At 40.2% G+C, this 72,089-nt stretch overlaps 2 protein-coding genes across 4 annotated transcripts; one reads left to right on the forward strand and one right to left on the reverse strand.

The window, feature by feature from the left end:
* Positions 1 to 23,608: 23,608 nt before the first annotated feature.
* On the forward strand, positions 23,609 to 49,419 carry PSMF1 (proteasome inhibitor subunit 1). The gene is made up of 7 exons (XM_072631694.1): positions 23,609 to 24,026; positions 30,997 to 31,149; positions 32,654 to 32,736; positions 36,800 to 36,985; positions 46,674 to 46,727; positions 48,137 to 48,295; positions 48,823 to 49,419. The coding sequence occupies exons 1-7, from the start codon at positions 23,898 to 23,900 to the stop codon at positions 48,872 to 48,874; spliced, it is 816 nt and encodes a 271-aa protein (XP_072487795.1). The 5' UTR covers positions 23,609 to 23,897; the 3' UTR covers positions 48,875 to 49,419.
* Positions 49,420 to 61,277: 11,858 nt separating this feature from the next.
* Positions 61,278 to 69,086, reverse strand: TMEM74B (transmembrane protein 74B). 3 transcript variants are annotated; one of them, XM_072631696.1, is made up of 2 exons: positions 68,530 to 69,086; positions 61,278 to 63,687 (listed from the first exon to the last, which is right to left on the reverse strand). In XM_072631696.1, exon 2 carries the CDS (start codon positions 63,642 to 63,644, stop codon positions 62,862 to 62,864), a length of 783 nt encoding a protein of 260 aa, XP_072487797.1. In that variant the 5' UTR covers positions 63,645 to 63,687; positions 68,530 to 69,086; the 3' UTR covers positions 61,278 to 62,861. The 3 variants fall into 3 exon arrangements, with proteins under 3 accessions (XP_072487797.1, XP_072487796.1, XP_072487798.1); XM_072631695.1 differs by lacking the exon at positions 68,530 to 69,086 and adding an exon at positions 68,193 to 68,517; XM_072631697.1 differs by lacking the exon at positions 68,530 to 69,086 and adding an exon at positions 67,782 to 68,169.
* Positions 69,087 to 72,089: the final 3,003 nt, after the last annotated feature.

Below are 72,089 nucleotides of genomic sequence, written 5' to 3' on the forward strand. Positions count from 1 at the left end.
TAGAAGATTTGATAAACTAGGTCTTCAGGGCCCAGAGACAGGAAGAAAGGGGGAAGTTCCTTTTTCCTCTTCCTGAGCCTGAAGGAAGTCAAAGAGCAGCAGGGTCAAGGGCAAAAAGGGTGGCCAGGGGAGGGGAGGCATCCTTCTTTCTGGACCCAAACAAGACTGGGTGGACTAGAAGAAACACCTCTGTCCTCTCCCTGAAACTAAGTCTGAGGCCAGCAGAGCCATGGTGGGGAGAGAGCCCTGACTCCCAAACAAGTCTGAGGCTGGAAGAATCTCCCTCCTTTTCTCTTTGGGACTTGCTGGTCCCTAGTCAGAGACAACAGAAACATCTTTCTTCCCCTTTCCCTGGGCCTTTGGTAAATCATAGGCTTGCAGGGCCAGTGGCCAGGAGTGAGAAAGTTTTCTCTACCTCAGCCTGAAGGAATCAGAAGCCAGGTTGATCTGGGGCAGGGAGAGGAAAGAACTCCCTCTCCCCTATTCCCTGGGCTGGAAAGTCCAAGGATGGCAGGGCCTAGGATGGAGAATAATAGAAGTTCACAGACTCACAATTTTGAAAGTGATCTTTACTTCCATCTGGTACAGCTTATACCTGACTAAGAATGCCCTTTACAAAATATCAAACTCTTGGTCATCTACTTTTTCCTTGAAGTCCTACAGTAAGAGATCTGCCATTAACAGTTCATGAGACTGTGATCAGTGCAGTGACTGATCATGACTTTAGAATACAGTTGCACTAAATGCTTCCTGTCTCTTGGCAGAGAAATAATGGATTAGATGTGCAGAATGAGGCATGTAGTCTCAGACGTGGCCAATATGCTGTTCTGTTTTGCTTGACAAATGTTCAGAGGTCGGGCGGGGGGAGGCTGTCCTATGATAGGGCAATTAGAGTGATAGTGATGAGTTGCAAAAAAAGAAGGGAAAGAAAAAGAAAAACAAAGAAAAGATCATCCATGAATTTTTTTTAATTCATAGAAGAAAATAAAAAGTTCAGAAAGGGAAATGGAACAAAATGGGAAGGCATTTATTAAGTACTTAACGTATGTAAAAGGAACATGAACAGGGCAATTTTGTGACTACTTTGTTAAATTTAATATACATTTACCTATACATAACAGAAGTTCACATACAACTATTTTTCATTTTGTCTATTGAAATGCTTGTTTTTATTAATGATTGTCAGGTTTATAATAAAGAAAATGTATTTGTTAAACAAGAAACTTCAGAATTCTGACCAATACAGTTACCAAATGTCACTTCCAAGGACTGATAGAGAAGCAGGCCTCTGCTCCTCCTGGCAGAGGTGGTAGACAATAGATGTGAAATGTTAGGCATGCATTTTCAGACATGACCAGGGAGTTGATTTGTTTTGTTTGATTTGAATTGTTACAAAGATATATCTCTGGGTATCACTGAAAGAGTCATTAAAAAGTAACAGTGATGGTATTGGCTGAGAAATAGAGGGGTAGATCAGTGGAATAGGTTAGGTACACAAGACATAGTAGTCAATGATTATAGCAATCTATTGTTTGATAAATCCAAAGACCCCAACTTCTGGATAAGAACTCATTATCTGACAAAAACTGCTGGGAAAACTGGAAAATAGCATGACAGAAACTGGGCATAGAACAACATCTGACACTGTGTACCAAAATAAAGTCCAAATGGGTAGATGATTTAGGTATAAAGGCTGATACTATAAACAAACTAGGGGAGCAAGAATAGTTTATCTGTTAGATTTATAGAAAATGGAGGAATTTATGACAAAACAAGAGAGGAAACATTATGAAATGTAAAATGGATAATTTTGATTATATTAAATTGAAAAGTTTTTGCATAAAGCCAATGCAACCAACATTAGGAGGGAAGCAGAAAACTCTGAAAGAATTTTTACAACCAGTGTCTGATAAAGGCCTCATTTTTAAAATATATAGAGAACTGAGTCAAATTTATAAGAATACAAATCATTCCCCAGCTGATAAATGGTCAAAGGATATGAACAGGCAGTCTTCAGAGAAAGAAATTAAAGCTATCTATAGTCATATGAAATAATGCTCTAAATCACTATTAATTAGAGAGGCACAAAATCAAAACAACTCTGAGGTACCACATCACACCTATCAGATTGGCTAACATGGCAAAACAGGAAGATGATAAATGTTGGAGAAGATGTGGGAGAGTTAGAACACTAATTCATTGTTGGTATATTGTGTGTGTGTGTTTCTATGTATATAGTATAGGCATGGGCATGACACTGACCTCCACTTTTTCTCTCTCTGGTCTGGCTCACTCCCCAAACTTGTACTCATGAAGGAGACTCTCAGAGAGAAGGGTTGGTTACACTGTTCCAATTCATTTTTTGTGTCCTAGAGGTAACACTGGTGGGGGAATATATATACCTACTCACAACTCTGGTTCCTGAATTCCCCATTGGTGAGTATCCCATTTAACAAATCAGCTAAGAAGGTCCTAAAATTAGAAATATTTCATTAATCATTTAATCAGAAACAGCTACAAAGCAGAAAACAAAGCAAGAATTTTTATAATTTAACATTCCACCCCTTCAATTTGAGACATACTTTTCCACCAATGACCTCAATGTCTGTGGTGGCAAGAATGGGCATAAATTTACAAGATGTAAAAATGAGGCATATGAGTAAGGAACACATCCCCAGGGCAACTCATAACTCTAGGTCTTGAGGTCTTTTGTCCCCTTCAAGAATAGTCTGCTTAAGCTCTTTTTGTGGTGGCAAAGAACTGGAAATCAAGGGAATGCCCAGCAATTGGGGAATGGCTAAATAATATAATGGAATACTATTGTTCTATAAGAAATGATAAGCAGGCAGACTTCAGAAAAACCTGGAAAGACTTATATGAACTGATGCTGAGTGAAATGAGCAGAAGCAGGAGAACATTGTACACAGTAACAGCCACATTATATGATGATTAACTTTGATAGACTTATTTCTTCTCAGCAATGCAAGAATCTAAGACAACTCAAAAAAGACTCATGATGGAAAATGCTGATCACATCCAGAAAAAGAGCTATGGAATCTAAATATAGATTGAAGCATATTATTTGCTCTTTTGTTTTGTTCTGCTTTTTCTTTCTCGTGGTTTCTCCCATTGGTTCTAGTTCTACGCGACATGACTAATGTGAAAATAGGATTAATACGAATGTACATGCTGAGCCTATATCAATTTACATGCTGTCTTGGGGTGCAGGGGAGGGGAGAGATGGGAGGAAAATTTGGAACTCAAAATCTTAAGGAAGTGAATGTTGAAAACTAAAAATATATAAAATTTTTATAAAATAACAGTCTGATTAACAATGTATTCATTTATTTATTTGGAGACAGTCAGGGTTAAGTGAATTGCCCAGGATCATACTGCTAGTAAGTGTCTGAGGTTAGATTGGAACTCTGGGTCTTCCTGACTCCAGGGCCGGTGCTCTGTCCACTGCACCTCCTAACTGCTCCAGCTTTCCTAACACTTTACTAGTGGAAAGAGCTACTTCTCTAATGACTGCTACACTCAGGTCACTCCTTTTCTGGACCTCTCCCTTCCACTCCCATATATGTTCATGTAGTTTCTGGGTTTGTCTCGGCAGGTGTACTCTCAGGTATTTTATATTATCTAGAGTTATTTTAAACGTGCTATTTCTTACTATCTCTTCTTGCAGGGTTTTGTTTGTGTTACATAGGAATGTTGATGATTTATGTAGGTTTACTTTATATCTTGCTACTTTGCTAAAATTATTGTTTCAACTAACTTTTTAGTTATCTTTGGGATTTTTCAAGTATATCATTATACCATCTGCAAAAGAGATAGTTTTGTCTCATTTCCTATTCTGATTCCTTCCATTTCATTTTCTTCTCCTGTTGCTAGTGGTATGATTTCCATTGCAATACTGAATAATTTTGTAATAGTGGGCATCCTTGTTTCACACCTGATTTTACTGGGAAGGCCCTTATACCCTTTACAAATTATGCTTGCTGACGGTTTGTTTTTTTTTCATCAATTTAAGGAAAAATACATTTATACCAACACTTTCAAGTGTTTCAATAGCTATTAGAGTTATACTTTTTCAAAAACTTTCTTTGCATATTATCATATTATTTTTATTACTTTAATTATTGATATAATCAATTATGTTATGAGTTTTCCCTATGTTAAGCCATTCCTGCATTCCTGGCATAAATCTCACTTGGTCATAATGTATAATCTTTGAATTAAATTGTTGTAATCTTTTACCTAGCATTTTATTTAGAATTTTTGCATCTATATTCATTAATGAAATTGATCTATAATTTTCTTTCTGTTTTTACTCTTACTGGTTTAGGTTTCAGTATCATATTTATTTCATAAAAAGAATTTGGTAGGACTCTTTCTTTGCATATTATTCCAAAGAATTTATTTAATATTAGAATTAGTTGGTCTTTACAGGTTTGATAGAATTCACTTGTAAATCCACATGGTCCTGGTACCTTTTTCTTAGGAAGCTCATTTATGGTCTATTCAATTTCTTTTTTCTAAAATCAGTCTATTTAGATACCCTATTTTCTCTTCTGCTAATCTAGGTAGTTTATATTTTTATAAATATTCTCCCATTTCACTTAAATTGTTAAATTTATTGGAATATAATTGGGCAAAATAATTCCTTACAATGTCTTTGATTTCATCTTTATTAGTGGTATATTCAACCTTTACATTTTTAATGCTAGTGATTTGCTTTCCATCTCTTTTTTTAAAAATCATATTAACCTATTGTTTATATATTTCATTGGTTTTTTCATAAAACTAACTCTAAGTTTTATTTATTAACAATGGTTGACAATTTTATTAATATCACTTTTGATTTTTAGGATTTCCAGTTTAGTGTTTAATTTGGAATTTTAAGTTTGTTCTTTTTCTAGTTTTTAAATTGTATACCCAATTCATTGGTCTACTCTTTCTCTGTTTTATTGATGTATTTTTAGAGATATAAATTTTTCTATGATTACTGCTTTTGCTGTATTCCATAGATCTTGATATGTTGTCTCATTATCGTCATTCTCTTTAATGAAATTATTTATTATTTCTATGATTTGTTCTTCAACCCACTCATTCTTTAAAATAGGTTATTTAGTCTCCAATTAGTCCTTAGTCTATGTTTCTGTGGTTCCTTATTAAATATGATTTTATTGTATTGTGATGTGAAAAGGATGCTTTTAATATTTCTGCTTTTAACATAAACTTTCTATGCCCTAATATATGGTCAGTTTTTGTAAAGGTACTATGAATTGTTGAGGAAAAGGCATATTCACATTCAGTTCTCTCCAGATATCCATCATATCTAGCTTATATTAAATTCTATTCATTTCCTATAGCTTTAGTATTGATATTGCTTCATTGTCTATAGTACCTTTTTTTATCAAAATGTAGTTACCCCGTTTATCTCTTTTAATTAAATCTATCCTAGCTTTTACTTTATCTGAGATCATGATTACTACTCCTGCTTTTTTTGCATCAGCTGAAGCATATTAACTTCTTCTCCAACTGTCTCTTTTAACTCTGTGTATATTTCTCATTTTTAAATGGGTTTCTTATAAACAACATATTGTTGGATTCTGATTTTTAAGCCATTCTGTTATCCATATCTGTTGCATAGGTGAACTCATCCCATTCACATAAGTTATAATTACTATTTGTGTATTTTCCTCCATCCTATTTTTCCTCACTATTGTCCTTCTTAGCCTCTCTCTTTACCCTTATCCCTCCTCACACATCTAATTTACTTCTAACCACTATCCCTCCAATTTACACCCTTTTAAAGAGTCCCTCCCTTATTCTCTCCCCCCAAACCTTCCTAAATCTTAATCTACATACCCCTCTAAAAGTCCCTTCCTTATCCTGCCCTTTTGTCCTCTTATTTCTTCATAAGTTTAGAAGATTTTTATACCCTTTTAGATGTATGTGTTGTTCCCTCTTTAACCCAGAACCAATGAGAATATGGTCCCAGCACTAACAGCCCTCCATCCCCACCTGCTTCTTCTGTATCAGTTCTTCCTTTCATGCCCCATTTGTATGAGATAATTGCTCCTTTTTACCTTTTCCTAACCAATTTTGTATTTTAGAATCACCCTATCATGCTCAGCTCAGCTCCAACCTTTCTTTCAAACTACCCAAGTAATGATAACAGTCTTAAGAATACTGATAATATTTTTCATATATAAGAAGTAAATAGTTTGACTTTAATGAGTCCCTTATAAATTGGTTTTTAGTGTTTTCCATATATTTCTTCTGGATCTCATACTGAATTTTCCATTGAATTCTGGTCTTTTGGTCACAAATAATTGAAAGTCTTTCAATTTATTAAATATCCTTTTTATTTTTCATTCAGATTATACTCAACTATTCTGGGTAAGTTATTCTTGGACGCAACCCCAGCTCTTTTTGTCTTCAAAATATAATGTTCTGGGAGGCGGAGCCAAGATGGCGGAGTAGAAAGACGCACATACACATAGCTCCGAACCCACAACCCACAGAATGGCTAGAGGGGAGTAACTCACGGCGAATTCTGCACCCAGAGGCCACGGAATATTGGAGCGAGGGAGATTTCTGTTCCGGAGAGACCTGCAAACCTCTCGCGGGGGGTCCTTCGCGCTGTGGACTGGGCGCCGGGACTGAGAGCTGAGTGCAGCCCTGCAGTGGCCACGACACCGAGAGGAAAAGATCCGAGCGGGCTACGGAGACGGGATCTCCAGCTGCGGCACAAGCCCCCCCACCCACAGGTGACGAGGGTCGGTGAGAGAGTCTCTTTGGCGGGTCGAGAGGGGAGTGGGGTGTCCCCATGGCTCGGACCCCCCCGGGAGATAGAAGCTGAGAGGCGGCTGCAGACAGGGGCTCCCCAAGCAGGCGGGAGCCTGGATCCATTGTGGAAGGTCTGTGCATAAACCCCCCCCCCCCCAAGGGAACGGTGCCTGAGAGGCGGCTCTGCCCCGACCTGACCATCTGAACTTAATTCTCACACTGAATAGCAGCCCTGCCCCCGCCAAAAGCCCTAAGGTGGGAAGCAGCATTTGAATCTCAGTCCCCAAACGCTGACTGGGAGGACCAGGAGGTGAGGTGGGTGTGAGGAGAATATTCAGAGGTCAAGCCACTGGCTGGGGAGAATGCCCAGAAAAGGGAAAAGAAATAAAACTATTGAAGGGTACTTTCTCGGAGAAAAGACACTTCCTCCCTTCCTTTCTGATGAGGAAGAACAATGCTTACCATCAGGCAAAGACACAGAAATCAAGGATTCTGTGCCCCAGCCCACCCAATGGGCTCAGGCCATGGAAGAGCTCAAAAAGAATTTTGAAAATCAAGTTAGAGAGGTGGAGGAAAAACTGGGAAGAGAAATGAGAGGGATGAAAGAGAAGCATGAAAAGCAGATCAGCTCCCTGCTAAAAGAGAACCAAAAAAATGTTGAAGAAATTAACACCTTGAAAACTAGCCTAACTCAATTGGCAAAAGAGGTTCAAAAAGCCAATGAGGAGAAGAATGCTTTCAAAAGCAGAATTAGCCAAATGGAAAAGGAGATTCAAAAGCTCACTGAAGAAAATAGATCTTTCAAAACTGGAATGGTACAGATGGACGCTAAGGACTTTATGAGAAAGACAGATATCACAGAACATAGCGAGAAGATTCAAAAAATGGAAGATAATGTGAAATATCTTATTGGAAAAACAACTGACCTGGAAAATAGAATCAGGAGAGACAATGTAAAAATTCTGGGACTACCTGAAAACCATGATCAAAAGAAGAGCCTAGACATCATCTTCCATGAAATTATCAAGGAAAACTGCCCTGAGATTCTAGAACCAGAGGGCAAAATAAATATTCAAGGAATCCGCAGAACACCGCATGAAAGAGATCCAAAAAGAGAAACTCCTAGGAACATTGTGGCCAAATTCCAGAATTCCCAGGTGAAAGAGAAAATATTGCAAGCAGCTAGAAAGAAACAATTCAAGTATTGTGGAAATACAATCAGGATAACACAAGATCTAGCACCCTCTACATTAAGGGATCAAAGGGAATGGAATAGGATATTCCAGAAGTCAAAGGAACTAGGACTAAAACCAAGAATCACCTACCCAGCAAAACTGAGTATAATACTTCAGGGGAAAAAAATGGTCTTTCAATGAAATAGAGGATTTTCAAATTTTCCTGATGAAAAGACCAGAGCTGAAAAGAAAATTTGACTTTCTAACACAAGAATGAAGAGAACCATGAAAAGGTGAACAGCAAAGAGAAGTCATAAGGGACTTACTAAAGTTGAACTGTTTACATTCCTACATGGAAAGACAATATTTGTAACTCTTGAAACATTTCAGTATCTGGGTACTGGGTGGGAGTACATACACACACATGCACACACGAAGACATACATAGAGACAGAGTGCACAGAGTGATTTGAAGAGGATGGGATCATATCTTAAAAAAAAAAATGAAATCAAGCAGTGAGAGAGAAATATTGGGAGGAGAAAGGGAGAAGTTGAATGGGGCAAACTATCTCTCATAAAAGAGTCAAGCAAAAGACTTATTAGTGGAGGGATAAAGAGGGGAGGCAAGAGAAAAACATGAGGTCTACTCTCATCACATTCCACGAAAGGAAAGAATAAAATGCACACTCATTTTGATAGGAAAACCTATCTCATAATACAGGAGAGTGGGGGACAGGGGCACAAGCAGGGTGGGGGGGAGGATGGAGGGGAGGGCATGGGGAGGAGAATGCAATCCGAGGCCGACACTCATGGGGAGGGAAAGGATCTTAAGAGAATAGAAGTAATGGGGGACAGGATAGGATGGAAGGAAATATAGTTAGTCCCATACAACACAACTAGTATGGAAATCATTTGCAAAACTACACAGATTTGGCCTATATTGAATCACTTGTCTTCCAAGGGGAAGGGGTGGAGAGGGAGGGAGCTAAAGAAGTTGGAACTCAAAGTGTTAGGATCAAATGTAACGTTCTTACCACTGGGAAATAAGAAATACAGGTTAAGGGGTTAAGAAAGCTATCTGGCCCTACAGAACAAAAGAGAAGACGGAGACAAGGGCAGGGAGGGAGGATAGAGGAGAGAGCAGATTGGTCACAGGAGCAACTAGAATGCTTGGGTTGGAGGGGGGGGTAAAAGGGGAGAAAATTTGTAACCCAAAATTTTGTGAAAATAAATGTTAAAAGTTAAATAAAAAAAAAAAAAATATAATGTTCCAAGACATATAATCTTTTAGTATAGAAGTCTTGTGAAATCATTACTGGAGTTCTGCAGTATTTAAATTGGGTTTTTTTTTTGTTGTTTGCAATATTTGCTCCATAAATTAGGAGCTTTGAAACTTGGCTATACCATTCCTGTTAGTTTTCCTCCTGGTATCTCTTTCAGATGGTGAACAGTGAATTTTTTCCATTTCTACTTTACCTTTTTGTTCTAGAACTTCGGGGAAATTTCCTTAATAATTTCTTAAAATATTGTATCAAGATTCTTTTTTTAAATTATAACTTTCAGGTAGTCCAACAATTCTTATATTGTCTCTCCTCAATCTGTTCCCCAAATCAGTTGTTTTTCTAATGTGCTGTTTCATATTCTCTTCTATTTTTTTCCTTCTTTTGGTTTTGTTTTATTACTTCTTGGTGTCTTATAATGTCATTTGCTTCCCCTTGCCCAATTCTAGTTTTAAAGGAGTTATTTTCCTCCTTAAGATTGTGGATCTCCTTTTCCAATTGGTTGGATTTTTTTGTATGTATTTTTGAAATGTAGTTGGATTGCTTTTTTCCCCTAAATTTTTCCTCGATCTCTCTTATTTGATTTTTGAAGTTCTTTTTAAGTTCTTCTAAGATCTCTTTTTAGGCTTGTGACCATTGATGGTGTTCTTTAGGGTAGAAATAGATTTTCTGCCTCTCTATCTTCCTCTGAATAAACGGAATAAATCCATATCTTCTTTTACATCACAGTAGCTATCTATGGTTGGGTTCTTTCTCCTTTGCTTACTCATTTTCATTTTGTTTTATTTTTAGCAGATTATTATTGGAATCAAGTTTTAATCCCAAATTGTGGGTACTGGTGTCCAGACCTCAGGTCCTTCTTACAGTTATTTTCTGAATTCTAGCTGAGAGCTCAACGTCAGGCACTTCTCTCCTTTCCTAAGCCATAGCTAGGGCCCCCAGGTACACCTTCCCGAAAACTCTGTTTTCGAGGTACCACACTCTTCCTCCTTGCCAGCTCCTCTTCAGCCATAGCCAGCCCACAAGATCATGTCTGCTCAACACCACTAGGGCTAATATCTGGAGAGAGTGGACAGTGCTTCAATCTTCCCTTACTCAGTCAGAGGATGTCCATACTATTCATTAAATGAAAGTTTGCGAGTCGAAAATTTCTGAGGTCTTGAGGTGAACATTCTTGAAGCCTAGGCTGATTTCTGACCCAGCTGCCCCTTAGGCTTGTTGTTTGTTGATTCAACAAAGTCATTGTGGAGGTGTCTGCACTTCACTCAGACCAAATCTCAGTCTCAGCAGGTCATATCTTTCCTGAGTTCCTCTTAAGTTGTCTTAGGAGGATAACTGCTTTATCCTTTTATTTTTGCCACTCTACATTCATTCTGAGGTGATACTCTATCTGTTTGTGGAAAAAATTTGGAGAGCCTGGAATTACCTACTCCTCCATCTTCTTGGAATCTGTAAATAGAAATTGAAAGAATCTACCAATCACCTGCTGAAAGAGATCCAAAATGAAAACTCTTAGGAATATTATAGCCAAATTCCAGAACTCCCAAGTCAAGGAGAAGATATTGGAAGCAACCACAAAGAAATAATTCAAATATCATGGAGTCACAGTCAGGATAACACAAGATTTAGCATCTTGTATGTTAAAGGATTAGATGACTGGTAGGTAATATGATATTCCAGAGGGTAAAGGAGCTAGGATTTCAACCCAGAATCACTTACCCAGCAAAACAGTATAACTCTTTATAGCAGTAAATGAATTTTTAATGAAATAGAGAACTTTCAAGCATTCCTGATGAAAAGACCAGAAATGAACAGAAAATCTGACTTTCAAATACAAGACTCAAGAGAAACATAAAAATGTAAACATAAAAGAGAAATTATAAGGGATTCAATAAGGCTAAATTGTTTACACTCCTACATGGGAAGATGATATTTGTAACTTTTAAGAACTTCATTATTATTAGGGCAGTTAGAAGAAACATGCATAGTGTCACAATAAAGAGAAACTAAGACACAGAGTTCTAAGAATGATCAATTTATTAACTAGGCTAGGTTTGCCAATAAAAAGGATCCAAAGCTCTTCAGGAGTGAAGGATATTCATGGCAGAATACCAAGGGTTTTTATTAAAATACATATCCAAGACATTAATATGTATTCATTATATTAATACATAGTCATAGGAGTTACAGGAATAGGGAAGTAGGTTGATTTGTAATAATAAGCTATTCACTGTGCAGTAGCAGTATCGAACAATAAATACCCTTTCTTTCCTATTGATTAGAGAATAAAAATGACTATGACAAGTGGGAAGCTTGATGCCATAGAAATCTGTGTCATACATGGAGTCTGGTTAGGAATGGTCAAAAAGATGAACTTAGATCATCAGTTTATTTCTGTAGGAGCTCAGCTTTGCAGGAGCTCAGCTCTGCAGAAATAAGCAAGTTACCTATAGCCAATGACCTATTCCCTAATGAAATTTATAACAGCCCTAAAAAATCAATTGATTAAAAGAAGTAATTGATTACAATTTCACAACAGACAGAGGGCATTGGTGTGTCCTGACTAGGACGGGATGATTTAAAAAGAATAAAATTAAGGGGTGAGAAAGAGGCATGCACTGGAGAAAGTGAAAGGAAAAAAGTAGATTATGGTAAATAATATGAGTGATTATGGTAAATAAATGAGGCACAAAAAAATAAAAGAGGCACAAAATAAAGAGTTTTTACACTGGAGAGGAAAAGGGAGAGATGACAACAATGCTTGAATCTTGCTTTTATGGGAATTGGATCAAAGAAGGAATAACATAAACACTCAGTTGAGTACAGAAATCTATCTTGCCCTACTGGGAATTGGAAGGGGAGAAGAATAAAAGAAAGGGAGGAGCTGATAGAAGGCAGGATGGATTGGGAGAGACGGTGGTTAGAAACAAAATAGGGGAAAAATCCCTTTTAAGGAGGGACAGGGTGAAAGGAGAGAGAGAAGGATAAACAGTAGAAAATAGGATGGAGGAAATACACAGTTATCATAACAGAATATGAATCAGATGAACTCACCCATAAAACAAGATCAAATAGCAGAGTGGATTAAAAGCTAGAATCCTACAATATGCTGTTTACAAGAAACACTTGAAGTAGAGAGACATAGCATAAAGGGCTAGAGCAGAATTTTTATGGTTTATGTTTCAGCTGAAGTAAAAAAAATGCAGAATTAGCAAAATCATCATCTCAGACAAAGCAAAAACTGATCTAATTAAAAGACATAAGTAGGAAGACTATATTTTGCTAAAAGGTAGTACAGTGAAGCAATATCAGTACGAAATATGTATGCGCTAAAATGGTCTAGCATATAAATTCTTAAAGAAAAAGAGTTACAGGAGGAAATAGTAAAACTATACTGGTAGGGGACCTCAACTTTCCCCTCTCAGAACTAAATAAATCTAACCAAAAAAACACACAAGAAAGAAGTTGAATAGAATTTTGGAAAAGTTCAATATGATAGGCCTCTGAAGAAAGCTGAATGGAAATAAAAAGAAATATATCTTTTTCTCAGCAGTACATGACATCTACACAAAAACTGACCATATATTAGGACATAAAAACCTAACAACCAAATGCAGAAAAGCAGAAATATTAAACACATCATTTTCAGACCATAATGCAATAAAAATGACGTTTAATAAAGGGCTGTGGAAAGATAGATTCAAAATTAATTGAATTGGATTGGATCTAATTGGATTTGATTCAAAATTAATTTCCCTGGATTCAAAATTGTAAAAAACAAATCAGAAACAATAAACAATTTCATTAAAGATAATGACAACAATGAGACAGCACACCAAAATTTATAGGATGTAGCCAAAGCAGTATGAAGGGAAAAATTTATATCTCTAAACCATATTAGTAAAATAGAGAAAGAGTAGATCAATAAATTGGGCATGCAACTAAAAAACTACAAAAAGAACAAATTAAAAAGCCCCAATTAAACACCAATTTGGAAATACTGAAAATCAAAGGAGAGATCAATAAAATTGAAAGTAATAAAATTATTGAACTGATAAATAAAACTAGGATCTAATTTTATTCTTTAAAAAACAATAAAACAAACCATGTGTTAATTTGATTTTTAAAAAGAAAACCAAATCACCAGTGTCAAAAATATAAAGGGTAAATTCATCATCAATGAGAAGAAAATTAAAGCACTTATTAGGTGATACTTTGACTAATTACAAGCCTAACAATCTAAGTGAAATGGATGAACATTTACAAAAATATTAATTGCACAGATTAACAGAAGAGGAAATAGAAAACTTAAAAAAAAACCCTATCTTAGAAAAAGAAATTGAACAAGCTATAAATGAGCTCCCTAAAAAAAGCTCTCTAGAACCAGATGGATTCACAAGTGAATTCCACCAAACACTGAAAGAACAATTAATTCTAATACTATATAAACTATTTGGAAAAACAGGCAAAGAAATCCTACCAAACTCCTTTTATGACACAAATATAGTGCTGATACCTTAACCAGGAAGGGGTGAAGCAAGGATGCCCATTATCACTACTGTTATTCAATATTGTACTAGAAATGCTAGCTAAAGCAGTAAGAGAAAAATAATTCTAGGAATTGGATAGGCAATAGGGAAACCAAAACTGTCATCCTTTGCAGATGATGGTATATTTAGAGAATCCTAGAGAATCAACTAAAAAACTAGTTGAAATAATGAAAAACTTCAGGAAAGTTACAGGATATAAAATAAATTCACAGAAATCATCAGTATTTCTATACATTACCAACAAAGTCCAGCAGAAAGAGAAAGAAAGAGAAATTTCATTTAAAACAACTGTAGACAATATAAAATGCATGAGAATCTACCTGCCAAGATAAAACCAGGAACTATATGAACAATTAGAAAATACTTTTCACACAAATAAAGTCAGATCTAAACAACTGGAAAAAAATCTTAATTGCTCATAGGTGAGCCAAGCTAACATAATAAAAATGTACAATTCAATTTAATTTACTTATTCAATGTCATACCAATCAAATTATCAAAAAACTGTTTTATAGAGCTAGAAAAAAATAATAATATTCATCTGGAAGAACAAAAGGTAAAGAATATCAAAGGAATCAATGAAAAACATGTGAAGGAAAGTGGCCTAGAAGCACAGATCTCAAACTCTATTACAAGGTAGTAATCATCAAAACAATCTGGTAATGGCTAAGAAATATAGTGGATCAGTGGAAGAGATACACAATATGCTGTACACAATACGCAGTAGTAAATAACCACCTAGTAATTGATAATCTAGTATTTGATAAACACAAATCTATTATTTGATAAACACAAAGATCCAAACTTTTGGGACAAGAACTCACTATTTGACAAAAAATTGCTGGGAAAACTGGAAAGCAGTTTGGCAGAAACCAGATATAAACCAGTATCTTAAAGGATATATCAAGATAAGGTCAAAGTGAGTATATGATTTATACATAAAAGGTGATATCATAAGAAAATTAGGGGAGCATGGAAAATTTCTATCTGTTAGGTCTATGGATAAGGAAATAACTTATGACTACATAGGAAACAGAGAGCATTATAGGATATAAAATGGATAATTTTGATTTTATTAAATTAAAAAGGTTATGCGCAAACAAAACCAATGCAGCCAAAGTTAGAAGGAAAGCAGAAAATTGTGGAGGAAGTTTTTTGCAACAAATTTCTCTGACAAAGGCATCATTTTTCAAATATATAGAGAACTGAGTCAAATTAATAAGACTACAAGTCATTCCCCAATTGATAGTCAAGGCATATAAACACGCAGTTTTCGGACAAAGAAATCAAAGCTATCTACAGTCATATGGAAAGATTCTCTAAATCACTATTGATTACAGAGGTGCAAATTAAAACAACTCTGAGGTACCACTTCAAACCTATCAGATTAGCTAATATGACAGAAAAGGAAAATGATGGGTGTTGGAGAAGATGTGGGAAAACTGGAAAACTAATGCATTGTTGGTGTTGTAAACTGATTCAACTATTCTACAGAGCAATTTGGAAATACAATTATCCTTTCTATATTGTGACTTTCCCCGTCATGGTTTCAATATACCACAGGTTGGCCTAAGAACTAAATGGGGATTTGGGAAAAGTTTTGCAGAAGCCACAGTACAGCAGATGACACAGAGCCTATGACTAAATACTTAACCCAAATTTCACAATAAGGTACAATAAACACCCTATAAAAGAAAAAGAAAAAATTCAGACTTCATCTCTGGTATGAAGGGAGAGCCAAAAAATTTTATATGGATTTTCCAGTTTGTAGGGGCACCATGCCACTAAACCCTGTGATGTGGAAAGGATAACTGTATGCCCAAAGGGCTATAAAACTATGTATATCCTTTGACCCAGTAATACCACTACTAGGTCTGTATCCCAACAAGATTCAAAAGAAAGGAAAGGGACCTACATATATAAATATATTTATAACAGCTCTTTTTGTAGTGGCAAAGAATTGGAAATTGAGATGCCCATCAACTGGAGAATGGCTGAAAGAGTTGCAATATATGATTGTGACAGAATACTATTGTGCTATAAGAAATGAAGAGCAGGATAGCTTCAGAAAAACCTGGGAAGACTTGTGTGAACTGATACAAAGTGAAATGACAGGAACAAGGAGAACATTGTATACAGTAATAGTAATACTGTATGATGATCAACTGTAAATGAATTAGCTATTCTCAGCAATACAGAGATCCAAGACAATTCCGAAGGATTTAGGATGAAAAATGCTAACCATCTCTAGAAAAAGAGGTGATGAAGTCTGAATGCAGATTAAAAGATATCTTTTTTTTTTTTACTTTATTTTATTGTGTATTTTCTTTCACAACATGGCTAATAACAGAAATATATTTTACATGATTGCACATGTATAACCTATATAAAACTGTATCTGATAAATTTAATATCACCTCTGATTTCTACTGTATGATTTTATAATGTAGTTAATATTTATGCTGCATTGATTTTTAGAACTGTCGGTATCTGCCTGAACTCACCTCACTCAGAAATTTGGTCTGTCCCAGTCAGAACTGGTCTAAAGTCCTGCTTGAAAGGGAGTGGGTGCAATAACTCATGCTCCTAGTTCCCCAACCTCTCAACATGTGCTTGCTAACCAGTAGAACCTGGGACTCATTTGTTTTCTGTAAACAAGTGAACAGTTTATGCTGAATGCCTCCCGGTTCCTTCCCCACAAGACAATTCTTCGGTGCTTGCCTTTCCTTGTAAAACTAAGGGTGGTTTGATCTTCCCCAAGGGAACAACTAACCAGGTGGTCCTGATTTGAGTAGTCCTGATTTTCTAGCCAAGATTACTAAACGCAATTGGGGCCTCTAATGCAATTAATATTCTGTAATTGTCAAAGGGGGGTTATTAGCCTCACCTGAAGGCTAACCCACTTTCCCTAGCTGCAGCCAATCATAAGGTTTCCCAACTACCCAGACCCCCCTCCTTTGCTGCATCTCAATTTTTTTTCCTATACCATGTAGTCCCTGATTTTACAGAGATTGTCAGAGTGATCCATTTTATTAACAGCGATATGCATCACTGTTAATAAATTGTTATTTTGCCCAGAGAAAACATGCCCCAGTTACACTGCTATTGGCATTTTAGGTGCCACAGTTTTGGTGGTCCCATCCAGATCAGGTGAGAAAGCCTGGTTCCATAGACTCCTTTAGCAGGTCCTTTCATTTCTTTTCAGCCCTGGTGGAATAATCCAAGACAGGGGAGGCTTTCTTCTAGGGATCTGCACTGTGAACTGTCTCTTCCTCCTGAACCCAAAATCTTCTCCCAGCAGGAAGGTAAATAGCCCACTGGAGACAATTTTATCTGTCTGGTGTCAAAAATTGCAACTTTATAATCTACATTATTTTGAGGTGCTAGTTTTGTGTTCAGTCCGATAACTTGGAGATAAATGGCAACCCCCAGAAGACAATTACTTAAAGCAAACCTTTTTCCTCAAGGAAGGCCCCCAGATTAAGTTGGGAAGGACAATCCCTTGAGGTAATTTTTTTTTTGGGGGGGGGGGGGAATTTATCCCCTCAAGGAAGACTCTCAACTGTGGGTTGGCAAGCAATGCCTTGAAGGAATTCCTCCTCAGGGAGTGCTGCTGTCCCTTCCCTCCCCCTCCATGAAAGAGGTATTAATTGAAATAATGAGAAAGGATTTTGTGTGTTTGTGTCTACGTAAATGAAGTTGTTCACAACAGCGCTCTCTCTCTCTCTCTCTGTCTCTCTCTCTCTGTCTCTCTCTCTCTCTCTCTCACACATCAGTCAGGAAGTTTCGTTGAATGTGGTCTCTGGAGACATCTACTGACCAAACTGAGAATAGCAGCAACTTCTTTTTAGATGTTTTCTTCGGTGGTGCTTGTGATAATGCTCCTTTAACTTCTTTAGGGAGACACACAGTCTTCAGGTCTGGCTCAAATACTACCCTTTATTAGCTCATAAATTGAGTCCGCAAACAAAGGACTGAACCTACTGACAGTTACACCTACACTGGGGGAGTATGGCATAATAAATCTAGTTGTAAAAAGCAAGGGCCATTTGTATCAAAAGCACTAACATTTCCATGGGTTTCCCCTTAACTAATCACCAGTTCTGGTGCTAAAAGCTGGCATTTACAAGAAGCAGAAGGGATTTCTGCTAGAGACTTCTTTAGATCCATAAACTGAGCACCAGGCCTATGGCAAGACTGTTTAGCTAAGCTATGTGGTCCCTCAGGAGGGTTTCCTGAAAAGATTAAAACTTTAGCCAGTGTCTCTGCCTAATAATTTTTTTAAAATGGAAGCTAGAATTAGCAAAAATCACGTACCAGTCTCCCTTAGAGAAACTCCTTGAAGTGTGGGATAAGGGAGGACACCCAACTGAGCCAGGGGTGACAAAAACAAGACGCAATTAGGATTTGTAATATCTGATTCCAAGCAGGAAAAGAAGAAGGCACAGGCTGTCATTACCTCAGTGCAGACAGCTTCAGTCCAAACCAGACTTGCTGTCTTGCAGGCTGTTTCAGAAGCTCTCACACAGGCACAGTCAGAGGTAATCTCAAAACCTCTTGATTCACATGAATGTTTTTATTTTAGAAGGGAAGGCCATAGTGCTGAAGATTGCAGAAAGAAAAAAAATGAGACCCCAGAAATTGAAAAAACCACTGTGGAGGTTCCCAGAGGATGCAGGGATACACATGAAGGTGCAGGAATTGGGGCAGGGGCTATGGATCTTGAAGAAGGACTTTTTGTTTCCCTAGAACCTGAAATCCTGGTTATCGCACTCCATTCCTCTCCCCAAATGGTGAACTCCATGTCATCCTTAAGTTTAGGAACACATACTATACTCTAAATCAGTCCTAACGAGTAACCCCAATTCCAAATGTGCCTCTATAGGGCCTTTAAATGTTGCTGGGGTTTCAGGGAAGCCTCTGCCTATACCTACACCGTCCCCATGATTTTCATGGGTCCCCTTTCTGTGGTACATTCCTTCCTCCTTATACCTAAATCCCCTTCTGAGATAAGAACTCATTCATTATTTGACAAAAGCTGCTGGGAAAACTGGAAAGTGGTAGGGCAGAAACTAAACATAGACCTATGTCTCACATCCTATACCAAAATAAGGTTGAAATAGGTATGTAATTTAGATATAGAGGGTGATACCATTGCAAATTAAGAGGGCAAGGAATAGTTTATCTGTCAGATCTATGAAGAAGGGAAGAATTTATGACCAAATAAGAGATAGAGACCATCATGAGATGTAAAATGGATAATTTTGATTACATTAAATTAAAAAGGTTTTGCACAAAGTCAATGTAACCAAGATTAGAAGGAAAGCAGAAAGCTGGGAAACAATTTTTACTGCCAGTGTTTCTGATAAAGGTTTCATTTCTCAAATATAGGGAGAAATGAGTTGAATTTATAAGAATACAAGTCTTTCCCCAAATGAGAAATGGTCAAAGAATATGAACAGGCAGTTTGCAGGTGAAGAAATTAAAGCTATCTATTGTCACAGGGAAAAATGCTCTAAATCACTATTGATTAGAGAGATGCAAATTAAAACTCTGTCGTACCACTTCACTCCTAGAAGACTGACTAATATGACAGAAAAAGGAAAATGATGGGTGTTGGAGAAGATGTAGGAAAATTGGAACACTAATATATTGTTAGTGGAGCTGTGAACTGATACACTCATTCTGGAGAACAATTTGAAAATATGACCAAAGTGCTATAAAACTGTTCATACCCTTTGATCCAGCAATACCACTACTAGGCTTGTATCCCAAACAGATCATAAAAAAGGGAAAAGGACCCACATGTACAAAAATATTAATAGCAGCTCTTTTGCAATGGTAAAAAATTGGAAATTGAGGAGATGTCCATCAAGTGAGGAACGGCTGAACAAGCTGTGGTATATGAATGTAATGGAATACTATTGTGCTATAAGAAATGATAAGCAGGCAAATTTCAGAAAAACCTGGAAAGACTTACATGAACTGATGCTGAGTAAAGTGAGTGAAATTTTGCTGCTTCAGGTTAAATCCTGTAGGACCACAATTAATATTATTCTGTGTCTGATTCCAGGTATAGTCCTCAAGAAATATCATTGATCAAATGCTCCATAATGTCAGTAGCCCAATGGAAATGACATCTATAAACTGCTACCAATGGATATCTGTCCCTGAACTTGGGGGTGGGGGTAGAGGAAGAGAAGGTAATAGGTAACCCTGGGAAGGCTAAGGTAAGATCCTTTGTACTTAGTTTCCCATACAAGAAATTTTCCTACCTGGTTAATTCTGGACCTGGCTGTGGCACACTGTCTATACAAAAAGTCACCTATATGACTCTTGCTTGGAAGTAACACAGAGCTAGGGGAGCACCTTCCGTTACTATAGCTATGTCCTTTTTTCCTTCTATGGTAAGTTTCTATAATCATGGCAGAAGAGCAGTAAAAGTATAAACATAATACTTATTCTATTATCTATAGACTAATACTGACATCTAAGTCACCGTAATAAAATGCAAGTATATAAGTTCTAAGTTATTCATTCTGAAGTTATAGTCCTTCCCATATCTTAATAACTAAGTTAAAGAGTACTTGGGTTTATCTGTCTGCTAATAGTTATATAATCATGGATCAGGTTAGGTCCCTGAAATAAACTTGCCTACAGAATATTCCCTGAAATGCAAGCAAACTATATAAGAGCTACCTTAAATATGTCTTCATAGTTTTAATGGTAGTTAAGAGCAGTAGTCTATATTCGTGTAATATCTATTTCATTTGAACCATGGTTTTAACCGACCAAATTTTACATAGACAACTCACTTGACATATACTGTACTCTATATACAATTTGGAATTAATTATGTAGCTTGTTTACACATCTCACCCCAGTCGTTTTTATTACAATTGGTGTAAAATAAGTATCTCTTAGGTAAATTCATTTGCATAGCCATTGCATGTAGGCACAGAAGTCATTTACTTTCCAAGAGTGCTGTTCATCCTCTTCAGGAGGAAATTAACCTAAGGAGGGGGGGACTTAATTAGAGAGGAAAATGAGTGGAAATTTTTGAGAGAGCAATGATAGATAGATAGGTAGGTAGATAGATAGGTAAAATAGAAATTATTTCAATGGGCTATACAGGCCTCGAGCACATTCTAATAACAAATTCTAAAAATTGGGTTCAGGATTTTAGATATACAATTATACTGTTCATCTTCTGTACAAACCAAGTAGTTCTGCTCAGTCATTTGAATTTCCTAAACATATCAACATAACAATGTGCTAACTTATATCACAGGGCAGTTATAGATAGTAAAACTGAAGTTTTTCCCTTTGTGAGGATTGAATATGAAGTAAAAAATAAACGAAATGAACTCTAGTCTAAAGAAGTTAAACGGTGGTGGAGTCAACGGCAATTTTAAAAAGCACTCAACCTTAGCTTATATGTCTGCATTGGTGAATATTAAATCTTTAACCAGAAGAGCTTATTTTATAAGCCAGATCCTCACGGATTTCTTTTTAAAACTTTTCCTGCAGTCTGTTGTGGGCAGTATCTATGGGATACAGGGTTTAAATAAAGATAGGAACAGCATGGGATATGTAACAAGTTAAATTAAAAGTAAAATTTCAGAGGCTGTGCTAAACTGTATTGCATCTTGTAACTGGCAGATTTTAGCAGAAACATCTAAGAATCTCTGTGAGTGAATTGAACCAGAGAAGTAGATCTGCTAGGAGAAGCTGCTCTGGAAACAAGCCCATCCCCAGAAAGCCCAAGGTATATTTTCAGAAACCAGGCAATTGCATTCTAGAAGTCATGCCTAAGATAGGATGTGCTGATCAAATGGACATGAGAATGAGTTACTAACCGAGAGACTGAATGTTCACCCTTCCCCCTCATTCCTTCCCCATGTACTGATTTCTCTGTAAGACCTTCTTACAGGAGGGGTCTGTCCCCAAGAGTCTGCCAATTCTTCTCTCTCTCTGTCTCTCTCTCTCCCTCCTCTTTCGCTCTTTCTCTCATTCTCTCTCACTCCTCTTTTTCGCTCTTTCTCCTCTCTCTCACTCTCACTCTCCCTCTCTCTCATACTCTCTCAACTCCTCTTTCTCACTTTCTCCTCTCTCACTCCCTCCCTCTTTCTCTCCTCTTTCACTTTCATTCTCTCTCACTCTTCTTTCTCCCTCTTTCTCCTCTCTCTCCCTCTTTCTTTCTCTCTCCCTCTCTCCTCTCTTTCTCTCCTCTTTCACTCTTTCTCTCATTCTCTCTCACTCCTCTTTCTCGCTTTCTCTCTCTTTCTCCTCTCTCCCTCTTTCTCTCTCTGTCTCTCTCTCCCTCTCTCTCTCCTCTTTTGCTCTTTCTCTCATTCTCTCTCACTCCTCTTTCTCGCTTTCTCTCTTTCTCCTCTCTCCCTCTTTCTTTCTCTCTCCCTCTCTCCTCTCTCTTTCTCTCCTCTTTCACTCTTTCTCTCATTCTCTCTCACTCCTCTTTCTCGCTTTCTCTTTCTCCTCTCTCCCTCTTTCTCTCTCTGTCTCTTTCTCCCTCTCTCTCTCCTCTTTCGCTCTTTCTCTCATTCTCTCTCACTCCTCTTTCTCGCTTTCTCTCTCTCTCTTTCTCCTCTCTCCCTCTTTCTGTCTCTCTCTCCCTCTCTCTCTCCTCTTTTGCTCTTTCTCTCATTCTCTCTCAATCCTCTTTCTCGCTTTCTCTCTCCTCTCTCCCTCTTTCTCTCTCTGTCTCTCTCTCCCTCTCTCTCTCCTCTTTCACTCTTTCATTCTCTCTCACTCTTCTTTCTCCCTCTTTCTCCTCTCTCTCCCTCTTTCTTTCTCTCTCCCTCTCTCCTCTCTCTTTCTCTCCTCTTTCACTCTTTCTCTCATTCTCTCTCACTCCTCTTTCTCGCTTTCTCTCTCTCTTTCTCCTCTCTCCCTCTTTCTCTCTCTGTCTCTCTCTCTCTCCTCTTTCGCTCTTTCTCTCATTCTCTCTCACTCCTCTTTCTCGCTTTCTCTCTCTCTCTTTCTCCTCTCTCCCTCTTTCTCTCTCTGTCTCACTCTCCCTCTCTCTCTCCCCTCTTTCACTCTTTCCCTCATTCTCTCTCACTCCTCTTTCTCACTTTCTCTCTCTCTCTTTTTCCTCTCTCCCTCTTTCTCTCTCTCCCTCTCTCTCTCCTCTTTCGCTCTTTCTCTCATTCTCTCTCACTCCTCTTTCTCGCTTTCTCTCTCTCTCTTTCTTCTCTTTCCCTCTTTCTCTCTCTGTCTCTCTCTCCCTCTCTCTCTCCTCTTTCACTCTTTCCCTCATTCTCTCTCACTCCTCTTTCTCGCTCTTTCTCCTCTCTCCCTTTCTCTCCCCCTCCCTCCCTCCCTCTCTCTATTTGATAGAACACCAAGCCTTCAGAATCTACTGTCCTTAAGTGCCTTCAGGTCTCTTTGAGGCCTGAGGAGTCATTCCTGGGAGTCAGTAGGTCCGGACCATTTATAACTGACATAGTAGCTAGGGATTCCCTGAGAAAACTGTTTCCTCGGTAGACCGGAAGGGGAAATGGGAGAGATAAAAGGGGACATCGCCCCTGACTTCCACTGTATTGGTTTCACGACGTAACTAACCCTGAGTCGTCGGCATCTGCCTGGATCCCCCCTCAATCAAAACCTCAGTCTGGGCTAGTCTGGATCGGCTTACAGCGGCGGTCAGAGCTCACGCTCTCCCGTCCCCTCCTCTCCAATTCCCTCCTGGGAAACACAAGCTCGAGACGTCTGGAGAGCCCTCCATCGGGACCTAAGGAGACGCGCGCCACGCGCCGGCCGCTCCCACCGCCACACCGCCATCCCTTTCCCGCCTGCCCTCGGGGGGCCGCGGCCCAGATACCAGCGCGTGCGCGCGCGCATGCGCGTGCCGGACCGTAACACCCAGGAGAGGGTTCCTTTCCGGCTCCGGAACCCGAGGAGGCTGCACCGAGTTTCCTTCCGGTCCCTTGGTTGCGGGAGCCCAGGCCTGCGCAGTCTGCGCGTCGTTTCCCTTCGGCCGCGGAGGCGGGGCCCCCTGGGAGGCCGGGCCGTTGGACCGGGATGCGGGGCTGACTTGGGATTTGTGTAGACTGGCGGCTGGCCGGCAGGAAGTCATGGCCGGCCTGGAGTTGCTGTACGCCTCGGCAGCGCCGGGGATCACCTGCCCCCAGGACGCGCTTGTCTGCTTTCTGCACTGGGAGCTCATCACCCACGACTACCGAGGCCTGGGCACCGGCGACCAGGTACCGTCCCGGCCCGGAGACCCGCTCCCCCGGGCACCGGGCACATACACGCATTCACGTACCCTGACTCCTTGGTGCGGAGCGGGTGCAGCCTGGTCTGACCCCCCCCCTCCAGACACGCTGCTTACCCGGGACCGAGACCCTCCCCCACAACACCCTGTACCGCTGGGTCCCCGGCACACAGGGCTGCGACGCGCTTACGAACACCCTCCTCCCGGCGCTCCGCGTCTGCCCACAGGCTGCCACACACCAGCCTTCCTCGGGCCCGGGCCTGGGCGCCCCCTGCCCCTCTCCCCCGCCTGCGGGCACCCTCCGCGTGCTCTCCCTCTTGGCTCCCGCTGGCCCCCTCAAGTCTGAGCTGTCTGTAAGAAGCTTTTCCCAAGCCCTTTTTCGTCTCGGGGCTTGCCTTGCGAGACTCCCCAATTTATCCTCTACGTGTGGGGTGTTGTCTCTCCCTCCCTAGACTGAGCTCCTTGTCCCCTTTCTTTGTATTCTTAGGGCTTAGCGCAGTACCTGGCACGTAGTATCTGTTAAACACTAGGTGACTGACTACTTCAGTTAGGAAACTTGTATGGCGGGCCTGCTGCCCTCCCCTTCTCACAGTGAGCAATGCCTGAAACGGCCAGACTGTCCCACACCCAGTGCGCTGCCCCTCCGCACGTTCCCCTAAATCCTCACACACGCTCACATGAAGTGGGAACAGAATCATAGATTTACAGCTGGAAGGAGGTTTAGAGGTGGTCACTTCAAACTCTCATTTAGATGAGGAAGTGGTGGCCCAGCAGTGAAGTGGTTTCAAACCCATGTCCTCCAACTCTAAATCAGCTCTCGTTACACTTTGTCACACCATCTCTTACTGTCTTCCTACTCTTTCCTTACTGGAGACCAGGAAAACACACACACACACAATCCAATACTTCTTCAAAAACACTCATACTTGGTGCCTCTCCACCACCTCTCCATGAGTTCTCCACACAGCCAAACATGTTTTCTCCCTTCCACTATACTTTCTCAATTCCAAATAGTCATTGGCATATACTTAGGGCATGCAGCTTTTTTTTTTTTATTTTGAGTTCCCCTTCACTTTGAGTCCAAGCCAGAGGCTGAGTGACCACCAGTCAAGGGTGCTGGCAAGGGGGATGGAATGATAAAATCCCTACTAGAGTCTCTTCTTACTTTGAGCCAATGATGGCATTCTAAAATCAAATCAAAAGACTTTGGGTTTTTCTACCTAACATCTCTCTTGTGGCCATTCAAGGCCAAAGAAGCTGCTTTTCCTCCTTAAGGAAGTAATATTCTGGTGGCTTCTTGTTTCTATCCCTTTTCTCTCCTATCCCTGATCCTGTTGCCAAATTAGCCCCTATATGATGGATTGAAGGTGCAGAATGAACCATAAATTTTTAGACAAAGCCAGTATGGGAGTGTTGTTCTGAAGAACAGAAGGAAAGTCAGGAGGAAAACAGACAAGACAGATTTGAAAGTTATGTGTTCACTTTATTACAGCTTAAAAGGAAAACAGCCTCTGTATATAATAGAAATTTGCAGTTTTATACATAATCCTATTTTTCTGTTATGTTGTAGAATGGAAATGTTTGTTTTATTTAGTGTTTAAGTTCAGGAAAAAAACAAGTTTAAATCAGTCCCTTTGAGAAGGATCAACATTTGAACTCAAATTAATGGCATGGGTTGTACCTTCTGTTGGTTTGTGTCATGGTTTGATAAAGTCAGGCATATGGCTGGTCTGTTTATCTTTTGAGATTGGTTTAGGGACTTAGGTTAAGCTGACCTTTCATCTTGTTTTTTGTTTTTGTTTTCTGGCTTTTTGGCAAGTGTAAGAGATGAATTTTGGAGTGGTTTGTCCTCCAATCCATATTCCACTTTGCTTGGGGAAGGGCTGACCACAGTTAGCTACTGTTTTAAAAACTCCTAAGTAAACCTTTCCCTTCTCCCTGCCAATAGGTGGAGGGGGTGGAAAAATGAAGGAACCAGAAGATCCCTAATAAATTTTGTTTGGTGGCAACAGTTATTGAATATTATTTGAAAGAAATTATTTAGCAAAAGAACCCTCAAATAAAAATCTACTTTTTCCATTTTGCTTTCCTCACACTTTATTAGCCAGTTAATAATAACTCACATTTCTATGGTTTACAGATGCTGTCCTGACAACAGCTGTAAGGTAAAGAAGTACCAGTAATAGATGAGAAAACTAAGTCTCAAAAAGGGAAATGACATATGTAAGATCAACATAACTAGTAATTACTGAACTAGAACATCTAAATCCAGACCTAATGACTCTTCAGGAGTGGGAAACCTTCAGCCTCGAGGCCACTTTGGGCCTTATAGGTCCGGAAGTGCAGCCCTTTGAATCCAAACTTCACAGAACAAGTGAAGCTTCAAGGCACCCCGATCTAGATTCTACTATATCATGTTGATTGTCACCAGCCAATTTATTAAAATACTACAGTTTTACCAATTGATTTGAAGTGGAAAGCAGGATAATATAGGATTATAGATCTAGACCTGGAAGTGACCTTGAAGATGACCCTCTAATCCAACACCCTCATTTTATAAATGAGGAAACTGAGACCCTGAGAGGTTAAGGGAATTGCCCAAGTTATACAGGTAGTAAATGAGAGAAGAATCTGAATTTAAGACCTTGACTCCAAATCTAAGGCCCTTTCCACTATACAACACTGCCTCTAATGTAAGCTATAGTAAGTTGGTTTGTTTTTTTAAAAAATCTGTCTATTAGTGTTATCAGAGGATATAGACCAAAGTTAACCATGTAAAATAGTTTAACTCTATGAGAGAGTAGGATTTATAGATGGAACCTCCTCAGGAAACTGAAACTCAAAGATATTAAGTGACTAGTAGATAGTGGCAGAACTGAGATTTGGGTATAGCTCTAACTCCTAATCTGGTGATCTTTGTGAAAAGAACATGTGAGCATATTTAGATTAGATGATCATTAAGGAGCTCATACAACTCCATGATTCTGTATTCAGAGTTTTTTCACTCCTGATGGTAATGACCTTTATGATCTGAGGATTTGATTTATAGATGCTCTCTATAGATACTCTTCCTTAGCCATAGACTTCACAAATGAGGCCTAGGTTCTAGTTCCAATGCTCTTTGACAGTATAACATGGGACAAGTCACTTCTTCTCTATGGGTCTCAGTTTCCTTCAGTATAGAATGATGAATTTGAACTAAATTATGTCTGAGGTATTTTCCAGTTGACCCAGCAATCTGTAATAAGACAGGGTTCTCCTGGAGAGAAGATCCAGAAACAGATTGTTGAACTATGGTCTTGTCATTCTAAACTGCCTGTCCTGCAGTAAACCTGAAGCAGAACTTTAAGAAATGGAGGGGAGTTATAAAGAAGCAGAATTCAGTTCGATATAAAGAATGATTTTTCTAACCATTAGATTTGTCCAACAGTGGAATCTTTTGGCACGTAACTGTCACTGGAAGTGTTCACACAGAAACTATATGACTGCTGCTTGAGGATACTATCAGCAGATATTCATATTTCAGCTAGGGGGTTGAATTAAATGAGATCCTTGTTGCTCAATAGGGTTCTATCATTCCAGAATTTAAAATCATCATAAAGTAATCATCCATTTCCTTGTCTCTAGAATCTGATTTGTAGGTGCCCTCAAAGACCATCTAGTGCAGTTTGCACCTAAACAGAAATCCCCATTCAGTCTCAGCTCCATTTTCTTATTTTTTGTAATTAACCACTTAAGAAAAAGTTTTTACTCCAAACTTAAACACCAAAAAATAATATTTCCATGCATACAGCAAACACAAAAAAAGAGAAATTGTTATGAAATCATGAACCTCCATTTCATACTGCTTGCTTTTTTTAAAAAAAAAAAAATATATAATAAAGTTTATATGTTATATCTGAGCTTCCTTCTGTTCTCTTTGGTGCATTTTAGAAAATGTTTTAATGGTATCCTTTTTTTGGCAAGTCTGTTGCTAACCTTTTAGACTCCCAGCCCCTTCCCTCCCATCTCCATTAAAACCAAGACAAAGGAAAAACATATCTATACATACATATATATATATATATATATATATATATATATATATATATATATATATATATATATATATAGACAAACAAGCAGAGTCAAGCACAATAAATTTACACAGTGGCTGCATTCAGGAGCTTATGTCTCTACATCTTGTGTCCATTACCTCTTTGTTAGAAGTCGTGTCATGTTTCATTGAGTGTCCTCAGGATCTGTTTCCATCATTGCATTGATTAGAGTTGTCTTTGGAGTTTGGTTTTCTTTATAGTGTTACAGATCTTTGTGCTAAGGTTTTTCCTGGTTGGTTCTACTCACTTCATTTGGCATCAGTTCATACTAGCCAAGATTCTCTAAAATCCTCTCTTCCAGTATTTCTTATAATGTAATACTATTGCTACAATCATATACCACAATTTGTTCAGCCATAGCTCAGTTTGCTAAGAGGCAATTTAAGGTGTCCCTTAGATTCTAGTTCTTTGATTTTCCTTTTCCTTTTTTTCTTTTAATTTTCTTTTCAAGATTAAGAAGTTTATTTTGCTTATATTTCTTCCCTCACCCAAATTATCCTCCCGTTCCCACTTGTTTTTCTGTTGAGTTTGATGTAAGCCCAAATTCTTTGTGTCTTTTGAACCCTTTGTTAGCCATTTTGTATAATGCTCACTTCCCAAACCCCTTCACCCCATTTTTATATATTTTCTCTTCAATTATGAGAAATAACAAGTTCTACTGTTTCTTCCTCTTTTCTATGCTAGTGTATTATTTTTCAACTTCCCATCTCATTCCCCTTTTCAGACCTTCAGAACAGAACCAGTCCACACTTATTTTTCTTATTTAACTCCTTCATTATCCTTTGAAGACAATAAGTTCTGAAAGGATACTTGTTTCTTCTCCCCTAGTAGAATATCAGCGCTACAGTTCCTTCAAACCACTTGAGTAAATTTCCCTCTAAGATTTCTTTGGACTCTTGTGTTTATATTTTAAAGTTCACAGCTCTCTTTTTTTCATCAGAAATGCTTGGATTATATTCAACTTGTTAGGGTTAATTACTCTTACTTGTAAATTCTCTCTTTGGCGTTTTAAATGTTGTATTCCAAAATCAGCTTTAGTTTTTTGTAGAAACTACCAGATCTTAAGTGGTCCTGACTGTGGTTTCTTGGTATTTGAACTTCTTTTTGGATTATTTGTAATATTTTTCTTAATCTGGGAGCTCTAGGTTTGGTTCCTGGGACTTTTCCCTTTTTTGTTTGTTTTTGGGGTTGTTGTTTTTTAAGTAAGTGTTTAGTGGATTTTCTCAATCTTTACTTTGCCCTCTAGTTCTCATAAATCTGAGCAGTTTGCATTCATGATTATCTGAAAGCTACAGTCTCCGGGCTATGTCTGGTAGTGCTGGCACTGGCTTTGCTGTTGACCACCTTTCCTATTGCCTCCAGGTCTTTAGCTAGTACACAGTTCTGGAGTGGAAGAATTAACTTACTATAGTTTCTCATTGTATTTCTTGATCATTAATCAGTCTGGCATAAACTTCAGGGTTTTGCTGGAGTAGGTATGTGGAAACTGGGCATTCTGTCTCCCATCAGGCCTCCTTTCATTTTCTTATACTGGGGCAAGCCTTTTATTGATGAGAAGATAATAGTATCAGAGAGGGGGACAGTCTTAAAAATTGTTATATGTTATCTGCCCTACCCACTGTGGGATTTTTTCACCTAACTGAATGGAATGCGGAGATGCTGATTTTTTCACCTAACTGGATGGAATGCAGAGCTGCTGATTTAGCAAATAGATGCAGTCATCTTTATACAGAAAGGAGATCCAGACTGAGGATAGGGATTAAAAGCCACAAGCATGTGTTCTAAAGAAAAACTAAAGGGACCCTGACTATAATATACCTTGTCTTTGTCTGAACCTCTGAATCCCTGAAGTAATTGTCATATACTTAAAACTGAACATATTAAAATCTAACAAGCTGTGATTTGTTGCTAGTTTTTTTTTTTCTGTTTCACTTTCACTAAGCTATTGAATTTCACTTTACATTTCCTTTAGTTTCGTTTCTGCCATTTTAAGGCCTCTGAAGTTACTCATCTTCCAGCTAGATCATTCTGAAAACATTCCAGGGATTCCTAGCTATTTTGGGTTTGTAGCATCCCAAGTGTTTGATTTTATAGTCTCTTTCTCTCACTTAATTTCCCTCCTGAAAGTGCTGTGTGATCTATATTTTTAGAAAATGTACTAATATATTTTCAGAATTTTTTTCATTTCAGAATTTCACAACATGCCTTGAAACAATTCTAGCGCTTTGGGGTATTGCAAAACCAGCGCCGGAAACCTCAAAATATGCAAATATTGATATTCACCTAGTCAGCATATCGTAGCAAAAAAAAGATTGGAAACCTTGGTTCATTTCTAGTTCTGACACTGGCTAACATTGTGGCTTTAGGCAAGTCACTTCCCTGTGTCCTGATCTTTTAAAAGGTTTGAAACAAATTATTCCTACTGTTCCTTCTAATACCAACAAGGACTCTGTATCTTTAAAATATAAATGCATGATCATTATATCCCCTTAAAATACAAAGAATAACTCATGCAATACATAGAACTTCCATAATTGCTAATGTGGAAAATAAATCTGGTTATCTTTATTCAGAGAGAGAATCTTGACTGGAATGCCATGGGTAATTTGATTAAAGAAAAGGGCTACCAAAATTTGGTTTTTTCAGTTGCTATTCTACATAGTCTTGTGTAATGTGATGAGTTTTTGCCCAGTGCAAATTTAAATGGTGTTCCCCTATTAGCTCCATTTTGGAATCTGCCCAAAATACCTAGGAACTTAGACAAATGTTTTTTAAACCAATAAAGTATGCAGTTATCCTGCCCCTAAGAAAGCTCTAGAAAGTCTCATTTTCACATATACCCTACCCATTATATCTTCACAGCCAGGTCCAGGCGATAAGAAATCTGAGCTGTTGCCACATGGATGGAATGCCAACAAAGATCTGTATGTCCTTCGCTATGAGTCCTTAGATAAGTCAAAGGAACTCCTTCTGAAGGCCATCATGGTGGATGATAGCATGATTATCAATGCTTTGGTGAGTTCTCTGCAGTTAAGCCCAACCCTACAGGTGCCTGCTAAATGGAGATATGACAGCCAGTCAGATACAGTGGGTTGAGTATCCACTTAATTTGCTATAGTTTCAAGGGTCTGGGAGGAGGACAGGCAGGACTTCCATGGTAAGGGAGGTCTCTTTTTCAGCCTGTAAACAAATGCTCCAAAGGGATCTGACTAAAAACTGTATAATCACAAATAGTATGTGAGTAGGGTGAGCCTAAGCATTCAGACCCACATTCATACGCACCAAATATTGATAATTGATTTTATTAGAACCCGAATTTAAGCAGAATAATGTTTTATGGTAGTTGTTAGCCCCATAGGAACAGTGCTCTAAATGTCATGATTATGGCAGGATTTGGTTATAGTATGTTAATGGTGTCACTGCAGAAGATGAGTCAGATCAATAATATCTGAGCTGTGACCAGTACTAAAGTTGTAGTGTGGTATAGTGGGAAGAGCGCAGTAGAGTTGGAGTCAAAGACTTGGGTCCCCATCCTACCTCTTCTCCTTAACTGTTTCCTTAGGCAAGTTGTTTCCTTCTTGGGTATCTATCTCCTCATTAATGTAAAATGAAGGGGTTGGACTAGATGATCGCTAAAGTCCTTTGAGTTCAAATCTACAGTTGTTTGACACTTAAAAGAAGTAGATTTAGAACAAAGAAAGGTCTATACTTTTATATACAAAATTGAGTGACCATAGAAAGCTCATTTCACTTAAGAAGTGGGAAGTACAACAGATGTCAGACAGTAACCTGAAATACTTTATTAGTGTCCATCTGAAGCTAATAGGCGAAGTGGTTTACCTAGAGGAAAGGTCTGAAGAAACAGAAGAAATCTCAACACAATTAGAGGACAAATATTGGTCAAGTCCTGATATTATTGTGGCAGGATTGTTCTCCTCTAAATAATATATGTTCTTTGGGAAAACCCCTGAAATTTCAGAAAACTGGACAGCCTTCAAACTAGTAAAAGAAAAAAAACAGAGGAGAGAAAGAGATTGCCTTAGGGATACCTCTTTGAATCTGTATAACTACTTTTCTTTACAGTTGACTTGAAGCCAGAATAGCCATGTTCAGAGCATAAGACAGAATCAGGGAAAATGATTAGAAGTGGAATTTTGGCATTCCAGTGCTTCAGAAACTCCCACATTTTCTCTTAGGGACCTCTCAGCCAGTCTCATATGTCTAAATCAGGGGTGGGGAACCTGTGGCCTGCAGGCCACATGTAGCCTTCTAGGACCTTGTGTGCAGCCTTTTGAGTGAGTCCAAGTTTTACAGAACAAATCATTTTATTAAGGGAATTTGTTCTTTGAAGTTTGGATTCAGTCGAAGGGCTACACTTGAGGACCTAGAGGGCCACATGTGGCCTTGAAGCTGCTATCCCCTCCTGGATAGTTTGGGATGGTGTGCCCTGAATTCCCTCTGAATCTCTGGCAACCTCTTCCTGACCGCCTAACTTTTCTTTCCCTTTGCCATTCCCTAGGAGTGTAAGTCACAACAGGTGGTGGACTTGACCCTGAACGTGAAGGATTATGTGGATGGTGAACACCTGGGTGACTTCCACAGGTACTCCCAATAATTGTCCCTCCTCCAGGGCACTCAGATAGGGTAAGAAGAGATCAGACAATTAGTGGAAAGATACTGTGGGATAATGAGATAGAGTTGGGTGAGATTGAGACAGTCCAAAGAGTTGTTTGAAACTAACCTAGAGATACATACCTCCCAGATGCTGTTAAAGCTCTTAGTTATCCATGTATGATATATTAGCAACAATCCCAGACTGGCTTTCCTCAGAAAGTTCTGGGATGTCCTCCTTAAACCAGGTAAATTTATTAACCTTCAAATTGCATAAATTATTCGGTTTTCCTAAAGCTCAGATTTGATTATGTCACTCCCCATTACCTTCAGGATAAAGTCCAGGCTCCTTAGTTTGTCATCTTTGAGATCCTCCACAATTTGTCCCAAGCCTACCTTTCCTGCCTCACTGTGGACATAGTACATAGTCAATAAATGGCTAATCCTTTCACAGTTAACCCAACAGTAAAGGATTATGAACCATTCTTCAAACACTTCTTTGGTTTTCCCATTTCTGTATCTTTATTCACATTGTTTCTTCTTCTTACAATCTCTTTCTTTCCCATCTCTGACTGTCAGGTTTCTATCCATTTTTTATGGCCCAGATTATATTCAAAACCTGTCTCCTCCATTTGCCTCTCTAACTTTTCAAACTCTATGATACTTTCCTCTTTTGTATCCCTTTAGCACTACATTTGTACCTCCCTTGTGGGACTTTCCTGTTCTGACTTATATGACATTTCTGTGTCTGCCAAATTTCCTGAGCTTATACTGTATACTTCCTGAAATTCAGGGAATGTATGTTATTAATCTCTGTCCCCAGTTAGAAAATTCAGTACATTTTTGTTGAATTAAATTGAATTTAGCCATTTATTAACTATGTACTATGTCCATAGAATTATTTGTGGTGGAAGTGTAATAATAGAAAAGAAATCCTTGAAAGAGAAGTTTTCTAAAATACCGTGTATTCCTTGGCAAGCCAACTTTCTATGTTCTTTGCCTCTGAAATTATATAAGAATAGCCTACAATAAAGTGGTTTAAGCTGATTCTTGAATTTGAAAGAACCACATTATACAGGAACTAGTCAGGAATGGGACAGTGAGGAAAATTAATTGGTATGGTACCTTTTTCTTTTGAATTATCTGGACAAGTTTCCTTTCCCAATCCATTAACATGGATGTTTGAGATTTGGTGATGAGGGGGACCCACATTTTGGAGAGAGCCACCCTATCCTTGTTGCCTTTTGTAACTAACACCCAGGGAAGAAATAGACAGCAAGTATGAAGGAACATCCACCCTCTGGATAACAGGACAGGCTAGTACATTTTAATCTCTCTTTACTTTAGTTTTCTCGTCTCTGCTATGGTTTAGGAACTTGTGCCAATCAGACCACAGATATTTATAGATGGTGAGGAACAAGTGAGTACAAAGATGCTTTGCTCCTCTGCACCTCTGTCTTCATTGTCACATTAGATGAAGCAGTGGGTTTCTTTTGCCATTGCCAAACTAGGGTGATACTGGGGAGATAAACCCCCATTCCATCAGGCTTTATTAACATGTAGCAGGCCAGCATCCAGAATGAGGAAGGGAATGGTAGCCTTGCTTTTGCCTTTGCTCAGCTTGCATCTGAGTTACTGTGCTGGTTTGGAGTGCCAAATTTTGGGAAGAACATTGATGGATTAATTTGTTCTCTTCCTGAACAGAACAATCAGGCTGGTTTCTAGTCCTGTTAGCATCTCAATAGGATTTAGTTGAAGGAACTGGGATTGTTAAGTTTAGAAAACAGTTGGGAGAGTGTAAAATGATTTTCTTCAGATAGCTGACGGACTATCATTGGGAAAGAGAGAAGGCTTGTTCTGTGTGACTCCAGAAGAAAATCTAGAACCAATGGGACAAAGAATTTAGCTCAATAGAGGGAAATTTTTTTTTTCTGACAATCAAAATTATCTCAAAAGGGAATGGACTTACAAGAAATCTCTGAGCTTAAAAATACCTCAGAGATCATTTAGCCTCACCCCATACCTAAACAGAAATTTCCTCTATAATTATTGAAGGGAAACTAACTACAGATATCACTGGAGAAGTATTTAGGTAATATGAATACTTGCTGGAAATGTTATAGATGAATATCCACAATTCAATTCAACATATGCAAGGCATCATACTAGGTACCAGGGATACAATGATTAAAAATGAAACAGTCCCTGACCTCACTAAGCTTCCATTAAATTAGAAGTGTTACATGTATACTAGTAAAGACAAAGTAACACAACGTAATTTCAAAAGAGAGAATATGTTAGTAACTAAGGATAACTAAGGAAAGAATCCATATCCAAAGTAGCTTGAGAGCTGTGCTTTGAAAGAAGCTAGGTATTCTAGGGCCAGCTAGGTGGTACAGTGGATGGAGCACTGGGCTTGGAGTCAGGAAGACCTGAGTTCAAATCCAGCCTTAGATACTTACTACCTAGGCGACGCTGGGCAAGTCACTTAACCCCATTTGCCTCAGTTTCCTCATCTGTAAAATGAGCTAGAGAACAAAATAGCACACCACTCTAGTATCTTTGCCAAGAAAACTCCATATAGTGTTATGACTGAACAACAAAGGCATTCTATAGGCGGAAGTGATGAAAAGTACATTCCAAGTTTGTGCAAAGCCATTTGTGCAAAGGCATAGAGATGAGGAGTGGGATGTCTTGTGTGGAGGATAGATAGGAAGCCAGTTTGGTTGGAACAGTGTTAAGGGGGGTAATATGAAATAAGAGTAGCAAGCCATATTTTTCAGGGCACCAAGTACCAGACTGAGGATTTTGTATTTTGTTTTAGAGGCAGTATAGAACCACTGAACATTTTTTATTTGGGAGATGATGAAGTTAGACCTGTGCTTTAAGGAGTATAGTTTTGTTAGCTCTGCAGGTAATTTAACAGAGAAGTTAAAGGCAAGAGGGAGTTATACCAGATGTTCTCTTAAAATCCTTTATAGTTTTGGAATTATATGATTATATAGTGAAAGGCAACAAGAAATCTTCCTTCACGGTTGCTTTGAATCAGGTGGAGTTTTTGAATAAAGCTTCATTTTTCAGTCTAAGTTTTCCCAAGGATTCACTAGACTTTGAGGAGAGTCCCTTCCAGTGTAATTCATACAAAGAAAGCATTATGGGGACCCAAATGCCTGATGATAAGTAAGAAACTGCTCCACCCTAGAATACATGCATCCTAAAATATTGGAGCTGGAAGGGACCTTTCAAGATTATGTCTTACTCCTTCATTTATAGGGAAAGGAACACAGGTTTAGAGAGAAGTGGGCTTGCCTGATGTCACAGTAAATTATTTACAGCAGAGCCAGATCTAGAAACTAGGTTCTGACTCCCATTCCAGAACTTTTTCCACTATATGATACTTGGGAAAATAATTCTTTCAAGGCCCTTGTAGTAGCATCCACATCTTATGTCCTGAGCCATTCCAGCACTCTGTGGTTGGTTAAAAAGAAATGCCTATTATTCCTGTACAGGTGAAGACAGTTAGCAGACGTTTAATGCACTTAGGACATGTAATAAGTTAGAATGAGAACAGGGCCTAGAACTTTCTGAAGTCCTGCCCTTCCCGGCTTGGTTTGAGCCATGCACATTGACATGTTCCCTGTAGTTATTATTTGCTTCCCTTCCATACCTTTTCCCAGGTGATACAGCCTCATGACATAGGATGAACAAACAATGGGGAGCCGGTGGATGAGTCCTGGGGGAGCCAACCAGCTGAAAGCTACATGCTCTAGAGCCCCATACCACTCAGATTCCCCGTGCCTCTCCCCCTTAGCTCTTTCTAATGGGGTGGTAAAGGAGGAGGGGCAAATCAGATGCCGAAGAAGCGTCACCCAAAAACTCGGAGACGCCAAGCTACTACCCCCTCCGCTAAGGGCTGCCAGGCAGCCAAACCACATCCAGGCTCCAAGGCTGCTCGCCTGCCCAGGAGCTGCCAGGCGACCCACAAGTCAACTCTCTTTAAGGTTGCTAGCCACCTAAATGTACCTGTATTTGACTACCCCTCTCGATCCCGCAGGGTCTACAAGAACAGCAAAGAGCTCCAGATACGGATCACCTCAGGCCTTGTTTTGCCCATCCAGAATTCTTTGAGAAAAAACGATTCGGCCAATCCCTCTCAGGAGTTTCTACCTGCCACCTCCAGAGAATACGACCCTCTCCGTATTCCCCCTCACCACCCACACACCAGCAGGCAACCTCCTTGGTAAGTGCAGAGTTGGTAGCATGTAGCCTGGAAGAGGTAGCAATCTATATCCAAAGTCCTAATCTCCTATTACTTGGACATTTGTTTGTCCTTGTTTTAGTCCTCTTCCTGGTTGGAATAGAAAATTGAAAATTTCTGTCTCTTTCTGTGCCTTCTATATATCAGGAGGGGCAACTAAATGGTGAAGTGGATAGAGCACCAGTGCAGGAGTCAGGAGGACCTGAGTTCAAATCTCATCTCATGCACTTGACACTCACTAGCTGTGTGACCTTGGCCAAGTCACTTAACCCCAATTACCTCATCCTGGGTCATCTCCAGTCATCCTGATGAATATCTGGTCACTGGATTTAAATGGCTCTGGAGGAGAACTGAGGCTGGTGACCTGCACAGCCCTCCCTCACTCAAAATAAAGTCAAGTGTAAGTCATGTCATTATTTCTCTAATGGCATGGTCTTCTTCAGCAGTGAAGGACAAACACACACACATTTACCAGTAACTCTGCTAGGCCCTTGGGGACACAAAAATTATATAAGCCCTTGCCTTTCCTTTAGGAACTTATAGCATTGGGAGGGATATGGGATGGACTACAATAGATATACAAAGAAGTGTAGCATATATAACAAAGTAGCAGCTTATAGTTGGAAGAAAGAAGTCATCTAGGCTATATTCCAAGAAAATTTGAGGATAGATATAGCTTTTGGCTGGAGGGAAATCACGGTCAGTTTTTGGCTTCCTCTCCTTATTTATTAGTACTCTGTTCTCAAATTGTCATACATGTGACCTATCTGTTTACATTTTCTGTGAACATTTCCCCAATAAAATATAATTTACACATAGTAGGTGCCTAATAAATAGATGCTTGTTGGATTTCATTGGAGGGAGGAAGTGGCTCCTGAACTGGACCTTAAAGGAGGAAAAGGATTTCTTTGGGTGGAATTGGGGAGGAAGTACTTTTCTAGGGTGGAGGCAGCCTAATCAGGGTCTTGGACATGGGAAGGGCAAAAGTAGTGAGATCAGAAAATTTAGAAAATTTAGTGGGAAGGGGGGGAATAAGGTGTAACTCGATTGAAAGACAGACTGGGTTGGAACCAGAAGATAAAGAGCTATAAATGGCAGGAAAAAGTGTTAGATTTTCTCCCGTAGGCAAATTTTTGATCAGGAAAGGGAACATATATGAACATTGGGAATATTACATTGGCAGCCACATGTTGATGAAGACTGAGAAACTGAAGTCATGGAAACTAGTTAGAAATTTCTGATTGCCTGGAATTCTTAACTCCACTGGTTTATGCAAGTGATCTTGAGTTAGTAGAAGCTGCCTTAGGGTCCTATTTGTTCAGTAGAAGCTCAAGCAACATAAAAATAGTATAGTAGGATTCTAGTGCTATTTTCTCTTGCACCCACTGCGTGCAAGAACGTTATGACACAACACAGCACATTGGAATAGAAAGAATACTAGATGGGGATTCAAAACCTGAGACTGAGTCCTGGTCCTGAAATTGAAGTCCAGAATCTTAGATTTTAGTCACAGCTTTGCCATTCCAGGACTTTGAGCAACTCTCTTCTACTCTCTGGTACTTAATTTCATCCTCTGTAAAACAAAACAGTTGGACTAGAAGATTTCTAAGGTCTTTACCAGCCCCAAGAATCTGTAGCTCCAGTGGTAATGAGGGTTCCTGAAACTGTTGGCTTACTGAAGTAATCCTTAAGGTATTGACCATAGTGAGTGGTTTCTTTCCCAATAGTTTTTTTTTTCAGTCTTTTTATTGGCATGACAAGTTTTGGCGGTGCTTGTACTTTTTTCAGATCATAAGCCATTTGAAATGAGGTTGTAAAGCCAGAACATTTACACAGATCAGTCAGTGATTCCACAAATATTGAAAAGCTCTGTCACATGTATAGCATTATGTATTCAGTACTATGCTAAGAGTAACACAAAAAAATTAGGATCATTTCCCTACTCTCAGCTAGCTTACAACCTAATTGCAGAATGTCAAGATATATACATGACAAGATAAATAACAATACAAGATGTCATAAAAAAGGCATAATTAGGGTTAAAGATAGTTTTTGCAGAGGTGTTAGGAGAGATTGGTGTCTATGGTTGCAAGCCATCTAGACAGGCATCCAGATGAGGTGAGACTGAGCTCACTGGGCATTGAAGAATGGGTAGAGTTTTGGTAGAGGGGAGAAGGCAGTTACACCAGGTGAAACACAGTGGTTTCAAAAAGCCCAAGGCATGTTGAACAGTCAGCAAATCCTTAGCCACCCAACCACTTCAGCACTGTGATCCATCTTTTGGGGCACATGTCCTTTTTTGTCCAGTTAGACTGTGAAGCTCTCGAGGGGGAACAGCAGAGTCTTAACCATCACTTAGCACCTTGTCCTCCTCTTTCTTTCAAGGCTTGTATTCAGGCGCCAATTCTTCTTTGAGAAGGAACCCTTCCCCACACCATCAGCTGGAAATGGTTCTTTTGCCTCAAGTTCTCCCAGAGCATATTACCTTTGTCTCTGATACAATTCAGTCTTGTCTCACACTTATTTGTGTACATGGCTTATCTTGATCTTCCTAAAATACCATAAGCTCCTTGAGGGGCAAGCTTTGTATCTCAGTTGCTGAGCACATGGCCTTGCCACTTAGTAGTAAACACAATTTATCCTGAGACTCATCAGTCAGGGTTTTTGGTTAATGGTACTGATTAGTAGGCTAGTTTGATCAGTGAAAATGCATGGAAGGAAGGACTGGAAGAAAAGGCTAAAAAAGTCGATTCATAATATTTTTGAGTGGAAGGGACCTTGGCTGTCATGTTTACTCCACACCCATCCTATATATGTGAAAAATGAGGCCCAGAGAAGTTGTCATTTGCTTAAAGTCACACAGGTAGTAGAAGTAGCAGAATCATGATTTGAATCCAGATCCTCTAACTTCAGATCCAGGGCAAATAAATCTCCCACACTGACTCAGTAGGGCTCAAATTGTTGTGGAAGATCATTCAAAGTTGAGGAGCTAGGATATATTAGCTTAGGCAGTGAAGGGGAGGCATCATTGAAGATTTTTGAATGGGAGTCAAAAGAGAAAGTAATAGGAAAGCAGTTCTCTTAAAAAATTGGACTGGTGGCAACCTTCCAACACGGATTAGAGGAAGAGTTGGAGGTCTTCTCTGCCCTCCCACCTCCTGACACCCACAGACATCATTCCATACAGTGAACAGGTGCCCAAGCAGGCAGGTGCAGTGCCAGCATTAGCAACACCTCACCCACACCCATTTTAGACCATGAAAGCATTTTAATCTTCAGTCCTTAGAGTAGGGCCTGGTTGGTGAGATAAGACAGAAAAAAAGAATGAAATTGGTTCCACTCATTTATGAGAGATGGCAACAGAGGCAAGAGGGTTTATGTAGTAGGCAGATATTCCTACCCAATGAGGAAGAGGGAATCATTTGGGTATGAGAGAGCGAAGCCCAGAAGAAATACATTTCAACTTCTTCTCAATAAGTCTCCTATGGCTTTGATGGATGATAGGATGGTCTCTCCTGTGCACTGACAGAAGCTCCAAGTTTTGGGATGGTGTGCAACTAAGCTTCTCCCTGTTCTGCTTGCTTCTCCTTATAGTTGAATTCTTTCCTTTCACCCCACCCCCACTTTCCCTCCAATACACCCTCCTTTGTCAGCACAGATGTCAGTAATGACACTAATTCCATTATTATAACCTAGCTGCCAAGTTGCTTAGCAACCAAACACACACTTTCACCTTTTTATTTCCCCTCAAATGCCCATCCTGGGGGTGGGACTGGAAGGAAAAAAGGAAAAAGGGAATAGCAGCAGCTGGGCCTCCTGTCTGGTTTCATTGGTGTGTTAATTACAGCATCCCAAAAAGCAGAAGTTGGGGAGAGCAATCCCTTTCCCTTTTCTTTCCTACCAGGGGTCATTTGGGGCCAAAAGAGCCATGGGTGAGCCAGCTAACAATTTATCTTAATGGCATCTATTTAACAAGTAGGCCAGAAACTCCTTGGGCTCTAGAGGCAGCATCTGACTTGAGTTCTGTGGGAGAAGTAGCTAGTTCCCACTCTGCGTTGGACTGTTGAGCCCCCAAAACTATTAAAGCTATGGATAGAAGTATAGAATCCTAAGCCAGGAATTAATGAATCTTCCTCCCCCAAAATTAACTCATCCTCCATCCTCAAAATATAAGACTTAGAAGTGAATGAGATGTCTTGCCTAGACCTGCTGGCAGCCAACTGCCTCATGATGTAACAAGTATGAGGGAATATAGGTGAAGAAAACATTTGGTTGGGATGGGTTATTTGCAGTCCTTTTTGGAAAGGCTGCTCTGTAAAATGAGGGGTTGTAGCTATATAAGGTCCATCTCTTTCAGCTTTAATATTCTATGTTCTCAAGCCCCTTTCAGCCCTGATATTCTTTGGCTTCTGAATATCTGTTTCAATGTCATCTGACTGTCATATCTGTGTGACCTTGGGCAGCAAATATGTCACTTAATCTTACCGTGCCTCAGTTTCCTCATCTGTCTAATGAGGATGATGGTAACTCACATTTCTGTATGCCTTTAAGGTTTACAAAGTACTTTCTTCACATCTCCCCCATTAGATAGATGAAGAAAACGAAAGCTCAAGCAAAGTTAACTTGCCACAATTAATAGTTTCAAATCCATAGCTTATTAACCACAAGTTCTTTTTCTCCTTTGTAATTCTTAATGAGACATAGAAATTCAGGTTTATTAAGGAGAGCTCTTCCTAACCTTTCCACAGTCCTTTTGTCTAAGCTCACAGAAAGTTTATTGAGGGAATTTTTATTAAGGGGATTTGTTCTGTGAAGTTTGGATTTAGTCAAAGGGCCACACTTGAGGACCTAGAGGGCCACATGTGGCCTCAAGGCCACAGGTTCCCCACCCCTTGCTTATTCTCATGTCTAAGCTGAGTCCATTCTGTCATAGGCAATGCTTATTTCTCCTCATTCAGTCTATCATCAGTGAAGCTGGAGAACTACCAGTTTACCAACCACTCTTATTCCCTAATCTTAAAGTCAAAGGCAACCACTCCTTAGCTTTTTCCTCTCTAGACTAAACAATATCTTTGTCCTTTGCATTGGTGGCAGATTCTTTTTAACTCCAACATAAGGCTGACCTTTTGGGGGGCTTCCACTGCAGGACGGTGAGATTCTGTTTTTCTTAGGGCTCCTGCTGGCATCTTTAAAGTGGTAATTTCAAGAGAAATCAAGCCAAACACTTATTTGCAAACAAACTTGTCTCACGGTATTGCAATAAAAATCTCCATACAACTCAAGAATTTCTTGCCCTTAGCTAGTAGTCTTCATAGCCAGATTCCAATGCAATGAAGAAACTTGGGCAGCCCCTTTGAGTTTTTGGTAATAAGATTTATCTTGTTTTCAATTAATAATCCAAAGAAAATTTTATACCTTGGGAGATTTATTTTCTGCCCTCCATCCCTATTCCCTACCTTTCCATTTTTAATGCATTTTACTCTGGGGTCTAATCTACTCAGAGCCCTTCTGGACTTTGTGCCCAGTTGTGAGTTCCATATTTGAGGGGAAATATTGAGAAGGTAGAACACATCCAGAAGAGGGTGACCAGAATAGGAAGGGGACTCAGACAGCATCATACAATGATTACTTCAAGGAAATGGGAATGTTTAGCCTTGAGAAGAGGTAGAGGTCAGGCTTGTTTGAAATTTTCAAATATCTAAAGAGTTGTTCCATTAGCTTCACTAGAACAAGTAAAGTTATAAGGAGGCCAATTTCAATTCATTATGAGGAAGAATTTCCTAACTATTCAAAATATCCAACAATGGAACAGACTGGGGAGAATCAGATGCTCCCTAGTATTGAAAGTATCCAGACATAGGCTAGATGATCACTTGTCCAAGGATGTTGTAAGATTGGAGAGGGGTAGAATTCATGTTTCAGGTACTGGTTGAGCTAGGCAATATTTAAGGTCCTTTTCAACTACCAAGATTTTGTGATCCTATAATAATATTCTTATCCTCTTCCTTAAAAACCTATAGCTTTCCCTCATAAAAGAATAGTGGCAATTTCATTCTAAGCTGAGAATACATTGGATACATCCAGACCGAATATATAAGCCCTTAATCCTGCTTACAGATTCAAAAATCTATTTAGCTTTCCTTCCCCTGGGACTTAGGACTTAATTTGTAGTATTTTCATCAGACTGACCTTGAGCTAGAATACTTAGAATCACCAAGTAGCTGTAGGTTCAACAGTGAAAATGACAGAAGTAGGTGTGTAGCCTTTATACCTGATTCTCCATGTTCATATTTATCCTGTGTATGTTTAACATAACTGCATACTTCCAGTATCCTCTAAAATGCCCTTTAAAATAAAGGATTAAAGCTCTTAACTAAACTGGTTTCTTTAATCATATGCCAGGTAGTACATACATCAAGGCTTTGTTATATGATATGTGTTGTCCTGCAGCGTCTTAGGGCTTTTAGCACAGGGCCTCTTGCAAATGATGAGTTATAGACATTTAACAGATTTACGTAGGATAGAAGCTAGCCATTAATCTACAAAAGTTCCCCAGGAAACCGGTCATTCCATGTCTGGTTTTTACTTAGAATCAAAATATTAGAAGGGATGATTAAAAGTTATCTAATCCAATCTCCCACCCAGTCCCTTTTACAGCATCTCTGACAGGAAGTATTGAAAGGTCCTTAAGACACTAATAAAGCAAATGCTTTCAACCCTTAGCTAATCAGGTAAAGGAAGAGATTGAAAAGGATCACTTTTCTTTTAAATTGATGTTGGTATGAAAATGCTATTCCCCACTAAAAATTTCACCTGAATATATCCAAAGGATCTAGAACAATGTTTCTGATCACCTCAGAACCTTAAATCTGCTGGAGCATATTGAGGATATCCCAGTTTCCTACCTCCTCCTTCCCTTTCTAGTCTTTTACAGTTGTATGTATATCTACCTACTTACAGCAACATGGTATACTGTAAAGAGGAATCGCAGTCAGAAGACTGGGTTTAAGGCCTGTTTCTGCTACTTATTGCTGTATGACCTCTGTGCAAATGCCTTCATCTTTTGGGGCCTCAGTTTCCTTACCTGTAAAATTGGGATAATACCACCTAACTGGTTATGGAATCAAAGATGATCCAATGTTTGTGAAGATGCTGAATTAAGCCATGAAGTACAAGGTAAATGTAAAATAGCTTATGTGCCTACATACCTGCTTTCTGTGTTGCATTACAGTTTTCACAGGGTTTTTCATCACATCCATGTGAAGCAGGTGATACAAGGTGATTTTTATCTCTTTTTTAGTGAAGAAAACAGGTTCTGAGGAGTTGTGCCTTGCCCATGGTCAAACAGTAAATAACTAGAAAAGCCAGAGATCTAAATCTTCTGGTTCTTAGTCATGTATATAAAATGGAATAAATGTGAGACAAATATTTGCCCAGAATCTGACATATGAAATATGAATGAGACTTTTTTGGTACATAGCTATACATTTTTTTCAGGGAAATCTCATTTGAAGCATATAATCTATTATGGTCAAACAGATATGGCATATGTCAGTCAAATATTTGTGTACCTATAATGTGCAAGGCTTGCTTTAATTTATGTATATGCATGCCTACATCAATCCCTCCATTGATATTTTCTATCATTTTAGTTACATGCCTTCTGTTTATTGGTCAAAAATTGCAAATGAAGCAGGGGAAGAAAGCTATATTCTCTTGATACAATGGGTATCTGCTTCATGCTGCCTGGGAAATAACACTATAAGTAACAGCTTCCCAGGAGGATAGATATCATAAGTTGCCTGCTGCCTCTTTCAAATGGGGTAATCTGTGAATTTGGTAGTAGTTAACATTGCAGAAATGAGAAAAAGGAGAGAGTAAGTGTCATGAAAACCCTCGAAGGAAGAGAGTATCAAGAAGAGGAAGGGTGATCAGTATCAAAAGCTGCAGAGAGGTTAAGAAGGATAAGGATTGAAAATAGGCCATGAGATTTGACAATTAAGAAGTCTGTGGTAAGTTTGAAGAGAGAAGTTTCAGTGGAATGATGAAGTCAGAAGCCAAAAAGTTCAAACAGGAGTGAAGAATAGAGTGAGAGAAAAGAAATGGAGGCACCTCTTGTGAGATGGTTTCTCAAGGAGTCAAGCCACAAAAGGAGAAATGACATGGGATTACAGCTAGCAGGGATGGATGTCAAGGGAGAGTTTTTGAGGATTGGCATGTTTGCAGGCAGTAGGTAACAGTCAATAGACAGATCAAAAATAAGTGAGAGAGTAGGGATGATAGAGGGAAGAGTCTGCTGGAGAAGAAGGGATGGAATGGGACCACATTTCCATATTTGGAGGGGTTTGCTTCAGTAAGGAGAAGGAACTGCCTCATCCTTTGAAATGGGTAAAGTCAGTGATTGTGGCAAAAAGCTTCTGGGAGATATCGGTTGAGGTAAGAGAAGAGGAAGTTTTCAGCAAATGACCTGCATGAAATATGAGGCAAGGTTCTCACTGAAAAGGTCGAGGGGGAGGAGGAATCTGTGATATGTCTAAGGAGGGATGAAAGGTTTGGAAAAGCCACTGTGGTGAGTGGGATAGTGAGTCAATTAGGAATTTATAAAAGGATTACCTTATTACCTTGCTAGAATTGGCAGTGGGGAGCAAGGAGAATTCCAACTCCCCCCCTCAACAAGGGAGAGAGAAAGAGGTGGGGCAAATGAGTGAAAGTGCAACAAATACTAGAAAAGGAAGGCCAGGGAAACTGTCATCAGAAGGATGCCCGGTTTCACTTAGAGCCAGAAGATAAAATGAGTGACAATAGAAAATTTGAAGATGAAAGCAAATTTGTTGCCTACAGTAATCAGTAAGTAATCCATTTCCCCCAGGATTCTCCATTAGACCACATCCAGTAAAATGTAAGACCACCCCAAGTATATCATATATGTATATGTCTAGAGAGTCTCCAGTCTATTTTGTATCAGTTTTCAAGAGTGAATGTTATGGGTATGACCCCTCTTTCTTTCATGTTTTTTGTTCACTCTCAGCCCTGCCCCAACACTATTATTAAGTGAATAACAGATATTGTGAGACCTATGGAAGTGAATAACAGATATTTTGAGACCTATGGAAGATGCCATTTAGCACGAGAAGCATGATGACGGTGGCCACCAGAAATCTTATCCTGGTCACAGGTGCTCTGTGGCCGATTGCTTGTGGAACAGGGACCTGAATCTGTAAAACACACCCTTCCTTGGAAATAGACCTGCATCCACACTAAACCACAGAATCCTTCCTGGCTCATTAGTAGGGACTGGAACAACACCAGTTTTTGGGTTTTTCAGGACTTTAAGTTGTAACTCTTTTTTTGAAGTAATCTTACTTTTAGACAGAACTAAAGGCTTACCTGGGATCAGGAGAGAACAAGCCTGTGCACCAAGAAACTGGCTAAATGGCATTGTCACCTCTGGGCTATAAGTAGGTTGTAAAGGACCTTTAGGTCCTTTGAATTCTGTCTTTCCTCTAAGGCCAAAATGCTGACCATTGTCCCTTTTCCTACTGCCAGAGTTATGTACGTATTATCCCTGCCTCCTCAGCCACCATGCTCGGGCTCTGTCCCCTCCCACAGGTGCCAGGCTGATGTTGCACATTCTCTTGGCTCTAGCATAATTGTGTTTCATTTGTTTCAGGCGTGATCCCCTGGGTCCCTTTGCTGTTGGGGGAGAGGACCTGGACCCCTTTAGGTGAGTGCGGGTGGGGAGGTGGCAGCTCCAGGTTGCTTTCAAGGCTTTCCCTGCCTCCAGCTCATCTTCTAATTTTAGAGCTATTCAGTCATGGTTCAGAGTGGAAGAGGTAGGAGGAACTGAGCAAATCAGAAATAATTATAGCTCGTCCTACTCCTGACACCCAACTTTGGAAAGGGGAGCTTTTGTTTGACAGAGAAATGGAGAATGGTGTCAAGACTTAACATTCAGCAACTCTGGAAGGGAAGTTTGAGGGGGGGGGAATGTAAGCAACTGATTCCTAGTTCCACTTTCCCCACATGCAAAATGGGAGTATAGAAAACGATCTTGCCTGACAGGAATACTGAATTTGAAAAGAACAATGAGTGTATGATTAGTTACCAGCCCCAGGGAAGTTCAAGTGGGTGTCCTTCTTAGAAAACCTTATAGGCTATTTATAAATTCTTGATGTCAGACCCCACATTGCAGAAATTGGTCCTACAGTAGCTTTAGGTCTTGTAAGTGAATATTTTGTGATTTCCCCTGAGCTTTATTGAATAACCTTGTTCACTTGCCTTCTCCCTCATGATTCCTTTCTTTACCAAATCATTTGGATTAGATAGTAATCTCTTTTGCAAGTTGATGCCAACTTTGGGATCTCTTTCTAGGGATAAAAAGGTGGGGGGCTGGGGAGTGCAGGATACCCAGTAGCTGTTTGGCTCTGCATGCAAGTTTGGATACATAAGTTTAAGTCTCCCCTCCTGTGAAGGTTCAGATATATGGAGTTGCATAAGGCAGATGAACCGGAACAGTGATGGCCAGTTTTCCATTTTAAGGCCAAATGTGGATCTTTAGAGCTTACAGTGCAGATCCTAATGTAAGCATGAAAAAGAAATAAATTGCCATTTTGAGTTATATTGATACTATGGTTGAATAATATTTGTTCTTCAGCAGGTATAAAATATGACAGTGTAGCAACAGCAAGGGCAATCTAATGAACCAAAAGTAGAGAGAGCATTTCTCTTACTCATTCAGAAACTGATTGTGGCCTTTTGCTGATGACACCGGTGAATTCTGACTCCTACCTTTAGTTCCATTGAATACCCTTTTTCTAGAATATAGGAGTGATTCTCTTTGTTTCTATTACTGTTGACTCATGTAGCCTTACAGAATTGGATTTACCCTTCAGAACTGAGGGCACAAGTTCAGAGCCAGATTCATATTTCAATCAATAGAATATGCTCTTCTACACTCACCACTTCCTATTAGTATGTAGTTGTCCAGCCAGATTTGCATCTCATCTTTGGCTATCAGAGACAAACTTCCTATCTGTCCAACAAGATAGGAACAGAATGGCAATATCTTTCCTTGTACCCTTTATATTTGCCCAGAGATACCTACTGCTCACCCTAATTTCTTTCTTGCTTCAGGGGTCAGGGTGGTGGCATGATTTTGGACCCCTTGAGATCTGGCTTCCCAAGAGCTCTCATTGATCCATCTTCTGGACTCCCCAACCGGCTTCCCCCAGGTGCTGTTCCTCCAGGAGCTCGATTTGATCCTTTTGGCCCCATTGGAACTAGTCCATCTGGGTAAGTATTTAATGAGTACCTCACCTTATATGGCAGGAGAATTGGCCCCCTGGATTTGATCAAGGGGTACTATGCAATCAAAGGCATCCTGTTATGTTCCTCTCGTTTCTATTCAGCCTTGCACAACCCACCTCCAGTGTCAGAAGCTTGTCTCAAGACTTTAGGAGCTCTCCTCCATCTTTTTCCCATGAGGGGCATAAGCCAGTTGCACCTATGGTTAAATGAGAAGGCTCCTTCCCTGACCTGTCATGGAGAATGTACTCAATCTAGAATCAGAGGACCCGGATTCAAATCCTGACTCTGCTATTTCTTACCTGTGTGACCTTATTTAAGTCACTCTAAGTCTCTGAATCTCAAGTTTCCTTAACTTAAGTGAAATGAAAAAGTTAGAATAGATGGCCTTTGAAAGGTCTTTTCTAGCTCTAATCTTATTATCTTGTGATCCTTTGATTTTATGACTTCTGGTCATTCAGGGAACTACAAATCCCTCTTCCTCCCTAAATTTACCACTGCTATTTTCATTACAGACCCAGTCCAGATCATCTCCCACCCCCAGGCTATGATGACATGTTTATGTGAAGGCCATAAAAATGTAACATCCCAAAGTGAGCATCCTTACAGAGCTGAACCAAGATCATCAGTTTTCATTCAGTCCTGGAGCTTAGGAATCCTCTAATGGATTGGAAGTTCAGCTGGAATTGCCTGCCCATCCCCACAGTAACCAAGACACCAATCCATTCTCCACCTCTGCCTTGAAAAATCTCACTGCTTGTAAATCAAGAAGAGAAGTCAACGTGTTTATCTCTTTCATCACCAGCTTCTGGTTCTCATAGGAAATTTTTGGCAGTGTATGACCTCATTCCTGCTTCATTTCTGGTTGCAGTGTTCTGAGGACAGAAAGCATTTGATGTATTATTAAGAACTCAAATGTCAATACAAAAATTGTGTTGTTGGGTCAATCTTCCATTTATCTTTTTTTTTTTAATGCATATAATGTTCCCTCCAAAACAAAAGGTTTTGATGTTTTAAGATTCTAAGACTAGCCTTCCCTTTCTTTTCCCCAGTGTGTGCCTTTGTATAATTTTCACATGCTTTTCTTTCATAAATTACTATTACTGCTTCTATTACTGGAATCCCCATTTCATTTGCTGTGGGTGAAAATGCATAGCTGGAATCTGTTTAGTAGAGGCAATGTGGATGATTTGGGAAGAGAGAGGAGGAACGGGAACACAAATTTTACTGATTTTTACTTGTTGGAGCTTGGGATTACTGTCCATGGTGGGCCTCAACCAGATCAGAGTTGGAGATCAGAGTGAAAATGAAATGAAAACCAGCGCTTCTATAGTACTGCACTATTGGGCAATACATCTCTAAGTCACTAGACTTGTTCAGTGTTCATTAGTTCTGGAAGGCACTTTTGACCCCTGATAAAGTAGAAATCATCTAATCAAATGCTTTCATTTTAATTTACTTTTTAACATTTTTTTTGGTGTCTTTTGTTTTTACATGAGTGATTTCTCAATATATCTCTCTCTGCTCCTATTGTGCTCCCCACTTATCCTTGCCTTGTAAACAAAAAAAGTTAAGCAAACCCAACCAATATATCAATGGTGTTTGAGAACATATGCAATAATCTATACCCACAGTGTCTCTCCTCCTCCCTCTCTAACAGAATAGAAGGAGGTTCCTTTCTAATCTCTTTTCAGGACCAAAGTGGATTATAATTCACAGTACTCACTGTTTTTGTTTATAATGTTATTGTCATATATATTATTTTCCTGGTTCTGCTTCTTACTGCATCACTTTCTGCTTGTGTCTCCTGACATTTCATTGGATTTCTTCTATTTGTTATTTCTTACAGTGCTTCTTGAATGTACCACTTTGTTTGACATTCCCCAATCAAAGCAACCCATTCATTTGAAGTTTATTTTTTCAAGCTTTATTGATGCCTTCTGTGTTACATAGGTTATTTCTAGATATGACACCCCCATGAGCTTTACTTTCTAAGAAAAAAATTTAAGGAAAACCAGCCAAAAGAGCAAAAGAGGCACAGCATTTGACATTTTGTGCAATATTTCATACCCTTAGTCTACTACTTTTCCAACAAGATGAGTAGTGCCCCCCCCGCTTTCATTTTATAGTGGAGCTAAGGCCTAGAAGGTAAAGTAATTTGCTTCAGATCCCACATAAAGATATTTGAACTAGAAGTACAGCTTAGGTTTTCTGACTGAATGGCAGTGGTTGACTAAATGATACATAGTAGAGAAAGTATTATGTATGACTTTGGGAGAGAAATTGAAGGTGTGTGGGATTAGGATCAGTACTTTTTCTCTTAAAGCACATTGTCTCTTAAATTCTTCCAAATTTTAGAGAACAAAACATAAAGTGTTTTGAATTTTGAAGTCCTACGGATTAATTTTGTCATGAACTCTTCCAATTACAAAACTCATAGGCACCCATTACATACATATAACATTGGGAATACAGAGGAAGGATAAGAAATATAGGTAGCCATAATGCAAATTATAATGTCCGTTCATTGAAGAAGTGAAGTCCAAGCCAAAGTCATGAGAGATTCGAGGGAAAAAAGTGCACATGTAGCTGAAGGGAGACTGTGGCAATGAATAAGAGGATACTTGAGCGGAACCTCAAAGGAAAAGAGAAGGATTTCATAGGTGTGAGAGGAGGCTTCAGCAGGCATGAAAGCTAGTGCCCTTGAGAATGGTGATGAAGGAGGCCAGGGCAAGGTTCGTCAGAGAGTAGGGAGCTGTTTAGTTTTGCATGTAAAGAGAAGCTGTGTGTGGTGAAGCCTTGAAAACTGGTGGGAAAAAAAAGCCTCTGGGTATAGCATAACTGGAAAGAATGAGAAAAGTCAAGACAGCATTTGGAGACCTAGATTTACAGTGGTTGGTAACCCTTTGGCAGATAAGGATTTAAGTCCATGTAGGGCTATAAACAGGTTTGGTATTTGGTGAACACTAAATGCCCTACAGGGGAAAAATTGTCGTAGCTAGAATTTAGAGGGCGCTCTGGGAGCAGGTGCATAAACTCAGGCACCATCTTGCCCTTCCTCCTGCCACCCCACCCTTCCCTCCTGATTTCCCCAATAACAAAAAAATAATAATAATCAGTTGTGTGTGATTAACCTAAAGGAACAAAAAAGGGTGGCAAGCAATTAGCCTCTGACATCCATGTGACCCTGGGCAAATCATTTAACCCCAGGGTTCCAAACAAGGAGTGTAAGCTGCAGAACAGCTGCATTGACAAGGAGTCTTCTTACCAACAGCATCAGTGAAATCATAGGTCCTGGCCAAAAAAAGACCCTAGTCATCAAATGAATAATAATACCAAGTCCCACTCACTGAAATATTGGAACAAAGGCTGTTAAGAGATGCTGTTGAGGAATTCTTCATAGGTACTGTCCACCAAGGTGTCCCTTAGAACTTTAAAATCATGGGTGCCAGCAGGTACTTGAGAATCATTTTTCCAACAAGGGAGTACAACATTGAAAAGATATCTATGAAAAAAAAAAGAAAAGCTATCTATGTTCTAATTTCCCCATTTCTTAGCTGTATGACCTTGGGCAAAATGTACATATCTCTGGACCTCAATTTCCTCATCCTTTATCTGCCTGCAAGCAAGCAATGATTTATTGAGGTACCTCACAGTTCTAAGACATATGATTATATGACCTTTTGGGGAAGTAAATTTGGAGGGAAAAGTGAGCCATGAACACTCCAGTCCTAGGAGATGAGACATGGTTAGGGCTAGCAGATGCATCCTCCAACAGCTACCTGGTAACAAGCATTAGTCCAGTGAAAAGCCTCATTCTATGGAATAAGAAGTCTAATTAAAATTAATTTAAAAAGTAGAAGAGACCAAGAACTGACAGCTGAAAACAAGACCTTAGCTTTCATTCTGGAGTCTAGTGGAAAATTGTTTTACGTTTATATAAGATTTAGATTACCAACTACATAAAATTTCACAGTTTGAAAAGACCCAAGTATCTCATCCAATCCATTCCTTAATAAGAGTCCTTTCTATAATATCATTAACAAATAGTGTTCTGGTCTCTGTGGAAGACCCCCAGTGATGGGGCATGGGGGGACTCACTGCCACTAGAATGAGTGTGTTCCACACTGAGACAAATTCTGATTATTGGTAAGCTTTTCCTTACATCAGCTAAGTATGTCTGCAGCTTTTACCCATTGTTCCTAGTTCTGCCCTTAGAGGCCAAGCAGAACAAGTTGAATGCCTCTTTCACACATGACAGCCCTTCAGATATTTGAAAGCAACCATAATCCCTTTTCTTCCCCCTACCCTTTTGGAGAAAAATAATAATAACCCAGCTCTCTTTAAGCTTTCTTTTATGTAAGTAAGCGCAACATCCCTATACCTTTCTACTTAATATCCTATGTCATGACTTCAAACCTCACTCCCTATCCATTTTTTCCTGTGGATAAACATTAGCTTGCCAGCATCCTGCCAATTTGCAGATTAAAATCATGTCTAAGAAGAGACAATGAGATAACAGAAGAGATAAAAGATACCAGAAGAAGCAGGAATAAATGTGTGCACCCCAAATGAACAGGCTATAACAGACAAAAAAATAGACTTAAATTTTCTGATGTGGAGGAGGGCTTGAGAAAATGGATGAACTTCCTCTGGAGATATCTAAAAGAGGATATGGACAAAAGTTGCACAGGACAAGAAGGCATAGCTGGGCTGCAATCAGTACAATTGCTTGGATGAGGTTACAAATGAAAATATTAATATTAATTTTCTGCCACCTAAAGGAAAAATGGAATCCATTTGACTACATCGTTTTTATTCCCTGAGGGTCGAAACAAACATTCATCATCAAAGATTTTTCCAGAAGCAAAACTGAAAGAATTTATGATGTGTTCTTATATAAAGGAATCTGTCATATTGTTTGCCCTCCACAAAGTACACTGGTCAAATTGGCATACTCCCTCCTTGAAACACACGCACACACACACACACACACACACACGTATTCACACTTTTTTCTGTTTCTGGAATGCCCTCCTCTCCATATTTTACTATTTAATTCTTAACTAGCCTTTAAAACTCAACTCCGATGTTCTCTAGGAAGTTTTACCTGATTTCCCTGTCAGCAGCGATATCTTACAGCACTCATGTATTTATCATATAACATGTTTTTTAGTCATCTGTATGGGGGTCATATCAACCCTACTAAACTGTGAACACCACAAGGGCAGCGACAGTGTTTTGTCTAAACTTTGTACTGCACCTGGGGGCACATTTGCATTCAAATACAGGTTCCCCCAAAGTACATCATGTTCAAAATACTCCGGGGGTCCAAATCCACTCAAAAGCCATAGCTTATGAACCTCTGTCACTGGGTTTAGTTTTACTAGTCAATCAGAAGACCAAAATAAACAGCATATTCTCCCACAAATGCATGCACCATCACTGGGAAGAGTGGACATACTTAGGGAATATGGGTAGGGAGACATACATCTAGAGTGAATGTGGTCAAAACACATATGTAAAGGGCAGTTTAAAACTTCAAAACTGTAAGACCATTTCCTACTGATGTCATGATACTGCTTCCTCTGGGCTAGCTCCCTCCTGAGGTCTTGGGAGATGTGCAGTCACTCACAGGGCTTGCTCCCTGCTGGTCTCATCATCTATACAGGAACATGCTCCCCTGACCCCTTTGTATATGCCTGATGTGGCTCTGCAGGGCACTTATCTGTGGAAATTCTGTTTCCAACTTTTGACTTTAGTTGGAGCCCTTTCCTGAGTTTCTATTTCTTCTTCATGTGAGGAAGAGTGGGCTCTACTATGTTCCTTTTAGCTTAGAGGCCAGAGGCTTAAACTTTAGCTCCTTTAGGGAGGCAGACCCTTCGTACAACAAATATCAGAGTAGGGGGAAAACTTAGTTTATTTCTTTCACATAATAAAAATCTGTCCTCTGAATCCTGGTCATTTGGGGCTCTCCCTCTCCAAAAGGAGTTTTCTCATCCACTGACTACAAGACCTTTTGGAGCACAAAACAGCCAGCTAAGTAGCACCCATTGACATTGTGCATTTTTTCCTTTTAACCTTAACTTTTTGCTCACAGGGGGCAAGGGTTTCTATTCCAAGCCTCTATCTGACTTATATCGAGTTGGAAAATCCATATAATGTTTGCTTAATTCTCTTCTGGGGCTTGCCGCAAGCCATTTCAGGGAGGATTTGCCAATGAAACCCCACAGAGTTGTGTGGATCTTACCCACACTAGTTTTTTAGGTCCCCCAAATCCCATGCAAGTGACTTTGGGCAAGCATAAAAATTAATCCTAAAGATCCAGATCATTGTCTCCCCAGGCTTCTTCCACATCCCTGCCTTTATCATGTGTACATGACCAACAGCAACCTTAAGATATATCTGTAATACAATCATTGCCTACACGATAGGTAATTAGTAAATGTTTTGATGTAAAGTGACATAGTACATTCTCTATCTTTTGGGTAAGATTACATTTGCAAAGAAGAATAGGAGCTATGGCTAGCTATTGGAGTTATCTTTGATCTAGGACTTTTTCCCTGCATCCAGTTCACAATTGATCTTCAAAGCAGGAAAGTAGAAGATGATTTTGGACACATGTGACTGGCATCGAAGAACCAGAAAAGTGCAATTCAACTCAACAAACAGTTATTAAGCACCTGCTTAATATTCAAGACTGGGGCAGAGAACAGGCAGCTGAGCAAACCTTATAAAGTACAATTGGAAAGGTAAGTTTCATAATTAATTTCATCACTTGAAACTTTATGCTATTTGCTGGAAAAGATATCTCATTGCTGTTCCCTTTTGAATCTCTAGCCATCCTTAAAAGTCCAGTCTAAATGCCACCTCTTCCATAAAGCCTTCCTTGACTTTTTTGGTCAGTAATGACTTCCTTTAAAGTTCATTTGAACTCCATATACACATATTTTTGTATCTTTGTCCTGTATTTGCCATGCAATGCTGTTCATTATAGATATTTATGTTTGTCTTTTCTTCCTATCAGACTGAGCTCTAATGAGGGCAGAGTGATCACATCTTAGCAAAACTTTTTCTCTCCTAGCAACTAATAGCACTCTGCACCTAATAGGCCCTTAATAAATATTCAATTTAATGGATAATAACACATTTACATAGTGTTGAATCAAGTGGACAATGAATCTTGGGGTCAAACTACACCTTTGATTGTCTATTGTCCCTAGTAATGACTTTGGATTTGATTGGATTTTTGTGGGGGCTAGATTTAGATTAATAGAATTCCTGAATCTATTTCTAAACAAATTCCCATGCTCTCTTCCTGGATCTCAGTGATTCATGAAGATTATTGTCCTTTTTTCTAAGCATATTTTTACAACAAAAATCAAGGATTGATTAAAATCCTTTGACCTATTAGCTGGGGATTTGCTATTGATGTCTGAGTATCCAGGTTAGAGGCCCAATTCTACCATTTATTAGCTGCGTAACCCTGAGCAAGTCAAAATCTGAACTGGTTTTCTTGTCTGCAAAATAAAGATAATACCTACCTCACATGAATATTGTAAGGAAACACTATAACTGTAAAATGCAATGTGGACATGAGCTGTTTTTATTGTAGTAGTAGTAGTGGTGGTGGTTGTAGTCATGGTGGTAGTAGTAGTAGCTGCAGCAGCAGCAGCAGCACTAGTAGTAGTAGTAGTAGTAGTAGTAGTAGTAGTAGTAGTAGTAGTAGTAGTGATAGTAAACAGTAGTAGTACAAAAAAGTAGGTATTAATCCATTTGTGCAGTGTCAAAGCATTAAGTGTAAAAGAATTAAGAGTAGTAACTTGTTCCAAGACTTTTTTAAAAAGATGATAATAATACATTTCTATCTGAAGTTCATCAAAAAAATGTGAGATAGTAATAAATAGATCCAACAACATTTTTATCTTCTCAAAGCCCTTTAAAACACTTTAATTTGATCTTCATAATAGTCCTTTGAGGTAGATAAGTCAGAGATTATTGTTTCCATTTTATACATGAGGAAACTTGGACCCAATGCAGTTATGTGATATTCACAGAGTTGGTAATAAATTCAGCGCCTGATTCATTGCCTCTTGGCACTGTGCCACTTTGCTTAAAAAGCAGTTAGGTGTTGTAGTGGACAGAGTGCAGGACCTGGACTGAAGATGAGAAGTTCAAATCCAGCTTCAGACACTGGTTGCATGACTTTGGGCAAATCATTTAACCCTGTTTGCTTTAATTTCATCTGTCAAATGAGTTGGAGAAGGAAATGGCAAACCATTCCAATATTTTTGCCAAGAAAACACCAAGTGAGGGCACAAAGAGTCAGACATGACTGAAATGACTGAACACTTAGCTCAAAAAAGCAACAAGAGAAGGGAGAGGGTGCAGATTGAAAAATAAAGGGGCCCAGTTCACACAACCAAGCTGGAGAAATCAAGGAAGTGTTTATAGTAGAGGTGGGATTTGGGCTGAGCCTTGAAGCTTGGGAGGGAAGAAAGCATTCCTGGTGAGGAAATACAGGTTTATGTTTTGTGGGATTTCAGAATAGGACTCTACGAGCTAGGTTATATTCAATCAGGCTTTACTCTGTAGGCTATATTAAAAGAAGAGGACATGGTTTTATCCTGTGGTGCATCCAAATTTGTAGAGTAATGAACCATTTTATAATAGCATGCCTCCCCTCAAGTCCCCATAATCCTAGTGTTCTGAGACATCAGGATGAGTACTAAGAATAACTTAAAACAATGGAAAGAACATTTGATCTATGTGAGTTGTCACTTTCCATTGTTTTAAGTTATTCTCAGTACTCATCCTGGTGTCCCAAAAGACTAGGATTATCTGTCAGGGGGTTTGAGTTATAGTCTAAATTTCTCTCTGACTCTAGTATTCTCTATTCTCATGGCCCTCCGTTAATTATTTCCAATTTATCCTGTATCTGTCTTGTTTGCACATAATTATTAGCAAGTTGTCTCCACTTTTAGACTGTGAACTTTTTGAGGGGAGGGGCTGTCTTTTGTCTTTGTATTCTCATGCCTAGCACAATGCCTGGCACAGTGTAGGCATCTAATAAATGTTTATTGATGGACTTCCAGCTCTGATAGCCTGTGTTCTGATGTTCCTTTCAACTGTGACATTCTGTGTTTTAAGGTCTCTTCCAGCTCTGACAATCTGTATTCCATGTTCTAATGTTCCTTTCAACTCTGACATTCTGTGTTCTAAGGTCTCTTCTAGCTCTGATATTCTGTGATTCTATTAGAAGTAATACTTGACTCAATTTCTGTAACACAGAAAAGATAGTGAAAAAGTCCAGCTAGTTCAGTACCCTGGCCAGCTCCCAGCTAGCTAGTACAACTTTACTCTCCAACCAGAGCACTCACAATTGAAGTTGTTTAGTGAAGGCACAGTGAAAGTACTTCCACACACTCTTCACTGTCTCTTTTGGTATTAAGGTGTTCTAGCCCTCTCCCTTCCCTTCATTACTGCCTAAACCAGGCATAGCCAGGATCATTGGGCAATTTTCTGTCATGGAAACTCAGAGATAGAAGGGATCTTACTAACCCAAGTCCCCTCAGTGAGGTTCACAGGAGAGAGACACCTTCCACATCAAAGTCTCAGGAGTGAACATCTTCCCACAGGTTTTTTGGCCCCATCTTTATCAATAATAGTAATATGAATAATACCTGTTTATGTAGCCTTTCATAGTTACATAACTTTCACACACAGCATCTGTAGTGGGAAAAGCAATGAATTTGGATTCAGCTTCCAATTCTGCTCTTTACTAGCTATATGACCTTTCCTCTCTCTAAGTCTGTTTGCTTAGCTGTAAAATGAACAAAGATCCAGATCGCCACAGAAAGCCTTTCTAGCAATAAATCTTTGACACGAAGAGGCACTCTCTAGAACTCAGTATCTTTATACGTATAATCTAGAGTGGGATAACTGAATTCCAAAGGCTCTAAATCCTATGACCTTATGATTCTACACTTATGATTCTTACTAAATACTGTATTGTTATTGGCTGAGAGGCAGTGCAGTGTGTTGAAAAGAGCACTGAATTTGAAGCCAAAAGGCCTGTGTTTGAATGTGAACTCTGCTGCTTCAAAGCTACATGACTTTGGACAAATAACATCGTTCTGGGTCTCAAGTTGTTTTGCCTATAAAAGGAAGGGTTTAGACTAGTGTTTCTAAGGTCTCTGCCATCATCCGCAGTCAGTGGAGTGGTCTGAGCAGAGGCATGAAGGAGGTGAGAAAGGGCAGAATATCTTCCAAGGATTTAAAATAATAGTTTGACTGAAGCATAGCTTGGTGGGGGAGAGGGGAACAGTGGGAAATGAGATTGATGAGAAGGGTTGGAGCCCTTGAACACCAAACTGAGGAGTTTGAACTGGATCCTTCAGACAGTAGGGAGGTATAGAAGGAACAGGAAAGGCACATGTTAGAAGCAGTGTTATCAGAAGATGGATCTGGTGGCACATGCAGAGTGGATTAGAGGGGCCAACAGTAGAGACCAGGAACCCCAGGAAAAGAAAAGCCTTTAACCTCTTACCCTATCTGTGTTCTTAGAACACAGGAAACACTAGTTTTTGCCAGAAACAAGGACTTGTGGCATCCAGGACATGAAGCTTAGGGGTTGGAGGTGATGGTTAAAGCAAAAAATCGATATGCTGAGGTCATACTCAGAGAACAGTGTGGTCTATGGCTTCCTGAGAGAGAGCTTCATCACTAAACTAGCATTTTCTGGCAGAGAATCTCCTGACTTGGAGCATCTTCAAAAGAGGATAATCTGTTGGTACTTGAGTCAGAATCAGAGGAGGCCAGAGAGAACTGGGTCCTTAGAAAATGGGTAGTAAGGCAGTTTGGAAGAGACCGAGAACTCAGAGCTACAGAGCTCTGGACAGTTATTTAGCAGTGGTTGTGGGAAGCTAAACTATGTCAGTTCTCTCTGCTTCTTGGGCTTTCACTTTCCCATGAGTCTTTAAGATCTATTGAGTGGGGAAAGGGATCCACCAAATATCAGACATCTGTTTGGTAGAGGCAACTGCAAGGTAAACCCAGAACTCTTCCTTGTGGGGGTGGGAAGGGTGAGCAGTGTAATTCCATTCACAAACATTTGTTAAGCACTTGTATTTGAATACCTAAGAAATGCTAGATCTGGAGTCAGAGCTCTTGAAGTTGGATTTTGGCTCTGTCACTTAGCACTTATGGGATGTGAATCACTTTTCCTCCATGGGCCTCAGTTTTCTTTGAACTTCATGATCTTTTAAACCCTTTCCAGTCTTAAATCCTATGCAGTGGCAATTCAGATTTTTTTTAAAAAGCCTCTACCTCCTTCTCTCAGATAAATTCAGTTTCCTCTGCACAAAGGAAGTCTCAAGGACAAAGTAGCTTCTGCCAAAAGCAAAAACTTGCAATCTCATCCAGGACATGGACGGTGGGGGTATGGTGTAATGCCTTATGCTTGGGCCTAGGGTTACTATAATAGGTATGACAGACTGCTCTCAAGGAGCTTACAATCTTATTGGGGAAATAAAAGAGACAAATATACAAATAATTGTGGCACAAGGAAGAGTGAAGAGAGATGTTCACACAGAGTGCTAGGAAAAATTCAGACAATTGATTCAATGAAATTGAGTCCATGAAAATCACTTTTACCTGGGGGATTCTGGGCCTGGGTTAAAGGAAGAATTCCTAGAAGAAGGGAAGGGACTAAAACAGGCAGAAATGACTTGAAAGTTCAAAAGGAATTGTCTGGGGTTGGGACTGGCGTCAGGGAAGGAAATTCTGGAGTTAATATGTTAGAGAAACAATGAGAGAAACTTCAGGAGGGACCATTCTAAGGATTTGTTTATTTTCACAGGGATTATGAAAAGTCATTTGATTTCTTATTCTTCCTTTGTACTGGAACAACCACTCCTAGATTAACCTTCTGAAAATTGCTTGTAATAGGCCATTGTCCTGTACAGCAGAGTTAAAGGAGCACTGGCCTTGGAGTCAGAGGACCAAGATTTCAAGATAGGCTGTTACTCACTAGTTGTGTGGCCTTGGAAAGTCATTTAATCTCTCTAGGTCTACAAAATGTGGTGGTGGTAAAGATGATAATGATGACTGTCTTATGCAGTACTTTCAGGTGTGAAAGGAAATTTCCATGTATTTAATCTTCATCCCCTGTTTGGTAGCTATTCACATTTTACAAATGAGGAAACTGAGGTTCAGAAAGATGAAGTAAATTGCTTATGGTCACATAGTTAATAAATATCAACTTAGATTTTAATTAGGATTAGAAGCCAGGTTTTCCTGACTCCAAGTTCAGAATTCTATTCAAAACCTGGCCTAGTGCCTTGAATATAGTATGCACTTAATGTCTTGTTTTTTTGGGGGGAGGGGAGGAGGGTGTGTGTGTGTGTGTGTGTGTGTGTGTGTGTGTGTGTGTGTTTCACACTTTTAAAATATGGTTCTTTCCTCAACAATTCCAGTGAGGGTATGTTGCTCCCATTCTTTCCCCTCCCATCTCCCACAGGCAGATGACCCAAAATAGGTTAGGCACATCGTAGAAACAGTTGGAGGGTAGTCACAATGGACTGGGACTCTGGAGTTTTCTACCCTCTCCCATTTTCTAAGCCTCAATTTCTTTTATTTATAAAAATGGAGGTTTTAGTACTCACACTACCCATTAGCAGATGGACTGTGAGGATAAAATGAGATATAAGTAAAAAAATACTTTTTGACATTCAAGTACTAACTAAATGCGAGGGATTATATATTATTATTTATGAGGTAACTGCCTAATTCCATTAAATGCTTTCTCTCAGACAGTTTTGCAATAGGATGCAAGGCAAATTTCTAAGACTCAGATTTAATCTTTAAACAGCTTCTAAAGACACTTCATCACAGCTAAATTGATATAAATTGATGGTCCCAGATTTAGCAGGTTTATTCCCCCAAAGAGGTCTCTTTTCACAGAAATTCATATAGTTGGTATGATTATTTTTATTTTTATTGTTTGAGTGAGAGGTCTATATCCCTTCATGAGGACACCAGGTTAAAATTACTTCACATTCTATTGTAGTTTAACTATGAGAATTCCTGTAAACTGGGAAACTTGACCAATCCTCATTGAACCTAAGAAGAAACTGACACACTCATGAAACCCCATGAGCATGATAGAATTTGGAACCCTATGACCACTGTAGAATTTGGAAGCCCATCCATGTTGGAGAAATTTTTGTTGCCCCAAGGCATTGTTCTTGATCAGCCACATACCCTTTACATATTGGAACCAAGTTCAACTAAACTTAACTAAATGGTTCATAGAGTCCCCTTTCAGTTCTCATATTTTGTGACTCTGTGAACACCTTCTTGTTCCCCAAGCTAAGCCAGAAACATAGATATTTTATCTGTCAGAGCCATTCCCTTATTAACCCTTATAAATTACCTTTACTTCCTACAGATCATTGGGGATGGACTAGGACATCTCTAGACCCTTCATCATTTGGGGGACAGTATAAATGCACTCCTGCTTGACCCTTCAAGTTCCAGGAAATCTGACTTCAGGCCATTCATGCTGTAAAAATAAATAAATAAAATAAAATGTGTTTTTCATCTTTCCAGCCCTTTCTGCCTTTGAGGAAAGCTCAGAAAGGATTTCATCTCTTTCTTTCTAGCTCAACATTCCTTTAATTTTCCAAAGATCCAGTCCCTTTCAATATTGGAGTCATTCTCTCCCAAAAGCAGCAGAAAGGATCTAGAACTAGGAGCAGGGTGAGGAAAATCCTGTGTGAAAAATGGAGAGTGTAGAAGTGTGATTAACTCTGAAATTGAGTGATTCTGGAGAGATGGTCAAAACATTTTTTCCCCTGAAAGGAAATAGGGTGGCATTTTGCTGGTACAGGGAAAGGGAAGGCTTATGATTCAACTATCTTTCTTTCTTCTCCTAGAACCATAACGGGCATTGCCAAGAAGAGCAACATCTGCTTATCACATGAAATGCCCCCAAACACATCATGCTCATTGTATTAAAGAGAACTTCATTCCTCAAGGTCTATGCCCCTGAAGTATTTGCTAAGAAGTTACTATTGCTAAGAAATCACTGCTTATGTCACTGCAGAAAACTAGACCCTAACATCTGAAACAAGACCACCCTGTGCTTTTTATGCAGTAAGGGTAGGCCAGGAGATCATGGCTGCCTCACTCTGGAAGCTGGGTAAGAGGAAGAGGCAACTGCTGGTTACAAATCATCGTTTTCAACGAGGATGGAGCCTAGAATATGGCACAGGTAACTGTTAGCCGCTCTCAAGTTCTTTCCATCACTGAACACCATTTGGAAATACATGGTAGTAAAATACCATTGGACTGAACTTTGTTGATGGTACCTTTCATTACCTTAGGATATACTCTGGCCCCAACCAGAATCTGAAAGCTTTGTTTTTCCTGGGATTCCAGGACCAGTTGTCCACATAAATAATCTTCTCCAAAAGGAGTAAAGATGGGATCTAGACACTGACAGGATGTGCAAACCTGTTCTATCAGTTTGCCCACCCCTGTAGCAACTGTACTACCCATAGGCTGTGCCATCATCACACATGCTTGAGGGAGGAGGGAGAGAAGTGAAGGTCCCTGGATGGTTTGGGTGAGTCTCTGTCAACTGGACAATTTCATTTTCCACTAGGGCCTGGACCCCATCCCCATTAAGCTGTCTCATTCTCAAGTTTATAGAGCCATAAGTTTTCCGAGGGCCCCTGGGTACAGCCAAGTTTCTCCTCCGGTATAGTTCCCCTTTGACAAGGGACACCATCAGTAGGATGGACAGCAGCATGCCCCCCAGAGTGAGAAGGCCCAAACCAGCAATGATACATTTGTCCAAGTGGGAGCCCAGGCGGGCATAATACATCTCCAATCTCTCCATCTCCCGGGCTGACACTGTGTCTGGGTTCACTCTGGCTTCCCGGGGAATAGCATAGGCTACCACCACCAACAAGATTCCACTCACCAAGAAGACCAAGGCAAAGATGAAGCCATAGTCCACTGAGTGGCCTGCAGTCTCGGCCCCCAAGCCGTCTTCTGACCTTGGAGAAAGGTCGTCCCTCCGGGAATGGGGGTGTGAGAGGCCATCCCCATGTGGACAGGATGAACTGCCAGGCACAGCCTCCTGTTGATTCTTGAAACAGGTCTCTTGTTCCTCCTCCTCGGAAAAGCAAGTATTCTCGATTCCCTCTTTCTGCAGGACTGAGGGGCTGGGCCTCCCTTCTGGTGCTGATGTCCATTGTGAGATTGTTTGTTTGGGGGCCCTGGGCCCATTGCCAAGGGTCCTTAGTTCCAGGGAGGAAGAGGAGGCCATTGGAAAGTAGTTATCCAGTTCATCCCTCTTAACCCCTCAGCGGCTGTAAGACAGAACAAACCAGGCAAGGACAGAGAGGAGAGGGAGCAAAAGTTGTGTCTCTGTCTTAGAAAGATATCTCAGCAAATGAAGGGAGCCTCATACTCCATGCACACATGTATACGTGCACAAACACACACAGAGCAAAGTACAATACATATATGTATACAGACACACAGAAATACACAGAATTGGTTGTCAACTGGATGCATTCAAACTCCCCTGGAGCAGCTCATGACCCTACCACATTTTAGAAGATGGTCTTCAAGAGCTGTTGTGGCTGAGAATACTCATCACCAGGTAACCATCCTTATGCTGGCCTTCAGAAGAGGCACAGTCTGTCATGAGACTAGAATTAGAGCTTCTGCAGCTCATTAGGACCTGCATTAAGGGATTTTAAGTGGAGGAGACCTGACACTAATAGCAGTTGAACTTGATTTAACACCTTCAGATTTACAAAGCACTTTATATCCATTATCTCATTTAACTCACTACAGCCCTGGGAGGGAGGGAGGACAAGTGCTAATGTACCCATTTTATAGGTGAGGAAAATGAGGAATGGGGAAAGGACTTGCCTGCTAATCCTCCTTCTATGACATCAAGCTGCTTCCCCACCATTTCTTTTTCTAAGTCAACAACTAATGTACATTTGTGTGCACATATTCAAGTATGGCCATGTATCTGAATGATAGTCCATATATCCAGACATAAATATGCACATAGATGTGTACATGCACATGGACACATAGGCACAGTCACAGACTCACACTCAGACACAAACACAGAGACATTTCCTCGTTGAAATGTCATTCAGAAGAGAGAGTTGAGGTGGGGAAAGAGACAGATAGTAAGAGATTGAAAAGAATGGTACATAAAGAAATAAGACCTTCAAATTCCAGAGCTAAAAGTATTATTACAGGTCATCTAGGTCAACTCCTTATCCAATTCAGGAATCCTTTATTCACCAAGTCTTCTAGTTACAGAAAAAAAATGAGTGTACTAAGCATTTCACGTGTCCACCAAATTTAGTATTCTCTCTTTCCAGGGTAGAAAGTACTAATCCCTAACTGCCCCACCCTCCACCTCCCACCCTCACACGCATACATATACACACCACTACCACCACCACCCATTTACAAATTAGGAGACAAGATTCCCAGCCAATCACATCACAGGGGAAAGGCAGAGATAAGACCACAAGCCAAGCAGCCTGACTCCATCCCAAGAAGGGACTCTACAGCAGGGCAGATATCTATTGGAATTCAAATCATCAAGAAATGTCTATGCATATATGTCTCTTTGCATGTGCAGAAGATATTTCTGTATGTATCTGCCTTTGTATGCTTTTGGATCTATGTGTGAGAGAGGTTATCTGTGTGTACGTGCGTGAGAGATATCATCTGTGAGGAGACAAGGAAGTCTCTCCTTATTATGAGTCCAAGAACTCACAGTCACATTTCTGTAGCACTTTACCAAAGCTCATTCCCCACAATAGTGTCAGGACAGTGATATGAACAGATAATATAAAATGTATTTTAAATACATTTAAATTATATATTTATATATATATATTTAAAGCTAGAAGGAACCTCAGTAATATCTAATCTAAGCCCCTCATTTTACAGATGAGGAAACTAAGACCCTGAGAGATTATTCACTTACAATCACACAAGTGGCAACACAACCAATTTTCAAGCCTCGATTCTCTGAGCCCAAATCTAACATTCTTTCCATTGTGTCATACACACTGCCCATTTTATTGATAGGTTAAATGAAAGGTTATATGACTTGTCTTAGGTCTCATGGATATAGATCCAGGATTCAAGCCCATGCTGTCTGGCTCTAATATCCATGGGTCTTTTCACTTCACCACAATGCCACTAATCTACTTAGGACTATCAGCAGATACTTGAGATGATTCTTAATGGTTCTTTCTCCACCATGGTCTAGTCTTTATGCATTCCTGTTCTTGGTTTTTCTCTCTTATCTTCCCTTCCTCCTACCTTATTGTCCTAGTCCCTTTCTTACTATAGAAAGGCCATTGAAGACAGAAGTTGTGGATTTGTGTCTGGGTTCATTAGGCATGTGACTATGCATGAGTCATAAATCTCTCAAAAGTCTCAGGTTCTTCATCTGTTAATGGAGAAAATAATACTTACATGGAGACTGAGTGTATTGTAATAGGTAAGAAAACTACCCTTAGAGTAAGAAGGCCTGAGTTCAAATTTAATACATTCTCTGTCACCTCAGACAAATTACTTAACTTTTCAGCACTTCAGGCAACCATCTAAGTTGCAGAAAAGGTGCCTATCTATATGTTGCTGCTTCCACAGATAAAATCACAAATCCAGTAAAAAAAGAAGAAATACTTCTGCTAAAGTACTTCACAGGGTTACTATCAGAAAACTACTTTGTAAACCATCTTTTTATTATTATTTCCTCTTTTTCTCTCCTGCCTTTGTCTTAAATCCGAGGGAGTACCCATAAACACTGTTTAGTTTGGATGGTGGCCAAGAAGCTACAGAAACTCATACTTACAGATTGTAAAATGAAGGAATTGAACAGGAAATTAAGACCTAGAGAGGGCAAATGATTTGCCAAAGGTCACAGGAGTTAGTGACAAAGCTCAGACTCAAACCCAGGTCTCCTGACTGCAAGCTTAGCTGTATTCTAGACTCTGTAGGACCAACCATTCATATTTATAGCAGTGTTTATCTACAGACCCTGTACATGTATGTCTGGGTGAGCTGACGAGACACCCCAAATACAGTGTTCTCTTCAAAAGAACCCTGTCTAAATTCGTGCTGCATCCAATGGGGTCTGATTTCAGTAGCTTGCTCTGTACAGTGTGTGCCAGACAGAGATCTATTCAGAAAAGGAAAATGGAAACTGTAGGAGCCACTGTGTCTTCCTCTGGGCCTCCAGCCTCGCCAAGCTCCCAGGGCAGAGGGAAGTCCACATACCTCCATCAGCATGGGTCTGAGGATGGCTCCCAAAATTACATCCTATTCCCCACCTTCTACACACACATATGTTCAGACACACACACACACACACACACACACACTCTAATTTGGCTCAGAAAGGTTCCTGTGCCAAGAGGTAATCCAATTCATCAGCATTGTCTGAACTGGCATCTCATTCAGTCCCAGCTCAGAACTTTTTTCTTAGAATGACAGAGACAAAATAGCCCTCATTTCATTTGAAGCTATCACACTTTTTCACACACAGACACACGTACCTAGACTCATAGATACACACATGCACCCTAGAAACATAACCATATAGAGAAGACACACTCGCATACAGAGACACACACAAAGACAAGAGTGTTTTATATATACTTTCCTGTAGAAGTATACTTATAAGAAAAGACATACTACATAAACAAATGTGTGATGTAATGGATAGAGGGTTGGATTTGGAGTCAAAAAGACATCCAAATTCTGCCTCCACCTTTTACTAGCTATGTGATTACTGACAAGTGCCTCAACTTCCCTAAGTCTCAGTTTTCTTATCCATAAAAGGGGGACAATAATACCTGTAGTACCTACCTCCCAGGGTTGGGGCGATGATCAAATGAGAGTATGTATGTAGAGCACTTTGCAAACCTTAAAGCCATGTGTAAATGTCAGCTACTACTCACACTGTCACAGATACACACAAAGATAGATACCGGATCTCACAGAGATATATACAAATGACGTCTCTCTCACACACATACGCACGGACAACCTCTCTCACACACAGATCCAGAAGCACATAAAGGCAGATACATACAGAAATATCTTCTCCTGCACATGCAAAGGGACATACAAGCATAGAGTTTCTCTGACACAAAAGCCAGATACACATTCACATACACAGACACCTCTGTCGCATACGAAGAGGCAGGCGAGCGCGTGCGCACGCACACACACACACACACACACACACAAAGACAAAGATATACACACTCACGCGGATAAATACACACTAGTTACACATACAGGAAGGGAAGCTGCGCGCACACACATACACACACAAACACACACACACACACGCTTGCATCCTCCCTTCTTTACTGGCTCACACCCCCTTCGACCTGTCCTCTCCTACCTGCCCATCCCGGGCCCTGCTCCTAGCTCCCGGGAAGTGGGGGTGAGGGTGGAGAGGACAGTCGGGTGCCACCAGCAGCCGTCCCCGGTCAGCGGCCTCAGGAGGATGAGGATATGGACCAGGTTCGCGGGGAGCGGAGTCCGGACGAGGGTCTGAGCGCCAGTGGATCTCGGAACCAGCCCTGACCGCGGAGCGCTCGGTGCTGCCGGTTCCGCCCTCGCCCCTCTGTCCTCCTCCGTGGCGCCCTTCCGCCTCTCGACCGAGGTCAGGGAGGCGCGGGGGGGAGCCCCAGCCCTGCAGCGCCCCCAAACTCGAGGCTCGGAGCATCCCCAGCCTCTCCAGCTGCGGCGCCGCCTCCCCTCCCCCCGCCAAGGACACCAAATCTGCGCCTCTCCCAGCCCCGGAGCGTACCTGTCCAGGGGCCACACGCCGGCTCGGCTGCCCCCGACCCAGGTGCCAAAGAATCGAGTGGGCAGGCTATCCCCCCTCCTCCCACCCCATTCCCTGGGCCCTGATGCCTTGGGACCCAGGCGCCCGCCTTGTTGGCCTCACTCCGGAGAGCCCAGCCTAGTCCAGCTGCGGCCCGAGCCGGCTCCGCACTTATCCCTCCTCCTTCTACCCTGTTTCTCCTCCTCCTCCTCTTCCTCCTCCTCTTCCTATCCCCGCAGCTCCCGGCGCCGCCCCGCCAGGGCACCCTGAAGGGAGGGAGCCTGGGGAAAGCTCGAGCTCAAGTCGGAGCCCCACGTACCTGTGAGGGGGCCGGGGCAAGCTGGGCGCCCAGTGTGTGGCTGAGCCGGGCGGCGGGAGGGGAGGAGGGAGGGGATGTGCTTACGGCGTAGCGGAGTCAGCGAGCTGGATAGCCGGTCCTCACCTCCTCAGGCTGTTGGCAGAGCGCTGGGCCCCGGGAGCCTGGGGCCGGGGGGTGGGGAATAGATACTGCCTTGCTTGTCTGGGGGGGTCCCAGGAGATCTGTTGCACCAGCCACTGCACTTATCGAGAACCCCAGTGAGCCTCGTTTAATAGCACCGCCACCACCTTTCTTCGCCCCGCCCCTCCCCAGGGTTCCCAGAGCAGAGCTGAGAGGACTTGGGGACACCCTCTCTGTCTGGCTGGTCCCTGTCTGCACCAGCCACCCTTTATAGCTGGGGCTTGGGCTCTGGCCTGTTTAGATCCGCAGCTCCAGCCTCAAAGCCCCCAGGCAATGGGCTACAGAAGCTCTACACCCACGCGCGTGATAGGAGTGGGGAGGGAGTGAGAAGTGAGAGGGGGATGAGGAGAACTGAGAAGGAGGGAGCGGGGAGACATAGGGGACCAGGTAGGTAGAAGTCTCTTGTGTTTCACTAGACTATACGAGGTGGTGTGGGCCCCGGGCGCCCCCTTTAGGCAGAATGACAGTAGAGTCCCTTTCCCGGGTACCCACTTTAGAAATTCAGTCCAGGGCAGGTAGGCTAGTGTTCAAAAGTCTTTTTCCTTTGGACCATTATGAATAGTCAACTTTGTAGCAGTGGCATCTGACATCTGCCTCCAACCCCTACCCACCCACACTCACCCCCCAAACACACCATTCAGCTAAAACTGGTTCACTTCTGTCCCTCAGCTTCTCTTCTGTTTCCGTGAAGGTGAGGAGGGGAAAATTTCAGCTGCAACGTCAGCCCTCGAAGTAGGGAGAAGGTGATACTGCAAGTCAGAGCTTGAGTAGTAGTCCATGTGGGAGGCTTGGGGGGCAGAGGAGAGGGGAGCTCTTCCTTCCGTGATGTTTGCTACAGTAGAATTATCTTTACAGACCTGTACTCTTTGGATAGAACTGTGTTTGAAATCACAGAGCCCCTGGGGACCTTGAAGATCAACCTAACTTCTGTTCTTTTCAGGCCTGTAGCTACCGGACCAGAGGGCTTCCCTTCCTTTCCCTCCCTCCCTCCTACTCTCTGATCAAGAATGTTTTTTGTCTCAGCAGCTAGACGTTTCATTGTCTGAAGTGTGAAAATGAGACAAAGACAGAGAGCAAAGACCATAGCATTTATTACTGGAAAGGGCATTTAGTCCAAACATCTCATATAACAGAGAAGGGCACTGAGACCTAGGAAAGGAGAAGTGACTTGCCCAAGGTCATACAATTGGTGGCAGAAAGGTGATTGTGCTCATTCCACTGCTGCATGTAATCTTTCATTTTCTTTGTATTAAATGCAGCCTCTGCCCAAACCAGGGCTGATCTGGTTTGAATGATGCTGGAACACATTTGCTAAGTCTGCTCAAGACATGAAGGGAACTCAACCTCACTGAATGTGGGAAAATGAATTGATAGACTCCCTCCAAGTTCTGGTGAGAAAGTATCCCTTTTGGTACATACAGAAACTCAGTCACACACACACACACACACACACACACACACACACACAGACACTCCTTCACACATTCCATCCAAACTTCCTGTTGTTGTTCAGACTTCCTGTTCAAAGAGGAGCGTGACATCAGACTGTGGCTGATCAGTCCAATATGAGCTTTGAAAGCTCTGCCATAGGTTGGTCACAGATAGTCCATTTAAACACTTAGGATGGAGTCAGGAAGGCTTGAATTCAAATCCAGTCTCAGATACTTCCTAGATGTATGATGCTGGGCAAATCACTTCACCCTGTTTGCCTCAGTTTCCTCATCTGCAAATGAGCCGGAGAAGGGGATGGCAAACTATTACAGCATCTTTGTCAAGAAAACTCCAAATGGGGTCATGAAGAATCAGACACAACTGAACAACAACACAGCAGAATGGTGGTTTTGGAGGGAAAGAATAATAGTTCCAAACCTCTCACTCTTGACTCTGAGCCTTATCCTAAGTTTTCTCTCTTACATGGAATTTCATTCCATCCTGAAGATTTATTTATTTTATTTTTAATTTGTGAAATAAAACAAGCAGTTCCATAACATAGTATAATAAAAAAGATGACTGCACATGAAATTGCAAATCTATTATGTACAACTTGCTGTTCCTTTTAAATATATAATAAAATTATCATGTAAATTTCTTTTTTTCCCTTCTTATCTTTCCTCACTCCCTACACCCTAGAGTTGGCTACCATTAGACACAAATAGATAGATAAATAGATAGATATAGATATATACATACATATATGTAAAATTATTCAGTAATATTGTTTTAAGAATGAATTTGAGCAAATAAGCCCTTTGGACTATTATAAGTATCCAAATTAACTACAAAGGACATGAAGAAAAACACTATCTGCACCCCATAGAATTTTTGGGCTCATATCCCACCACCACCCCTTCAGAGGATATCAGTCTTAAAACACACTTGACTCCTGCCTGGTCAAAAGCTGTAGATTTTCTAGCAGACTTTCTCCAGGCAGGCATAGAAAGGGAAGGAAGGAAAAAAGGAAGGAAGGAAGGAAAAGAGAGAGGGAAGGAAGGAAAAGTTAGAGGGAAGGAAGCAAATAGGGGAAGGAAAGAAGAAGAAAAGGGCAAAGATATTTTAAAAGGAATTTTTTAATTGTATTTCCCCGAGAGCTATTGTATGTTTTCCCAGCAATGTGTGGCCAGTCAATATTAGTTGATGGTGATGAGACCATCTGGGATTCACACTACTTCCAATTAATGTGACTCTCACAGCAAGGGGCTCAAAATACCATTATAGACTGACCTCACATACCCATACAAGTCTATAAGTCTGGGATTCTAGTTTGAGTACTAAAAGTTATCTTTTCTGTGACGGCTATGATCATTAGAGAAACTGGATTCACAAGACAAAAGGACCATGGGTTATATCCTCCTAGATCCTAAGCCAGCAGTCTAGGTAAGATGCCACCAGGGAGACAGTGGTACCTCAGCTAATTCCTTATGGACCATTCAATTGGTTTCAATTCCACAAACATTTACCAGGTATCTATGATGTACAAGGTACTGTACTAGGTGATGGGAATACAAAAATGAAAAATGATAGAATCCTTGCTCTGAAGGACTTTACATTCTACCAGGGTAAGAGCACATAACCTTTTTATTTGTCAAGGACCCCTTTGTGGGTCTAGTGAAGCCTATGGATCACTTCTCAGAAAAATATTTTTAAACACAGAAAAGAAAATACATAAGATCACAAAGGAAAACAATCCTACTAAAATACAATCATCAAAGGTTTTAATAACAAATAAACTATGGTATGATGAGGCCAAAGGAGAGATCTAGACAAAGGACTCTGGAAAACTTTGAGGAGGAAGACATTACTTTCAGTATCAGGATTAGGGAAGGCTTCAAAGAGGAATCTGACCAGGAGTGTTCTAAACTGAAGAGAATAGATGAAGAAGA

Source organism: Notamacropus eugenii, chromosome 1, assembly GCF_028372415.1.
Source record: "Notamacropus eugenii isolate mMacEug1 chromosome 1, mMacEug1.pri_v2, whole genome shotgun sequence".
Lineage (NCBI taxonomy): Eukaryota > Metazoa > Chordata > Mammalia > Diprotodontia > Macropodidae > Notamacropus > Notamacropus eugenii.

Excerpts from the sequence above, each read along its gene's own strand:
- PSMF1 (XM_072631694.1), top strand. The coding sequence starts at position 23,898 with ATGGCCGGCCTGGAGTTGCTGTACGCCTCGGCAGCGCCGGGGATCACC. Across the intron at positions 24,027-30,996 it reads GCCTGGGCACCGGCGACCAG|CCAGGTCCAGGCGATAAGAA; the intron begins GTACCGTCCCGG and ends ATATCTTCACAG. Across the intron at positions 32,737-36,799 it reads CACCTGGGTGACTTCCACAG|GGTCTACAAGAACAGCAAAG; the intron begins GTACTCCCAATA and ends TCGATCCCGCAG.
- TMEM74B (XM_072631696.1), bottom strand. The coding sequence starts at position 63,644 with ATGGCCTCCTCTTCCTCCCTGGAACTAAGGACCCTTGGCAATGGGCCC.